At 56.9% G+C, this 68,872-nt stretch overlaps 3 protein-coding genes across 3 annotated transcripts in view; 2 read left to right on the plus strand and 1 right to left on the minus strand.

Annotated features, from left to right (window-relative positions):
• Positions 1-854: 854 nt before the first annotated feature.
• On the minus strand, positions 855-11,336 carry LOC100074363 (cytochrome P450 2B4-like). The gene is made up of 9 exons (XM_029065896.2): positions 11,125-11,336; positions 7,156-7,318; positions 6,409-6,558; positions 5,853-6,013; positions 5,370-5,546; positions 4,239-4,380; positions 2,790-2,977; positions 2,522-2,663; positions 855-1,656 (listed from the first exon to the last, which is right to left on the minus strand). The coding sequence occupies exons 1-9, from the start codon at positions 11,299-11,301 to the stop codon at positions 1,475-1,477; spliced, it is 1,482 nt and encodes a 493-aa protein (XP_028921729.1). The 5' UTR covers positions 11,302-11,336; the 3' UTR covers positions 855-1,474.
• A 6,434-nt stretch (positions 11,337-17,770) lies between these two features.
• LOC100086408 (cytochrome P450 2B4-like) lies at positions 17,771-27,139 on the plus strand. Its single transcript, XM_029064631.2, has 8 exons — positions 17,771-17,985; positions 18,485-18,647; positions 18,748-18,897; positions 19,520-19,857; positions 22,179-22,320; positions 22,894-23,081; positions 25,131-25,272; positions 26,816-27,139. The coding sequence occupies exons 1-8, from the start codon at positions 17,782-17,784 to the stop codon at positions 26,995-26,997; spliced, it is 1,509 nt and encodes a 502-aa protein (XP_028920464.1). The 5' UTR covers positions 17,771-17,781; the 3' UTR covers positions 26,998-27,139.
• A 20,081-nt stretch (positions 27,140-47,220) lies between these two features.
• AXL (AXL receptor tyrosine kinase) overlaps positions 47,221-68,872 on the plus strand; it is a 32,101-nt gene continuing 10,449 nt past the window's right edge. Inside the window, exons 1-8 of the mRNA XM_029066354.2 lie at positions 47,221-47,676; positions 52,333-52,540; positions 53,965-54,065; positions 54,298-54,480; positions 64,087-64,167; positions 64,373-64,488; positions 67,275-67,479; positions 68,220-68,359. Coding sequence (XP_028922187.1) covers positions 47,583-47,676; positions 52,333-52,540; positions 53,965-54,065; positions 54,298-54,480; positions 64,087-64,167; positions 64,373-64,488; positions 67,275-67,479; positions 68,220-68,359 — 1,128 coding nt within the window. The 5' untranslated portion in view covers positions 47,221-47,582. The remainder of the gene's footprint in view (positions 47,677-52,332; positions 52,541-53,964; positions 54,066-54,297; positions 54,481-64,086; positions 64,168-64,372; positions 64,489-67,274; positions 67,480-68,219; positions 68,360-68,872) is intronic.

Consider the following 68,872-nt stretch of genomic DNA (forward strand, 5'->3'; position numbering starts at 1 on the left):
GGAGAGGAAGGCGGGAATTTCTGTGACGCTCCAGAGGGCGGGTCCCAGGGCAACCCCCTGCAGTCCTATCTGGGGTCGCTCTGCACCCAGGAGGGGATTGGTGCTTGGAAGCGGACTGTCCAGCGGGCACATCCGGGCACCGTTCCGTAACTGAGAAGGCCTGTGTGCCCGGGGAGAGAACCGTTCACCGGGACCACGCCCACGTGGAAGGGATGGGGTGATGCTAATATCCAGGGAAGCCCCAGAGAGTTAGGGACTGTGTCTAATTCCTGCTTGTATACTCTTTCCCAGGGCTTAGTACAGCGCTCTGCATACAGTAAACGCTCAACAGATACTATCACTACCACTTTCTCTATCCCCACAGTAACCGCACCCCACGCACGGCCCCTCCCCCAAAGACAGGCTCCCAGTAATATCCCGAGAGGTCACCCAGTGCCTTCCTATCATTCCTCTGTCTGTTCTCACATCACCCGGGGCAGGTCGGGAGAAGCTTTGTACTAGCCTCATTGAGGTGGACGTGGAAGATGAGGTCCAGAGAGGGTAAGGGACTTGTCAGTGGAAACACGGCAGGGTGTGGGCAGGGACTGGAATCAGTCAGGGGTATTTACAGAGCTCTTTCCTTGTGCAGAGCACTGCAATAAGTGCCTGAGAGAGTACGATACAACGGAGTTGGCAGACACGTTCTCTGCCTTCAAGTTAGGTCTCTGGACTGCCAGCCCGCGACGCCTCTCACAGTGGTTGTATCCGCGTGATGCACAAACTCACCACAGTCACCCCCCTGCAACACACACACATCTCCGCACAGACCCGAGATTCCCTGCCGGCCACCGGGATCCCAGAGAAGGATGAGGAGATTGGAGGATGAAAGCTGGTCTTTCTTTCCAAGTACAGAGGCGGGTGAGACCGGGGTCGGCCCCCCAGCCCAGCCGGACCCCCACCGCGGCACCGGGATGTTGGGAGGGGCTGCGAGCGCTGGCTTCCATAGTCAGTCACCTGTATTGTTTGAGCGTTTACTGGGTGCAGAGCACTGTCCTAAGCGCTTGGGAGAGTACACTATAACAATGAACAGGCACAGATGCTGCTCCCGCTGGGGGCTGCTCTACCCCGACGCCGCCCATCTCCGCTCTCCAGATCTCTGAGACGAGGCAGCGAAGTAGTGGGATTCCCTGGGTGCTTGGCACAAGCAAAGGGCCGGAGATCTTAGCCCCATTCGCGATCTCGGTGCCCAAGACCCTCCCTCCTCTGCCGCCGTGACCCCAAGGGGCCCAGGGGGTGGCCGAGTCTCAGACGGAGGCCCCTGGGGCTGACCGAGAGCTAGTCCGCCTCCCTCCTGGGGGCACCGAGAGGGTCAAGGGAGGGATGCGGCCCACGACGGGAGGAAACAGTGTCGGGGAAGAGGATGCAGGGGGGAACGGGCTGGGGAGGGAGAGAGTGGAGACTCAGAGCCCTGAGGCCCCACCACCCCCACCAGCCACTATCGGGGGAGGAAGCGCAGCTGGTATGGAGGGGCCACTTTGCCGATGCCACTCTCCCGGGGGGTGAGGTCGATGTCCTCGGGGGCCACGGGCGAGGCCAGGGAGAAGTTCTGCAGCACCGTGGTGAAGAAGAGGAACAGCTCCATGCGGGCAATGCTCTCGCCCAGGCAGATCCGCTTCCCTGCACGGGGCACAGGGAGTGATGGGGCTAGCAGCTGGGAGCCGGCCCAGGCCGCATTTGCCCCGGGCTCCGGGGTGCAGAGGGGTATTTGTACGCTCGTTTGCATGAAGAGTGTATCATCCTCACTCTGGTACTTGTCAAGTGCTTAGCCTACGTCAAGTACCGTCGGAAACCCTGGGGTAGACGTGAGTTAATCAGATTGGACACAGTCCTGGTCCCCCTGGGGAGGAGGGAGAACAGGTATTGAATCCTCATTTTACAGCTGAGGAAGCTGAGGCCCAGAGAAGTGAAGTGACTTGCCCAGGGTCACCCAGCAAGCAATCGGCAGAGCTGGGATCAGAACCCGTTGTCCTCCGGCTCCCAGGCACGAGATCTCTCCGGTAGGCCTCGCTGCTTCTCATTTGCGTCCCGGGTGCCCTTACCCAGTCACGTGACCGAGGGGGAGTCTCGGATGAGACGTGTGGGGACTCGTCGACTAGTGGACCGGCCGGTGGGGTCAGTCTCACGGCCCCACCGGCCCCGGGATCTGTCCCTTGGAGGCGGCATCAGGCGCCGGGGGAGACCGCGAGCATTGGCTTCTCTCCCAAACGCCTCCTCCAAGCCGCCCCCCGTCCCGGGCGGCCCGGCTCCCCACCTCACCTCCGCGCAATGGCCCGGCACCGACGGCCCTCCCCGACCCCAGTCAGAGCCGCTCCCCGTCTCTAAACCCCCTCCCCGCACTCCATCCAGGCAGTGACCCGCTTAGGTCTGGTAGCTCCTGCCCCCGAGATTGACCTCCCAGGCTACCAGGCCCTCAGAGGTCCGTCCCAGTCCCAGCCCTGGCCCCCACTCCCAGTGCTGGGCAGAGCGGCGTTGGCAAAGGTACCTGTGGAGAAGGGCAGAAATGCCTCGCTCTTCTTGAAGTTGCCCCGGGCGTCCAGGAAGTGGCCGGGGTCGAAGCTGTCCGGTCTCTTAAAGTGTCGGGGGTCATGCAGCACGGAGCTCAGGAGGGGGTACACGTCTGTGCCCTGGGAGAAGGGCGGGGCTCATGCGGAGGCCACCCGGGTCGGGCCCAGGGGCCAGGGAGGTCAGAGGTCCCGTGCCGGGTGGACCAACGGGACGGTAGCCCCGAGGCCCAGCCGGTCCCGGCTCACCTTGGGGAGGAAGTAGCCACGGAAGTGGGTGTCCTGCGTGACGATGTGGGGCACGCCCAGCGGGAGGAGGTCGCTGAACCTCTGGATCTCGTGGATCACCGCGTCCGTGTACGGCATCCGGGTCCGGTCCTCCAGCCCCGGGGGGCGGTCCTGCCCGATCACCTGGTCAATTTCCTCCTGGACCTTCTCTGGGGGCCCAGTGGAGGAGGAGGAGAAGGAGGAGAAGGGGGAGGAGGATGTGTCTCCCACCTCTGTTGTGTTGTTCTCTCCCGAGCATCTGGTGCAGTGCTCGGCACATAGTAAGCCCTCAGTAAATTCGACTGACTGACCGACAGCCAATAAATACAGTCGACTGCTTGACTGATTGAGAAGAAGAGCCACTGTTCCTGCAGGCAGGAGAAGGGGGGGGTACCGTGCCACCTACCTCTCCCTTGGGGGGACCGGATCCCCCCACTTCCCCGCCCTGGCCAATCAAGAGAGTGCGTGGTTTTCCCCTGTCAGTAGCGGCCAGCGGGACACCCTCTCCAATCCCCCGGGAACTCATCTTTGCTAGGTCCACGGGAACTTGGAATCAAGATCTGCACCAACCATCCCTCGGAATAATAATAAATTGTGGTTCCCGTTAAGTGCTTACTACGTCCCAAGCACTGTACTAAGCGCTGGAGCGGATAGAAGATCATCGGGTCCCACGTGACTCTAACAGAGTAGGAGGGAGAAGAGGTATCGAATCGCCATTTTGCCGATGAGGCGACTGAGGCGCCGAGAAGAGCAGTGACTTGCACGAGAACACACAGCAGACATGAGGCAGAGTCAGGATTAGAACCCAGGACCTTCTGACTCCCAGGCCCGGGCTCTTTCCACTAGTCTACGCTGCTGCTCTCTCTTCTCAGAAGGAGTCTCGGTCTTCGATCCGTCAGCAGAATGAGAAAGAGATCTCCTGGCTTCCGCCAATCAGGAGAAAGTTCCCTGGATTTCCCCGATCCAAAAGCTTTTTTAAAAAAACGGTTTTTCTAAAGAGCTGATCGTGTGTCAGTCGTGTGAGCAATGGGGTGGATAAAGTTAATCAAGTTGAACACAGTCCCTGTCGCACATGGGGCTTACAGTCTAAGTAGGAGGGAGAACGAGTATTAAATCCCCTGTTGAGGAAACTGAGACCCAGAGAAGTTAACTGACTTGACCGAGGTCACACAGCAGTCAAGTGGCCGAGCTGGGATTAGAACCCAGGTCCTCTGACTCCCAGGCCCGGACTCTTTCCACTAAACCGCGCTGCTTGTCAAGGTGGGTGAGTAGGAAGGGCAGGAACCCAAAAAGTTTGCTCCCGATCGGAGGGCCCTCCTAACCGCCCCGGTCTCAGGGAAAGAAGCCGCCCTCGGTTTCCCCCCCTCTCCCTTCCCAGCGTGCCTCCCATCACGGCTCCCCGGCCTCCTTCCCGGCCCCGTGCCCACGCACCTGCCACCTGAGGGTACTTGAGCATCAGCAGGAAGCTGTAGCGTAAGGTGGTGCTGGATGTCTCGGTGCCCGCGAAGAAGAGGGACTGGGTGGTCAGCACCAGGTTGCGCATGTGGAACTCGCTGCCCAGGGTTTCCTTCTCCTGCAGGGACCAGAGGGCGGCGGGTCAGCCGGGCACCCTGTCCTGGGCCGCGTGCCGTGGCAGCTTCCGATGTGATTTCACCACCACCCACCTCCCTTCCCCCATCCCTGGACGTGGCCCCATTTCTCTTTGTTTATTCCCTTTGGTGCTTGTTAAGTGCTTACCGTGTGCCAGACACTACTCTGAGCGCTTACACGCGGGGCTCACCGTCTTTGTCCCCATTTTCCAGATGAGGTAACGGAGGCCCAGAGAAGTTAAGTCACTTGTCTGAGATCACAGAGCGGATAAGTGGCAGATCCAGGATAAGGATCCAAGTCCCTCTAACTCCCAGGCCCATGCTTTATGCACTAGGAAACATTACTCTTTGAGCAGCGTGGCCCGAGAGAAGCAGCGGCATCTAGGGGATAGAGAACGGGCCTTGGATTCAGAAGAATCTGGGGTCTGATCCCGGCTCTGCCACGTGTCTGCCGTGTGACCTTGGGCGAGTCACTTGGCTTCTCTGCGTCTCGGTTACTTCGGCGTGGCTTAGTGGAAAGAGCCCGGGCTTGGGGGTCAGAGGTCAGGGGCTCGAATCCCTACTCTGCCACTTGTCTGCTGTGTGACCTTAGACGAGTCACTTAACTTCTCTGGGCCTCAGTTACCTCATCTGTAAAAATGGGGATTAAAAAACGTGAGCCCCACGTGGGACAATCCGATTACCCTGTACCTACCCCAGCGCACAGAACAGTGCTCCGCACATAGTAAGCGCTTAACAAATACCACAGTTATTATAAGATGGGGATTAAGACCGGGAGCCCCATGTGGCACAGGGAATGTGTCCAACCCAATTTGCTTGTTTCTATCCCTGCGCTTAGAAAAGTACCCGGTACAGAGTGAGCACTTAACAAATACCATTATTATTATTATCATTATTCTCTCCAGGCCTCCGGGAGTCGGGGTCCCCGGTGTTCCCCCGGAAGCACAGGACGGTTCACAGCATAGAGCGGTACCTTGTCCATGCGGATGAGAAAGCAGTCGATGAAGTCCCGAGGGGAGTTGGGGTCCAAGGACTTCTTGTTGCTCTCGACTCGCTGGGTGATGAAATTGTTCACGTACTCCAGGTTGCTGTGGACACGACGGTGGACTCCGGGGAGGTACTTCATGATGCCGGAGAACAGCTCAAACAGCTGGCGGGAGAGAGCCGGGCCCAGCCCGCCTCAGCCCCGCCCACCCCGGAGCCCACCCGAGACCCACCCCGTGCCCGCAGGGCGACGGGGCCCCGCCGCGCCGCGGAAGGGATCGAGGGTGGGCAGGCGGGAGATGCTGCTCTGGAGAGCACCAGAGAGGGGCGGGCGATCGGGCCTCCGGCAGCCCCCTCCCCGACTCTCCAGACGGTGAGGCGGCACCCCCGGAGAAGGGTAGAGGGCCGAGGGCCCCGCTCCCCACCTCCCCTCCCCTCCCGTGCCCTCAGGACACGCCCAGCCGAATGCCACCTGCCCCCAGGGTGAGCTCATGAGGGTGAAGGTCTCATTGAATATGCTCAGTAGGGTGAGGAACATCTTGTCCCGGTAGTCGAAGCGGTTCCCAAAGACGATGGAGCAGATGATGTTGGACGTGACGGAGTTGAAGAAGAAGGTGGGATCGACGAGCTCCCCTGAAGAAGGAACGGGGGAGGTCATCAGGAAAGGGAAGGGGGTCCCAGGAGGCGGCGCATCAGTCTGGGCACAGGTGGTGGTACGCGAATGCCGCCGTTTTCCCCACGGCTCTCTCAGTCCCCTCCCGGGCCTTGCGCAGAGGCTTGCAGGGAGGAACTCCTTGGTCAGGTGACTGAGGGCACCCTCCCCTTGCCCCCCGCCCACCACCCCGTGCAAGGAGATGGCTGAGCCGCCGGCCGGGGGGCTGTTGGGTGGGCACGGATGGGGGCTCAGGCTTCGGAACGGCTCCAGGTCGGGCTCCGGGTGTCGGTCCCGGCGGCTCCGCGGGTCATCGTGGGGCCGGGCCCCCAGCCGGGCTCCATCGGTCCCTGTCCCGGGCCCCGGGGCCTCTCACCCTCGGTTTTGTGGATTTCTTCCACCAGGCACTGGGCCTCCTCCTGGATGCGCTCCTCGATGCTGCGCTTGCCCATGCCGAAGTCGCGCAGAGTCGCCAGCGAGAAGCGGCGCAGGGTCTTCCAGCGCTGCCCGTTGGAGAACGCGACCCCTGCGGGGCGAAGCCCGAGGGGGGGCCCCAGGGTGAGCTCTGGGTGGCCGGGCAACAGGCCTACCTCCTCCGTTTCACCGTACTCACCCAAGAGCTTAGTACAGTGCTCTGCGCACAGTGATCGATAAATACTATTGATGATGAGGATGACGATAATGATGTGCCCTGGCCCCACCCACGGATCCCTCCCTCCTCTTCTGAGGTTCCCCCGACTGAGTTTCTATCTCCCCAGTGTATCTCCTTGTCCCCTTCACACTGTAACCCCTCCCTTTCTCCCCTAATGTCTTTCCCTCCCTTCTTCTGTCTCTCCTAATGCCTCTCTCCCTCTTCTGATGTCTCTCTCCCTTCCCTTCCTCCATCTCCTCTAGCACGCTTCCCCTAATGTCTCTCTCCTCTCCGTCTCTGCTAGTGTCTCTCTCCCCTTCCCTGCCTCTGCTAACGTCTCTCTCCTCTTCCCTGACTCTCTCACTGTCTCTCTCTCTGTCTCCCTTCTGCCATTTCCCCCAATATCCGTCTCTCCCCCGGTCACCAAACCCAAGTGTTATTGTCCCCTCATCCTCTTGTTCACTCCCTCTTCACCCTCCGGCTTCCCCTCACCGTATCCCTGGAAGATTTTGTCGATGATGGAGATCTTGCCACGCCCGCTGAACTCCTCAGCCTTGTCCACCAACGCCTCCTTGACCGCGTCGAGGCCACAGAGCACCACCACCGGCCGGGGCCCCAGGTACACGGTGTAGACGGGCCCGTACTTGTCCCGCAGCTTTGAAACAAAGCTCTGCTGTCGCCTCTTCCCTCGCCCCCGAGGAAGGCCTCCCCAGGGCTCTGGGGCCCGGAGGGAGGGTCCCGGGCTTCGTGGGACAGCATTCGGGTCACTCGGGGTGGGATTGGGAGCATGTGCGTCGGGGGCGTGGGAAACTGTCGGGGAAAATACTCTAGCCCCAAGATCCTGAGTCTTTGGACGCCCTCTTCTCCATTCCCCTCCCAACAGCTCCCACAAGCTGGCATGGCGGGGAGATGCCCAGCTGGCAACTCTCCCCCCACCCCGTGTCCTGCACCCTCTTCTGGCCCCCGCCTCCGCCAGCTTCCCCCAGCCTAGAACGGGGCCAGAATTCCCGCTGGGAGGTGCTGAAGCCCGTTAGAACTGGGAGTGAGGAAGCGGGGAATGCGGGCATCGAGCTGCCCACCTGCTTCTGGCTGCCATGGGTTGGACGGGATAATAATAATAATGATGGCATTTGTTAAGCGCTTACTATGTGCGAAGCACTTTTCTAAGCCCTGGAGAGGATACAAGGCGATCGGGTCGTCCCGCGTGGGGCTCACGGTCCTCATCTCCATTTTACGGATGAGGTCGCTGAGGCCCAGAGAAGCGAAGTGACTTGCCCAAAGTCACACAGCTGACAAGCGGCTGAGCCGGGATTTGAACCCATGACCTCTGACTCCCGAGCCCGGGCTCTTTCCGCTGAGCCACGCCGCTTCTCGATCATTGGATGGGGCTGGGCTAGAGGCTTCCAGGCCTTTATTCGTCCCTCCTCCAGGTCCCACAGCACTTATGACGATATCTAAAATTTATATTAATGTCTGTCTCCCCCTCCAGACTGTAAGCTCGTTGTGGGCAGGGAATGTGACCGTTTATTGTTGTAGTGTTCTCTCCCAAGCGCTTAGCACAGTGCTCGGCACCAACTAAGCGCTCAATGAATACCAACTGGCTGGAAATGCCCTCTGCTGACCACTGGCCTTTCTCAGACAGAGAGATTGGATGGCAGGGGGCTGGAGGAGGGAGGGCTTTCCTCTGCCAAGCCGTCGACCCCCGGGCCACGTCCTCCCGCGGTCCCGGAACGCCCTCCCTCCTCACCTCCGCCAAACTGATTCTCTTCCCCTCTTCGAAACCCTACTTAAAACTCACCTCCTCCGAGAGGCCTTCCCAGACTGAGCTCCTCTTCTCCCTCTACTACCGCCCCTTCACCTCTCCGCAGCTTAACCCTCTTTTCCCCCCATCTCCCTCCGCTCCTCCCCCTCTCCCTTCCCATCCCCTCGGCACCGTACTCGTCCGCTCGACCGTATATATTTCCATCACCCTATTTATTTTCTTAATGGAATGTACATCGCCTCGATTCTATTTAGTCGCCATCGGTTTTTACGAGACGTTCTTCCCCTCGACTCTATTTATCGCCATCGTTCTCGTCCGTCCGTCTCCCCCGATTAGACCGTGAGCCCGTCGAACGGCGGGGACCGTCTCTACCTGTTGCCGACTTGTTCATTCCAAGCGCTTAGTACAGTGCTCTGCACATAGTAAGCGCTCAATAAATACTATTGAATGAATGAATGAAAGAGGCCACCAGGAAGCTATTCTCTGCCCTCCTGCCTGCTGCGTGACCTCGGGCAAGTCACTCAACCTCCCTATGCCTCACTTTTCTAATCCCTAAAATGCAGATTAAATAACTGTTCTCCTCTTCTCTAGCCCAAGAGCCTCATATGGGACAGAGACTTAGTTCAACCTGATTATCTTGTACCTACTTCAGCGCTTAGGAGAATGCTCGGCGTATTAGTGAGTGCTTAACAGATGCCAAAATTACGAATGTCTCGACTCAATCCCATGTGCTGAGACGGATGACCTGCCTGGACTGTGCCTCTGGGAATCTGATGGTCTCGTGGCTCAGTGGAGAGAGCCCGGGCTCTGGAGTCAGAGGTCATGGGTTCGAATCCCTGTTCTTCCACTTGTCAGCTGTGGGACTGTGGGCGAGTCCCTTCACTTCTCTGTGCCTCAGTTACCTCATCTGTAAAATGGGGATTAAGACCGTGAGCCCCCCGTGGGACAACCTGATTCCCCTGTGTCTACCCCAGCGCTTAGAACGGTGCTCTGCACATAGTAAGCGCTTAACAAATACCAACCTTATTACTCCATCTTAACCCTCCTCAACCTCTCAGTTGCCTCCCACTCTGTCGACCACCCCCTTCTCCTGGGAGCGTGACCCGACCTGGGCTCTCCGACACCATCCTCTCCCCGTTCTCCTCCTATCTCGCGGGTTGCTCGTTCTCAATCTCTTTCACAGGCTCCTCCTCTGCCTCCCACCCTCTAACTGTGGGGGTCCCTCGGGGCTCAGTTTTGGGTCCCCTTCTATTCTCCAGCTTCACCCACTCCCTTGGAGAACTCGTCTGCTCCCCGGCTTCAACCACCATCTCTGTGCGGTCGATTCCCGGCTCTCCGTCTCCAGCCCCGATCTCTCTCCTTCCCCTGCAGTGTCACATTTCCTCCTGCCTTCGGGTCATCCCTACTTGGTTGTTTCACTGGCATCTCAGACTTAACTCGTCCAAAACAGAACTCCTTATCTTCCCACCCAAACCCTTTCCTCCCCGTGACTTTCCCATCGCTGTGGACGGCACCACCGTCCTCCCTGTCTCGCAAGCCATTATCCTAAGACTCATCTCTCTCGTTCAACCCACATATTCAGTGTCACTAAATCCTTTCTGTTTAACCTTTGCATCCCGGGGAAAATCCACCCTTCCCTCTCCATCCGAACTGCAACCACGTTTATCCAATCCCTCATCCTATCCCACCTCGATTACCATCTCAGCTTCCTTGTTGACCTCCCCGCCTCCTGTCTCTCCCCACTTCAGGCCATACTTCACTCTCCTGCCCAGATCATTTTTCTACAGAAATGTTCATCCCACCTTTCCCCACTCCCCAAGAACCTCCAGGGGTTGCCCATCCACCTCCGCAGTGAACAGGAACTCCTATTCATCGGCTTTAAGGTATTCAATCACCTTACCCCTTCCTACCTCATCTCGCTGCTTTCCTACTACTCCGGCACACTTTGCTCCTCTGATGCCAACCTACTCACTGTTCCCTGAACTCCTCTATCTCCATGCCCACCTCCCGCCTCTGACTTGGAACTCCCTCTCTCTTCATATCCAACAGAAGCTCACTCTCCCCACCTTCAAAGCCTTATTAAAAAGCACATCTCCGTCTTTTTGTAAATGACATCTGTTAAGTACTCTCTATGTGCCAGGAACTGTACTAAGCGCTGCGGGAGATACAAACAAATCAGGCTGCACACAGTCCACCTCCCCCTGGGGGCTCAATATCTTAATTCCCATTTCATAGATGAGGTAACAGACCCAGAGTAGTGAAATGAGTTGCCCAAGGTCAACCGGCAGACAGGTGGCCGACTGGGATTAGAACCCAAGCCCGGGTTCTAGCCACCAGACCGCACCGCTTCCCGGGGGCCGCAGGCCGGGGATGCCCCGGCCCGGAGAGGTCGATTCGCTTCCCCCGTCCTTCTCCGTCCACCTTCCCTCCGACCTCTGGACTCTAAGGCCTCAGTCCTTGGGCTGCAATCCGAGTAAACAGGTGTCCCTGTAACTAACTGGCACTGGCTCAAACACTGGGCAGACCCGTTTCCCGGACACTGTTTGCCGGCAATAGGGAGCGACCAAAGTCGGCCGGTTCAGACGCATAAACCAGTTTCCAAGGTTAAGGTTGCCTAGTCGGGAGTAGAGCCGGGGCGTCTGCTCCCCTGTCCCCAGACCCCGACCCCTGGTCCCCAACCCCTGGTCCCCCTCGCTCACCGCCAGGAAGGACTTCAGCAGACCCTGCCGGTCCATCTGCAGCAGGTTGCCCAGGAGAGGCAGGGGCCGGGGCCCCGGGGGCAGGCGGCCACGGGCGGCTGACCGACTCCGGGCGAAGAGGAGCAGGAGGCCCAAGAGGACCACGAGCAGGAGCAGCCCCAAGCCACCGAGCTCCATCCTGGCTCCCGGTACCCTGGGGAAGGTGCAGAGTGGCTTGGAACCTCCCGGTTTTTTATACTTTGGGGGTCAGCGTCTGCTCCTCCCCCTGCTCCCCTCCACTCCTCCCCTCCCCGTTCCCGTTGCATAACCTTGCTAAGTCCCCACCCCGGGCTCTCAGGTCCAGCCCAGGCCTGACCCATCCAGATTCTTCTCTTGTCCCCGCCCCTTCAGCTCCTTTGGAGCTGGACTGGAGGGAGGGAGAAGGCGGAGGTAATCATCATCATAATAATAACGTTGGTATTTGTTAAGCGCTTACTATGTGCAAAGCACTGTTTTAAGCGCTGGGGGGATAGAAGGTGATCAGGCTGTCCCTCGTGGGGCTCACAGTCTTCATCCCCAATTTACAGATGAGGTAACTGAGGCCCAGAGAAGTGAAGTGACTTGCCCAAAGTCACACAGCTGACAAGTGGCAAAGCCGGGATTAGAACACTTGACCTCTGACTCCCAAGCCCGGGCTCTTTCCACTGAGCCACGCTGCTTCTCTAAAAATAATGTTGGTATTTGTTAAGCGCTTACTATGTGCAGAGCACTGTTCTAAGCGCTAGGGTAGATGCAGGGTAATCAGGTTGTCCCATGTAAGACTCACAGTTAGTCCCCATTTTACAGATGAGGTAACTGAGGCCCAGAGAAGTGAAGCGACCTGACCCCCGTCACACAGCTGCCAAGTGGCAGATCTGGGATTCGAACCCATGACCTCTGACTCCCAAGCCCGTGCTCTTTCCACTGAGCCACGCTAGCCAGGTGTCAGGCTCTGAGGGGGTCTGACGTGAGTATCGGGGGGTCCCTTTAAAGCAATAGGCAGCCCAGCCACCCCCTCCATGCAGTCCCCCAGGCCTGGCTGCTCCTGACTGGCTCCCCAAATTTCCCCAGCGTCCGCTCTCCCGGGACATCCACCAGACGGAGTTCTCATCTGTAAAATGAGTCTAAGGCACCTGCTCTCCTCCCCCTTTACACTGTGGGCTCCATGGGGGTCAGGGGCTGTGTCCAACCTGATGATCTTGAATCTATCTGAACGTTTCTCACAGGGCCTCCACACAGTAAGCACTTAACAAAGTCCACAGATATTCATATTCTCTCACTCCTGCATGCCCCTGGTCCTGGGTGAAGCCACTGAGAAATCCAGGGGTTCGGTGCATTCTCCTCAAGAAGGGTCCCGGGCGCCGAGGGGAAGGGTAACGGGGACACCAGAAAGAGCGGGGGGATTTGCCGACTCATTCCCGAGCCCAGGACGAGGAGAAACAGACCGACCCCGTGGCGGGAGGGATTGAGGCTAGACAGAGAGTACAGCCCCCTGATGTCTTAGCTGGGGGTATCGGGGGGCGAAGAAGAGAGCAGAGAGACAAGGTCAATAGAAAGGTCTGATCACCGGGCGTGGGGTAGGGGCAGGGGGATGGATGAGATGGCTTCTTAATGACTCCTGACTGGGAGGGGTGGGGAGAGCAGGGAGAGGGGCAGTCTCGGGTCACCCCGACCAGGCCACCCTGATCGGGCTGAGAGCCGCCGGGCCACGGGACCGGGTTCAAGGAGCTGCCACTCACTGGTGCAAGGGGAGTCCCTGAGGAGCCAGCTCCGTCCCCTCTCCTCTCCACCTCCTCCTATTTCTCCTCCTCTTTCTCTTCCTCCCCAAGCCCCTCGAAAGCATTCTCCCCCTCCTCCCCCAAAATCACTCAATCAATCAATCCATGGCATTTATTGAGTTCTTGGGAAAGTATAATACAACAGAGTTGGTAGAACGCGCAGTCCATGGGGGAGACCGACGTTAAAGCAGGTAGGAGAAATAGGAGAGAATATGGATACGGCCAAAAGTGCCGTGGGCTGGGGTGAGCATCGAAGTGTCTAAGGGGCAGACAGCCAAGGTCACCGAGGGTGCAGGGGGAGGGCGGAAAGGAGAAACGGGGCCTCGGTCAGGGAAGGCACCCTGCCCCTTCCCTGCCCATCTCCCCGGGAGAGGTTGTCGAGGTTCATGTGGGCGGGGCCCCGGAGCCAGAGAGCCCCCGGGTGATCTAAACGAACAACTCCCAGGTCAGGCAAGTCCACCACCACGTCCTGAGGTCACCCATCGCCACCGAACGCAGGCCGAGCCTGGGCCGGCCTTGGCCCCACCGCCTGGAAGAGGTGGCAAGCCAGGGTATCCGAGGAGGCTGGCCAGAATCCCCACCCCCTATCTGCCCGACATCCAGTTGCCACCTCCCTAAGGCTGCTACAGTGCCCTGCCCCACCCCAACCCCTGCTTCAGCCCTCCGGCAGGAGACCCAGGAGGGGGACCGAGATGGGCAGAGATACACAGCTCCAGGGAGACAGAGGTGGGCAGAGATGCTCAGATCTAGGGAGATAGAGGGGGGTGGGGACACAGAGGCCCAGGGATGAGAGGCGGTCAGATACCCACAGACTCAGGGAGACAGAGGTGGGAGGGGACACAGAGAACCAGGGAGACAGAGATGAGCAGAGACACAGAGATACAGGGAGATGGAGTTGGGTGGGGACACTCAGAGAGTCCCAGAGAGACAGAAATGGACAGAGTCGTGGAGACACTAGCGAGGGTCACCAGAGACAGAGAAGACAGGGAGGAGAGAGACAGAGACTCAGAGGCAGGCTGAGGTGAACAGACACAGACAGACTAGAAGATTCATTCATTCATTCAATCGTATTTACTGAGCGCTTACTGTGTGCAGAGCACTGTATTAAGCACTTGGAAAGTACCCTTCAGCAATAAATGGACAGAGGGGTAGAAAGGCAGATGGGCAGACCCCCAACCCGCGAATCTGCTCCAGCTTCCTGGGACGGGAGACGTGTGAGGGCAGTTAGGGTGGACTGAGTGGGAGTGGGAGAAGAGGAAAAGAAGCCTTAGTCAGGGAAGGCCTCCTAGAGGAGGTGAGCCTTCAAAAGGCTTTGAAGAGGGGGAGAGTGATCGTCTGTCGGATATAAAGAAGGGAGGCGTTTCAGGCCAGAGGCAGAACGTGGGTCAGAAGTTGGAGGTGAAATAGACGAGATTGAGGTAGTGAGTGAGCTGGCATTAGAAGAGTGGAGCGTGGAGCTGAGTTCTGGTAGGAAAGCAGCGAAATGAAGTAGGAGGGATCAAGGCGATTGACCCGCTTTTAAGCTGATGCTCAGGAGTTTCTGTTTGTGGACAGAGATGGATGGACAACCACTGGAGGTTCTCGAGGAGTGGGAAGATGTGGACTGAATGTTTTTTAAGAAAAATGACCCCGGGCAGCAGCATGAAGTATGGATCGGAGCGGAGAGAGACAGGAGGCAAGGAGGTCGGCAAGGAAGTCGATACGGTAATCAAGGAGGGAGAGGAGAAGTGCTTGGATTAGTGTGGTAGCGATTTGGATGGAGAGGACAGGGCGGATTTTAATGACGTTGTGAAGGTTGAACCGACAGGATTTAGGGACAAGTTGAATATATGGGTTGAATGCGAGAGAGAAATGAAGGATAGCACCAAGGGTACAGGCTTGTGAGGCAAGAAGGACAGTGGTGCTGTCTACTGTGATGAAAAAGTCAGGGGGAGGAAAAACGTTGGATGGGAAGATGAGGAAAGGAAACCTCACCTGGAGATTTCAGAAAGGCTTTGAAGATGATCGGAGGATTTGAAGCGGTAGCTCCATGATTCTGATAACAATAACTGCGGTATTTGTTAAGCATTTAGTACGTGTTAAGGACCGTCCTAAGCGCTGGGCAGACCGCTACCCCGTGAAGCCAATCGCTTATCCTATCCCACCCTGACCTTCCAGCCTCCAGTCTCTCCCTAGGCAGTCCGGACTTCACTCTGCTGCCGGAATCATTTTTCTCCAGAAATACTCAGATCACCTTTCACTACTCAAGAACCTCCAGGGGTCTCCCGTCAAACAGAAACTCCTCACCATTGGTTTTAAAGCCCTCAGTCTCCTTGCCCATTCCTGCCTCACCTTACTACTCTATTACTACAATCCAGCCCACACGCTTGGTTGCTCTAATGCCAACCTCCTCACTGTACTTTGATCTCGTCTGTCTCACCACCAACCCTCGCCCACATCCTGCCTCTGGCCTGGACCGCCCTCCCCCCTCATATCTGACAGACAATGCCTCTCCCCCTCTTCAAAGCCTTACTGAAGGTACACCTCCTCCAAGAGGGCTTCCCTGACTAAGCCCGCTTTTCCTTTTCTTCAACTCCTTTCTGCATCACCCTGACTTGCTCCCTTCCTTTATCCCCCCTCCCAACCCCATGGCATTTACGTACATGGTGGTAATTTACTTATTTAAATTAATGTCTGTCTCCCCCTCTAGACTGACATCTCACTGTGTGAAGGGAATGTGTCTGTTATATTGCTGTATTGTACTCTCCCCAGAACTTAGTACCAAGCTCGGCACCCAATAAGTGCTCAATAAATACTACTGACTGACTAACTGACAGATAATACAGAGGGCTCACAGGAAGAGCAGGTATTAAATCCCCATTTTGGAGATGAGGGAACTGAGGCACGGAAAAGTTAAGTGACTTGCCCGAAGTCTCACAGCAGATGAAGCTGGAATTAGAACCGAGGTCCTCTGACTCTCAGGACCATGAGGCCGGGTCAAACAAGAGGGAGACGATGAGCAAGAGGTCATCAGTGGGAGAGACAAGAGTCTGGGGCGTAGTGAACAGGTTGGCTCAAGAAAAGCAAAACGTGTGAGCTGGGGGGGAGTGGGAGAGGAGCGATGCTCGGTAGAGGGGAGAAAGATTAAAGCCAATGGTGAGGAGTTTCTGCAGACTCTAAGTTCCCTGGGGGCATAAAACGTGCTCATCAACTCTGTCATACTCTCACAAGTGCCTAGTACAGTCCTCTGTACCCAGTAAGTGTTCAATAAATACCACTGTTTGATTGATCGGTCGATTCCGCTTGATGGGATGAGGAATGGGCAACCACAGGAGGTGTTTGAGGAAAGGGGGGGGGGGGGCGGGCACAGAATGATGTTTTAGAAAAAGCATCCTGGAAGCAGAGTAGAGTGTGGACTGGAATCAGGAAGAGACGGGAGACAGGGAGGTCAGTGAAGAGGCCGATGCAGTAGTCAGGGCGGAAGAGGTTAAGGGCCCGGACCAACATTGGATGGAGAAGAAAGGGAAGATGTTGTGAGTAGAGATATGCCCTGGAGGCAGGAGTGAATGCAAAATTACAGAGGAGAGGTAGCCAGTCAGTGAGTTAATCGTATTTATTGAGCTTACTGTGTGCAGAGCACCTGTACTAATCACTTGAGAAAGTACAATACAGCAATAAACAGTTGCATTCCCTGCCCACGATGAACTTACAGTCTAGAGGGGGAGAGAGACATTAATAGAAATAAAGATATTACAGACATGGACAAAAGTACTGTGGGACTGGGAGGGGGGGATGAATAAAGGGAACAAGTCAGGGTGAGGCAGAAGGGAGTAGGAGAAGAGGAAGGCTTAATCAGGGAAGGCCGCTTGGAGGAGATAGGCCTTCAATAATATTATGAAGCAGGAGAGAGTGTTGGTGTGCTGGATATTAGGAGGGAGGGCGTTCCAGACCAGAGGTAGGATGTGGGCAAGAGATCAGCGGCGAGGCACGGAGAGATAGATTTGGGAGTCACCATGGAGACCAGGGAATCGAGGCCTTGAGGTGGATTGAGCTCTCACGGGGAGTGAGTATAGAGTGAGAATAAATTATTTAAATTATCATAGCCCACATAATACCTACATACATATCTTAAAACCTCTATTAACCCCCACATTTGTAATTCAAATGTCTATCTCCCACAGTAGACTTGAAGTCCCTTGAGGGCAGGAAACATGCTTTCCCTTATGCACTCTCCCAAGCGGTTAGTACAGTGTTCTGCACTCAGAAGGTGATCCAGAAATGCCTTCGACTGATGTAAGCTCATTATGGAAAGGGAAGGTGTTCTGCTGATTCTGTTGAATTATACTCTCCTAGGCACTTAATACAGTGCTCTGCACATAGTAAATGCTCAATAAATACCATTGATTGCCCACGCCCCACTTCAGAGCTCAGCAACCCTCATTTTTTTAAAAATTGCTATTTGTTAATCACTTACTATGTGCCAGGCACTGTACTAAACGTTGGGTTGATGCCAGTTAATCAGGTTGGGCACAGTTCCTGTCCCACATGGGACTCAGAGTCTCAATCCCCATTTTACAAATAAGGTAACTGAGGCCCAGAGAAGTGAAGTGACTCTCCTGAGGTTAAAACCTACAAGTGGCAGAGTTGGGATTAGAACCCGGGTCCTTCTGATTCCCTGAGCCGGGCTCTATCCAGTAGGCCCCACCCCCCACCACATCGGGCTCTCCGTGGCTCCCGTCGAATCCCGATCGGGCTCTCCCTGGCCACGGATCCCCTGCTCCAATGTGGGGACTTTGAGCCCGTGTGACTTATTGAACTCCTCCCACTCTCTTCCAGCTTCCTGTTTCTGCTCCTGCGGTCACGGTGCAGCTGAGCCTCGGAGATGGCCTGGGCTGTCGGCCCACCCTGGCTGCCTTCCTCCGCCGGGCCCTTCCTCTTAATCCTCGTCCTCTTCCTCTTGCTGTTGCTCTTGTTGTTTCGGAGGGGTCACCCCCCGGCCCGCCTTCCCCCGGGGCCACGGGCCCTGCCCATCTTGGGTTGCCTTCCGCAGATGTGGGGTGTGCCGCTGCTTGACTTCCTGCTCAAGGTGAATGGCGCCCTAACAGGGCCACCGGGCTGTGGAGGAATGGGCTCCGCTGTCACCTCCCCCTCCTCCTCTTCCTCCCACTGGCGCCTCGGGCTCAGGGTGGGAGGCTCCAGGGCCCCGACCCGAGGGAGAGGACTGAGGGAGCCAGACAAGACCAGCCGTTCAGTGCTCCCGGCAAGAGGGCAGTGCCCGGAAGCGTCCTGCCCCCGGGGGACTCCTGGTCACTCAACCCAGTTGCTGCATCCCCAGAGCTGAGGCCCCACAAGGATGTTGAGAGGAAAACTGAGGATGGGATAGCCAGGACCCTGTCTGGGTCCGCCCTGATGTACTGTGTGGCCACGGGACGGTCACTGCCCCCCTCTCGGAGCTGCGATGTCCCACTGCCCCAGGAGGGAGGGAAGGAGAGAAGGAGGGAACGGTGGCGGCCGGCTGGGCGTCGGCGCGGAGGTGCCGCCGCCCCAGGTCACTCCGCCTCCCCCCGTTCCCTCGCCCCCGGCAGCTGCGTTCGCAGTTCGGACCGGTGTTCACCGTGTACCTGGGTCCCGAGCCGGTGGTGGTGCTCTGTGGCTACGAGACTGTGCGGGAGGCCCTGCAGGACCGGGCCGAAGAGTTCGCGGGCAGACCCTACATGGCCATTTCGGAGAAGACCACGCGGGGCCTCGGTGAGGGCTGGGCTCCGGGAGGGCGGGGGGGGTGGGCCTGGCGGGTGCCGGGGGTCCCCGTTCCCTTCCAACCTCCCCCCCGGCCCCCGCCTCGGCCCAGGCATCTCCTTCAGCCAGGGCGAGCGCTGGAGGACTCTACGTCGCTTCTCCGTCGCGACCCTGCGTGACTTGGGCATGGGCCGGCGTGGCATTGAGGAGCGAGTCCAGGAGGAGGTACGGTGCCTGCTGGAAGAGTTCCGCAAAACGCGAGGTGCGTCCCCCCTACGAGGCCATGAAGGCTTGTGTGGGAGTTGTCTCCTGGGCCCCAGATGGGTGGCCAGAGGAGCAGAGTTGCCTAGTGGGTAGAGCCCAGGCCTGGGAGTTGGATCAGTCCCTTGTCAGCTGCGTGAACCTGGGCAAGTCACTTCACTTCTCTGGGCCTCAGTGACCTCATCTGTAAAATGGGGATTACGACGATGAGCCCCCTGTGGGACGCGGACTGTATCCAGCCTGATTAGCTTGCGATTATCCAGCGCTCACCACACTGCCTGGAACATAGTAAGCACTTAACAAATACCATACAAAAGAAAAAAACCCTGGCCCGAAGCTGCCAGTCAGCCCAATCACTCCGGTTCTGGGGGTTCTGGGGTGAATCACCCCCATTGGCATGATTTGCTGGAGTGGGAGATATTGAGGTGGAGGGAAGACCGAAGAGAGGCGTGAGAAACAGCCTGGCCCAGGGGAAAGAGGGGCCTGGAAGTCAGGGATCTGGGTCCCGATCTCAGCTCCGGCGCTTGTTTACTGCGTGACCTCGGGCAAGGGACTTCATTTCTCTACGCCTCAGCCTCCTCATCTGTAAGGTAGGAATTGGATGCCTGTTCTCCGTCCCCCAGGGCACCCCTTCGACCCCACCTTCCCCCTGCGCCGCTCCATCTCCAACGTCATCTGCTCGGTGGTCTTCGGCCGCCGTTTCGACTACGCCGACCCTGAGTTCGGGACCCTGCTCCGGCTCCTGAACGACAACCTGCGGCGCGTGGACTCGGTCTCGGTGCGGCTCTATAGTCTGTTCCCCGGGCTCCTCCGCCACCTCCCGGGGCCCCACAACCTCCTCTTCGAGGTGTTCGAGGAGCAGAAGAGGTTCGTGGCCCGGATAGTCAAGGAGCACGAGGCCTCCCTTGACCCGGCCGAGCCCCGAGATTTCATGGACGCCTTTCTCATCCGCATGCAGCAGGCGAGTGCTGGGCCTGGGAGGAGGGGGCAGGGCTGAGGGCAGAGAGTTGGACCAGAGGGACAAAGTCCGGGGGAGTGAACCAGGAGGGGATTAAGAGGGCAGGGAATTTGTCTGTTTATTGTTATCTCGTAATCTCCCAAGCGCTTAGTACGGTACTCTGCACACAGTAAGCGTTCAGTAAATACGGTTGAAATTAGATTGAATGAGGGGTGAGGGACCTACCTTGGGGCAGATGGCAGGACTGGGGAAGGTGGAGATGGAGGCTGGGCAGAGGAGGCCACATGAGGACCCCCAGCATCTAGAGCCCGGGCTTGGGAGCCAGCAGCCATGGGTTCGAATCCCGGCTCTGCCACTTGGCAGCTGTGTGACTGTGGGCAAGTCACTTAACTTCTCTGGGCCTCAGTTCCCTCATCTGTAAAATGGGGATGAAGACTGTGAGCCTCACGTGGGACAACCTGATTACCCTGTATCTACCCCAGCACTTAGAACAGTGCTCTGCACATAGTAAGTGCTAAACAAATACCAACATTATTATTATTAGCTGACCTGTGGCTTGGAGGGCAGCACATTCAGCATCCAGCCTGCGCGGTCAGTCAATGAGTCAGTCAATCGTATTCATTGAGCACTTACTCACCGAAAGCAGCATGGCCTACTGGCAAGAGCACGGACTTGGGCGCTGGAGGTCGTGGCTTCTAATTCCGACTCCGCCCCTTGTCTGCTGGGTGACCTTGGGCAAGTCACTTAACTCCTCTGTGCCTCAGTTACCTCTTCTGTAAAATGGGGATTAAGAGTGTGAACCTCATGTGGGACAGGGACTGTGTCCAACCTGATTACCTCCTATCTAACCCAGCACTTAGAACAGTGCTTGGCACCCAGTAAGCGCTTAACAAATACCATAATTATTATTATTACTGTTTGCAGAGAACTGTACCAAGCGCTTGGGAGAGTACAATGCAACAACAAACAGATACATTCCCTGCCCACAATGAGCATACAATCTAGAGAGGGCCATTCATTCATTTATTCATTCATTCAATTGTATTTATTGAGCGCTTACTGGGTGCAGAGCGCCTTACTAAGCAACTGGGAGAGGACAATACAACAGTAAACAGACACATTCCCTGCCCATGAAAAGTTTACAGATTAGAAGCAGGAAGCCAGACATCAATATAAATAAATAAATTACAGAGTGTGCCCAGGGGAGCTGGGGAGTACAAACGGGCACCGTGTCCCCGGGTTTTGCCAGTCCAGACCGGTGGCCATTAGATTCACCCCAAAGAGGGCTGGGAGGCCCGGGGAATCGGGTCAGTCGGCAGCGGGGGGCTGGAGTCCCACCAGCCCAAAGAGGGAATCTGGCAGGCCACTCCTCCACTTCTTCCCACTAGAAACTGGGAAGCAGCATGGCCTAGTGGATAGAGCACGGGCCTGGGAGTCGGAAGGGCCTGGGTTCTAATCCCAGTTTCGCCACTTGTCCTCTGTGTGACAATGGGCAAGTCATTTCACATCCCTGGGCCTCAGACACCTCATCTGGAAAATGGGGATTAAGACTGTGAGCCCACTGTGGGCCTTGCCTCTTCCTACCTCTCCTCCCTTCTCTCTTTCTACCGCCCACCCCGCACGCTCCGCTCTTCCGCCGCCCACCTCCTCACCAACCCTCGGTCTCGCCCATCCCGCCGTCGACCCCCGGGCCACGTCCTCCCACGGTCTCGGAACGCCCTCCCTCCTCACCTCCGCCAAACTGATTCTCTTCCCCTCTTCGAAACCCTACTTAAAACTCACCTCCTCCAAGAGGCCTTCCCAGACTGAGCTCCTCTTCTCCTTCTACTCCCTCTACCACCCCCCCTTCACCTCTCCGCAGCTTAACCCTCTTTTCCCCCCATCTCCCTCCGCTCCTCCCCCTCTCCCTTCCCATCCCCTCAGCACTGTACTTGTCTGTTCAACTGTATATATTTTCATCACCCTATTTATTTTGTTAATGAAATGTACATCGCCTCGATTCTATTTAGTCGCCATTGTTTATACGAGACGTTCTTCCCCTCGACTCTATTTATCGCCGTCGTTCTCGTCCGTCCGTCTCCCCCGATTAGACCGTGAGCCCCTCAAACGGCAGGGACCGTCTCTATCTGTTGCCGACTTGTTCATTCCAAGCGCTTAGTACAGTGCTCTGCACATAGTAAGCGCTCAATAAATACTATTGAATGAAAGAATGAATCCAGCCCAATTACCTTGTATCTACCCCAGTGCTTAGTGCAGGGCCTGGCCAGATAGTAAGTGCTTAACACATACTATTATAATAGTATTATTATTATTATTCCCTATAGGATAGAAAGAATCCCCTCAGCGAGTTTCACCTAGAGAATCTGCTCGTCACGGCTCTGGACCTCTTCTTTGCGGGCACCGAGACCACCAGCACCACTCTGAAATATGGGCTCTTGCTTCTATTAAAACACCCCCAAATTACCGGTAAGGGCCCCCCCTCAGCTTTCTCCCTGGAGGGAATTTTTCCCGTGGTTCAGGGGCCCCGAGAGGTAAGTGATTTTGCTCAGGGAAATGCACGACCCAGCAATTCTCCCATCACAGAACCAGATTCTCCCCGGTGGTCACCCGGGATTGGAACTTACGCCCTCTGACTCCGAAGCCCGGGCTCTTTCCACTGAGCCACGCTGCTTCTCGGATGAGATGGGACCCTTCTGAGGGTGGAGACTCTGGAGAGGGAGGCCCAAGCCCCCTCCCCAAAGCTCCTCTGGAGTCTAAAGGCTCCCTTCCTGCGGTCTAGACCCCATCCATCTCACTGTAGCTACGGCTCATTCCGCCGGGCTCCGTCGGCACTTGGGGAGGTGAAGAAAGAGCAGGTTCCTACTCCTCTGGGTTCTGACCCCTCAGGGGCCCCAAAGAGGCCCACAAAACTTCTTCCCCCTCCCCCTCCGGTTAGGGGGTGCGTCCCGGTCAGCCTGGGGTCCGGGAAAAAGAAGGAACGGCCCCCTGGCCTCAGCTCCTTTCTCCACGGTCCCCGCCCCCGCCCCTTGTCTGGAGCAGAGCGGGTACAGGAGGAGGTGGACAGTGTGATCGGGCAGAACCGGAGACCGGCGCTGGAAGACCGGGCCCGGATGCCCTACACCGACGCGGTCATTCACGAGATCCAGAGGTTCATTGATATCATGCCCCTGGGGGTTCCTCATGCGGTCACCCGAGACACCTGTTTCCAAGGCTACACCATCCCCAAGGTACGGCTGAGGGCCGGACGGTCAGCCAGTCTGTCGGTCGATCCTATTTATTGAGCGCTTACTGAGTATAGAGCGCTGGACTAAGCACTTGGGACAACAGAAAAATAAACGGACACATTCCCTACCCCCAACGAGCTTACAGTCTAGAGGGGGAGGCAGACATGAATTCATTCAATCGAGTTTATTGAGTGCTTACTGTGTGCAGAGCACTCTACTAAGCACTAAGCTCTTAATATAAGTTAATATAAGTAAATAAATGACAGATATGGACAAAAGCGCTGTGGGGCTGGGAGGGGGCGATGAATGAAGGGAGCAAGTCAAGGTGATGCAGAAGAGAGTGGGAGAAGAGGAAAGGAGGGCTTAGTTTGGGAAGGCCTCTTGGAAGAAATAATTATAATGTTGGTATTTGTTAAGCGCTTACTATGTGCAGAGCACTGTCCTAAGCGCTGGGGGAGATACAGGGTCATCAGGTCGTCCCACGTGAGGCTCACAGTCTTAATCCCCGTTGTACAGATGAGGGAACTGAGGGCCAGAGAAGTTAAGTGACCTGCCCACAGTCACACAGCTAACAAGTGGCAGAGCCGGCATTCGGACCCATGACCTCTGACTCCCAAACCCGGGCTTTTTCCACTGAGCCACGCTGCTTATTGAAGAGATGTGTCTTCAATAAGGTTTTGAGGTGAGGAGATAATTGTCTGTTGGATATGAGGAAGGAAGGTGTTCTAAGCCAGAGGCAGGACATGGGCGAGGGGTGGGCGGCAAGATAGATGAAATGGAGGTACAGTGAGAAGACTGTAAGCCCGTCAAACGGCAGGGACTGTCTCTATCTGTTGCCGACTTGTTCATCCCAAGCGCTTAGTACAGTGCTCTGCACATAGTAAGTGCTCAATAAATACTATTGAATGAAAGGTTAGCATTAGGGGTGTGAAGTGTCTGGGCTGGGTTGGAGTAGGAGAGAAGCAAGGTGAGATAGGTGGGGTTGAGGTGATTGAGGTCTTTAAAGTCAACGGTGAGGAGCTCCTGTTGGATGCGGAGGCGGATGGGCAACCACTGGAGGTTCTTGAGGAGGGGAGAGACATGCCCTGAACATTTCTGTAGAAAAATGATCCAGGCAGCAGAGTGAAGAATGGATTGGAGTAGGGAGAGACAGGAGGTGCCTTTGGGTGCAACCGTCGAGGGAGGGAGCTGGGGGGTGGAGGGGGCAGACCATTTCCTAGACGTAACCGGTGGTTGGGGGGCGGACAGTCACACTGTTCCCCAGACACAACCAGGGGAGGACCGTACCGTTCCCGACCCAACCGGGGTGGAGGGGTCACACTGTTCCCCAGCCACACTGCAGGCCACACCTAGAGCTGCACCGCTCTTCGGGTACCGTGGGGAGGAGCGTGGCTTAGTGGACGGGGCACGGGCTTGGGAGTCAGAGGTCGTGGGTTCTGATCCCGGCTCTGCCACTTGTCTGCTGTGTGGCCTTAGGCAAGCCACTTCTCTGCGCCTCCGTTACCTCATCTGTAAAATGGGGGTGAAGATTGTGAGCCCCATGTGGGACAACCTGATTACCTTGCATCTACCCCAGCGCTTAAAGCAGTGCTTGGCACATAGTAAGGGCTTAACAAATACCATAATCATTATTATTATTGCCCCCAGAACCAATCCCAAACCCCACCATTCACTGACGGGTAGGATTGGTTTCCCTGACAGTGTTTCAGACCCACAGGCCTCCCCTCCTGGGCCCTTCCGCCCGGGTCGGGAAGACCTGCAATTGGGTAATTTGGTCAAGTCAGTGAGAGGTCGGGATGGGCAGTTGGCCGATGCAGGTGCCTCCAGATACCGGGCAGTGGCACTCTGCCTTTCTGGGGCCAGGGTTGAAGCGATGCCCTCTCTGATACCAGGCTCGATCAGTTTTGGGGAGAGCTGCATCTCCTGACCCAATTGGAGGAGGAGTAACGTGGGCCGGTTGGACCTGGCAGAGGGATCGGGTGGCCCTCCAGTGCCCGCGCCCTCCTCCTCCTCTTCCTCCTATCCCTTCACCCCCTCGCCCCCCTCCCCTAGGGCACGATGGTGTTTCCCCTGCTCCACTCGGTGTTGCACGATCCCGACCACTTCCCGGACCCAGCCGTGTTCGAACCCAAGCGGTTCCTGACGGAGGATGGCAGATTCCAGAGGAATGCCGCCTTCTTGCCCTTCTCTGCAGGTGAGCATGGCGTGGGCGCCGGAGCTGGAGGAGGTGTGGTACACAGGAGGTATGGAACAGGGAACAGGGAACAGGGTCAATACAGGGAATCAGAAGGCTTGCATTTCCAGTTTGGCTGCTGTGTGACCTAGTGGGTAGAGCCCGGGCCTGGGAGTCAATAGGACCTAGGTTCTAATCCTGACCCTGCCATTTATCCTCTGTGTGACTCTGGGCGGGTGACTTAGCTTCTCTGTGCCTCATTTCCTTCACCTGGAAAATGAGGATTTAAACTGTGAGCCCCATGTAGAACAGGGACTGTATCCAACCTGATTATCTTGTATCTACCCCAACAATTAGTAGAGTGCCTGGCACAAAGTAAGTGCTTAACAAATACCACTATTATTATTATTATTGTTATTAATATCCTTTCTGGGCCACAGCTTCACTGACTGAATCATCCCTGTCCTAACCTGCATCCCAGGGTGGCATAATAATAATAATAATATTTGTCAAGCACTTACACTGTAATATGTGCTGGAGTAGATAAGGATCACCAGATTAGACACAGCAGGGCTCACAATCTAAGTAAGAGGAAGAACAGGTTTTGAAACCCCGTTTTACAGATAAGGAAGCCGAGGCACAGAGAAGGGAAGTGACTTACCCAAGGTCTCATAGAAGGCAAGTGGGGGAGCCAGCATTCAAACCCAGGTCTTCCAACTCCCAGGGTGAGGCTCTGAAAGAGCATCAGTGGCTGTATATGTGCTTTGGGCAGTGAGGAAGATTCAGCCCAGGCAGCCTCTGTGGGAGCAGGCAAGCTCCCCGAGTACCTCCCTAGGGCTTTTCCTGATTGCCCCAAGAGGGAGTGAGGTTAGACCCAAGGAAGGGCTTCTTGCCAGTTACAGGGTGGGTTCAAGACCCAGAATGCAGTGGCGTTTCTGTGGGGAAGACATATTTTCCTTGCTCCTTCTATTGCTCTGGGGGCAGGAAGCCCTCCCCGATTTCTAACCTCAATCCTTCCCGTTGACGTAACAACGCACAAACACAAGCCCGGAGGCAGAAGAGAAAGAGAGCGAATGAGGGGGTCTCTGGATCCCCTAGGTCTGCCCAGGACTTTGAGGTCTGCCCTAAGACCCCCAGAAGGGTAGCAGGATGGATGGGCAGGGGATTGGGGCTGGGGCTGTTGCAGACGGAAGTGCCCAGCCATCCTCAGGGCCCCATGGTGGGGACCCAGGAGTCCTGCAGTCCCACAAACTCTCCAGCTTCTCCTCTCTGGGTTTGGTTTGAATTTTCCACCTCATCAACCATCCGGGAAAGCTGACCTGGCCATCCATCTACGGGCATCGCCAGGGACCAGCTCCGGCCTAGGTAGGCCTCGGAGGCTGGGACGGGCCTTTGTCCAGCAGTCCAGTGCTCCGGTGCCCGGCTCAGAGAGTGGCACTTAAGGTCTCTTCCCTCATCCCTCCCGCCCAGCCCCCGTGGGTCGGTCGGACCCGGGGACCCGACGGCCACTGCCCGTTTTCTGGCCAAAGGGTGGTGACTCCCCCATTCTCCCCTCTCCCCACAGGGAAGCGGGCGTGTCTGGGGGAGGGCCTGGCCCGCACGGAGCTGTTCCTCTACTTCACCTCCATCTTGCAGACCTTTGCCCTCTCCTCGCCGGTCCACTCCGACGCCCTCGATGTGGAGCCCGAGTTCAGCGGCTTTGCCAAGGTTCCACCGGCCTTTCAGCTGTCCCTGACCCCCCGCTGAGTGTGTGCCCCCCCCCCCCGACCCCCAGCCCCTCCCGGTCCGGCCCAGGGATCCCTCCCCCTGCCCTGCCCTGCCTCCAGGCAGGGGCGATGCGGTGGTGTTGAAAACACGAACGAGCAAAGAGATTTGTCCACCACTGGCACTCGTTCCCTGGCATCAGTTCCATATTGAGCTGTTGGATCGGACACGGGAGAGTCCAACCGGGGGCCGTGGCGGGTGGGGGAGGGCCAGGCCTCCATTCTAGCTTCCGGGCCCATCTCCCAAAGAAAGAGGAGGATGGGGGGCCAGGCTGAAGGAGGAGCAGGCTGGAGCCTGGTGTCAGAGGAGTAAGGAGAGGGAGACGGAACTGGGAAAACTGAACCTGAAGCCGGGAGGTAGGTGTCAGAGGGGGTATCAAGGGTCACCACTGGGGGAGGCTGGCCTGCTGCTCTTGGCCTCCACTGAGGAGAGGGCAAGGGTGAAAGGCTGGGCCCTCTGGACCCAAGGACCCCTGTCCCTCGGGTATTCCCAGGTACACTCAGAGCCGGGCCTCACTTTAAGCAAAGCGGCAATGGGCACGGCGGGGGCGGAGCGGTTCCTAGCAGCTGGGGAGGCGGGTCCGAAGCCGGGGAATTTCGAGAATGTCCCCGATGCTCAGTTATGTAACTGAATTATCCTGGGGTCAAGAGGATACCTCTCACACCCCCCGGCCAAAGAAGTTTCCATCCAGAGGGGCCGTGGATGGAAGTCAGTGCTTTGGGGAGCAACCTTTCCTCTTCTCCTCCCCTTCCCTCTCTCCTTCCCTTCCCCTCCTCTCTGTCACCTCTCCTTCCCTCTTCTTCCCCTCCCTCCTCCAGAATGCCCCTCTCTCCCTGGGGGCGGGAGGATGGAGGGGCAGGAATCAGTCTGTCAGTTGGTCAGTCAGTCAATCATATTTACGGAGCACTTACTGTGGTCAGAACACTCTATTAAGCGCTTGGGAGAGGACATTATAACAATATAACAGACTTGTCCCGTGTCCACAGTGAGCTTATAGTCGAGAGGGCAAGACAGACATTAATATAAATAAATGATAGGTATGGACATAAGTGCTGTGGGGCTGGGAGGGAGGGTGAATATAGGGAGCAAGTCAGGGTGACGCAGAAGGGAGTGGGAGAAGAGGAAAGGAGGGCTCAGCCAGGGAAGGCCTCTTGGAGAAGATGTGCCTTCAATAGGGCTTTGAAGAGGAGGAAAGTAATTGTCTGTCGGTTATGAGGGAGGGTGTTCCAGGCCAGAGGCAGGACTTGGGTGAGAGGTCAGTGGCGAGATGGACAAGATGGAGGTAGAGAGAGAAGGTTGGCATTAGAGGAGTGAAGTGTGTGGGCTGGGTCACAGTAGGAGAACAGGGAGGTGAGGTAGAAGGGGGCAAGATGATTGAGTGCTTTACAGCCAGTGGTGAGGAACTTCTTTTTGATGCAGAGATGGATGGGCAACCATTGGAAGTTCTTGAGGAGAGAGGAAATGTGGACTGAACGCTTTTGTAGAAAAATGACCCAGGCAGTAGAATAAAGCATGGACTGGTGTGGGGAGAGACAGGAGGCTGGTAGGTCAGCAAGGAGGCTGATACAGTAATCATAGTGGAATAGGATGAGTGATTGTATTAACGTTTGAAAGGGGAAGAAAGAGTGGACTTTAGTGTTGTCGTGAAGGTGGAAGCAACAGGATGTAGCGACGAATTGAATGTGTGGGTTGAATGAGAGAGAGGAGTCAAGGATAACACCAAAGCCATGGGGTTGTGAGGCAGGAAGGATGGTGGTGCCGTCTACAGTGATGGGAAAGTCAGGGGAGGACAAGGTTTGAATGGGAAGATAAGGAGCTCTGTTTTAGACAAGTCTGCAGAGTCTGCAGATTCCCCGGCTGTTGAACTTTCATTCACTCAATAGTATTTATTGAGCGCTTACTTTGTGCAGAGCACCGTACTAAGCACCTGGAATGTACAATTTGGCAACAGATAGAGACAATCCCTGTCCGATGATGGGCTCACCGTCTAAAGGGGTGAGACAGATAGCAGAGCAAAACAGAACGAAACAAAAACAACATCATCAAGATAAATAGAATCAAGGAGATAGACCCCTCATTAACAAAATAAATAGAGTAATAAATAATATCTACAAATGAGCACAGTGCTGGGGGGAGGGGAGGGGGAGCAGAGGGAAAGGGGGGCTCAGTCTGGGAAGGCCTCCTGGAGGAGGTGAACCCTCTGGGGATGGTGGGCAGACACCACCCATCCATGGACGACGGTGAGGTGACCATGCAGCAATGCCCTCGTCCCCCTTTAGACCGTTGGTTCGTTGTGGGCAGGGAATGTGTCTGTTTATTGTTCTGATTGTACTCCCCGACCGTTTAGTACAGAGTTTTGCACACAGTTGGCACTCAATAAATACGATTGAATGAATGACCCAGGGCTACTGCCTCTCTGTGCACTGGAGGCCTGCAGGAGTGGGGGTGAGCACTGCTTGGGAACCCCAGGTGGGCTACAGCAATAACTTATGATGGGATAGAGAGGAGGTGCCCCAATCCCCCAGGGAAGGTGGCTGTTGAGCTGTGGCCACCCCTCCCCTGCCCCTCTGCTCCCACCCTCCAGCAGGGAAAAGGTTAGGCTTGAGGTGGGGGTGGGATTGGGCATGTTCGTGGGCACCAGGGCCGGTCGGGCTCTGGAAGTCAGCCACTTAGTTGTATTTACTGAGCGTTTACTGTATGCAGAGGACTGTACTAAGCGTTTGGGAGAGGACAGTAGAACAAAAATCAGACACATTCCCTGCCCACAATAAGCTTATAGTCTAGAGGGGGAGACTGACATGAATATAAATAAAGAAATTACAGATATGGACACGGAAGCTCAGGGGGAGGGAGGGAGAACTGGAGAGGAGAGGGCTCTCTGAGGGCCCCAAGAAGATGATGATGGTATTTGTTAAGCGCTTACGATGTGTCAAGCCCAGTTCGAAATGCTGGGATAGATACAAGCTCATCAGGTTGGACACAGTCCCTGTCCCCCATGGAACTCCCAGACTCAATCCCCATTTTACAGATGAGAGAACTGAGGCACAGAGAAGTAGAATGATTTGCCCAAAGTTACCCAGCAGACAAGTGGCGGAGCTGGGATTAGAAGCCACGACCCCCTGTCTCCCAGGCCCGGGCTCTGTCCACTAGCCCATGTTGCTTCTCTAGTCCGGATTAGTGGGGTAGGGCTCGGCAAACACTTCTCAAAAACACTTCTCAAACCCTTCAGCCCCACAGATTAGGTAACCATCCCTACCGGCTCCACTCGTTTCCTGCCCCTGTAGGTTAGGCCGGAGGGAGGGGTCGGGCCGGGGGGAGTGGGCCACAGCGGGGCGGGCCGGGCCGAGATCAGGAATGGACTCCGGGCCTGCCCCTGACTCTCCGAGGTCCCGGCCTAGCTTCCGCAGGCTCCGGAGGAGTGATGCCAATAGAAACCGGGCTGCTGTCCAGGGCCCGCCCCGTGCGAGGTGCCAGTGGGCATCGGGGGAGCATCTACGTCCCATGGGGCCTGGGGCACCCCCCACGGCTGCTCTCCGGAGTCTGTGGGACCCCTGGAGTCCCAGCAGGATGGGGCCCCTGTGAGCCCCACGTGAGAAGTGGACTGTGTCCAACCTGATTAGCTTGTATTCACCCCAGCACTTAGAACAGTGCTTAACACATAATAAATAATTAACAAACACCATCATTATCTACCCCAGCACGTAGAACAGTGCTTGATACATAGTAAGCATTTAACAAATACCGTCATCATCATCATCAACGGTCCCCTCTCCCCACTTATATTTATAGACTGTGAGCCCCTCCGGGGCTCGGGGGAGCGGGACGGGGTCCGGGTCCAACTCCAAACTATGTACTGTCGGAAGCAGCATGGCGTAGTGGATAGAGCCCGGGTCTGCGAGTCAGAAAGTCATGGATTCTAATCCTTGCTCTGCCACTTGTCTGCTGTGTGACCTTGGGCAAGTCACTTCACTCATCTATGCCTCAGTTCCCTCATCTGGAAAATGGGGATTGAGACGGTGAGCCCCAGGTGGGACACGGACCGCGTCCAACCCGATTTGCTCGAATCCACCCCAGAGCTTAGTAAGGTGCCAGGCACATTGTCGCTGTTATTTTGAACCCGTCTTAGAGGGAAGGGAAACCCTAGAAATCAGCCCCCCACAAAGCCACCCCTGTGGCCACCACACCCCCAAAGGGCTCCAAGATGAGGTCCAACCCCCCATCCTCACTTAAAATGAAGCATTGGAGATTTTGCTCTCCTGAGTCGACCACCCGCTGAAGTTCGTGCATCTGAGTTGGGGTGTTCCTGGGCCAAACAGAGCCCATTCTGCCTTCGCTGGTCGTTGGGTTCTTCCGAGCACAGTGCTCTGAACACAGTAGGTGCTCAATAAATATGATAGGGTTCACGGTGTCGTGCGCTCAGAACTCAGTCTAGGCCAGAGCCCGGTAAACGGCCCCAAGGAGGGCAAACCTGCAAACCTGCCTATCAACCTCTGCACGAAACAAAAACTTCTCACTCTAGGCTTCAAGGGTCTCCATCCCCTTGCCCCCTCCTACTTCTCCTCCCTTCTCTCTTTCCGCTGCCCACCCTGTAGGCTCCGCTCCTCTGCCGCCCACCTCCTCACCGTCCCCCGTTCTCGCCTATCCCGCCGTCGACCCCCGGGCCACGTCCTCCTGCGGTCCTGGAACGCCCTCCCTCCTCACCTCCGCCAAACTAACTCTCTTCCCCTCTTCAAAGCCCTACCGAGACCTCACCTCCTCCGAGAGGCCTTCCCAGACTGAGCTTCCCCTTTTCCCTCTCCTCCCTCTGCTGCCTCTCTGCCCCCCCTTCACCTCCCCTCAGCTAAGCCCCCTTTTCCCCCCCTTTCCCTCTGCTCCTCTCCCTCTCCCTTCCACTCTCCTCAGCACTGAGCTCGTCTGCTCATTTGAATATATTTTTATTACCCTATTTATTTTATTAATGAGATGTACATCCCCTCGATTCTATTTATTGCTATTGTTTTTGTCTGTCTGTCTCCCCCGATTAGACTGTACGCCCGTCAATGGGCAGGGACTGTCTCTCTCTGTTGCCGAATTGTACATTCCAGGCGCTTAGTACAGTGCTCTGCACATAGTAAGCGCTCAATTAATACTAGTGAATGAATGAATGAATGAACGGGAGAATTTTGCTGCCATCTCATGGCTGATTTAAGAGCCCATTCCTGACTACGCTTAATCCTGGCTTTCAAGTCAATCAATTAATCAGCTGTATTCACTGAGCGTTTACTAAGTGCAGAGCACTGTACTAAGCGCTTGGGAAAGTACAGTAAAACAATAAACAGGGACATTCCCTGCCCACAACGAGCTTACAGTCTAGGTGGGGGGAGACAGACATCAATACCAACAAATAAAATTACAGATATGGACATAAGTACGTAGGGCTGGAAGAGCATAGGGAGAAAGGGTGATGCAGAAGGGAGTGGGACATTATTATTATTATAAATACGGTGGTATTTGTTAAGCTTTTATTATATGTCAAGCATTATACTAGGTGCTTAGCACATCTCCTCCAAGAGGCCTTCCCTGACTAAGCCTTCCTTTCCTCTTCTTCTCCCTACTGCGTCTCCCTGACCTGCTCCCTTTATTCATCCCCCAGTCCCAGCCCCACAGCGGTTAGGTCCCTTCTGTAATTAATTTATTTATAATAATGTCTGTCTCCCTCTCTAGACTGTATGCTCATTTTGAGCAGGGGATGTGTCTGTTTATTTTTATATTGTCCTCTCCCAAGGGTTGACTACAGTCCTCTGCACACAGTAAGCACTCAATAAATACAATTGACTGACTGACTGACAGAGAATGACATAAGATAATGAGGCTAAAGGAGGAGACAAGCTTCTAATCTTCATTTTGCAAAAAAGGAAACTGAGGTACAGAGAAGTGATGATGGTATTTGTTAAGCGCTTACTATGTGCCAAGCACTGTTCTAAGCGCTGGGGGGGATACAAAGTGATCAGGTTGTCCCAAGTGGGGCTCCCGGTCTTCATCCCCATTTTACAGATGAGGGAACTGTGGCCCAGAGAAGTGAAGAAACTTGCCCAAAGTCACTCAGCTGACAGGCGGCGGAGCCGGGATTGGAACCCATGACCTGTGACTCCCAAGCCGGGGCTCTGTCCACTGAGCCACGCTGCATCCACCCCGGCACTTAGTACAGTGCCTGTCAAATAACTTGCCCAAGATCACCCAGCAGGCAAGAGGAAGAGCTGGAATTAGAACCCAGGTCTTTTGATTCCCCCAGGCCTATCTTCTCCCTAGGCCTTGCTGCTTCTCTAAAAACGATCTTGAGATCTGGGGGCCGAAAACTTGTATGGAGGAACAGGTGGTGGCTGGCACAGAGCCACTCGCCCTCTTTTATCCCTGCCATTCGCATTCCCGCCAGGGCACCTAATGCCACGGGAGAGGAGGCAGGCAGGGATGGCACCCAATGGCCAAGGGCACGTGAGGGCTTCGTCCCTGCTCACCAACTCCTGGCAGAGCTGCGACTGGAACCCAGGAATTCTACCGCTCTTTTGGGATTTCTCACGGTCCTCGTCTTTTATGGGGATTTTAGAGCATTTTTATGGGGGTCTTTTACGGTCTCTGAGGGCACCCCAGAGTGCCCTCGGAGGCCAGCCAGGGATCTCTGCGGTGGTGAGACATGCTAACCTTCGAAAGCTAACCTCTAATGCTAACTTTCTCACTGCACCTCCATCTCATCTATCTTGCCGCTGACCCCTCGCCCACATTCATTCATTCCATCGTATTTATTGAGCGCTTACTGTGTGCACAGCACTGTACTGAGTGCTTGGAAATATAATTCGGCAACAAATAGAGACAATCCCTGCCCACAACGGGCTCTAAGTCTAGAAGGAGGGAGACAGACATCAAAACAGGTAAGCAGGTGTCAATAACCTCGATATAAATAGAATTACAGATATATACACATCATTAGTAAAATAAATAGAATTATAAGTACCTACACATATGCACACAAGTGCTGTGGGGCGGGGAGGGAGATAGAACTTGTTTGCTCTGTTTGGTCTTTGTTCTTTTCCTGATCCTTAGGGCAAGAAACCTGTCAGAGTCAGGTGGCTTCTGGGTGTGAGACAAGAGTCCTGGGGCATTGAGGGATTGAGTTACTGCCCAAACACACAAACACACACAAATGTGCACACGTTATGTGCACACGTTTGACAGCCAGGAGTACAGAGGCCCAGCCTGGACTAAAGGGCTCAAAAGGTCCTTCAAGAGACCTTCCCTGACTAAGCCCCCCTTTCCTCTTCTCCCACTCCCTTCTGCGTCGCCCCGACTCGCTCCCTTTATTCATCCCCCCTCCCAACCCCAGAGCCCTTATGACCATGTCTGTCATTTATTTATTTTTAGTAATGTCTGTCTCCCCCTCTAATAATAATAATTATGGTATTTGTTAAGCGCTTACTACCAAACACTGTTCTAAGCACTGGGGTAGATACAAGGTAGTCAGGTTGTCCCACGTGGGGCTCACAGTCTTAATCCCCATTTTGCAGGTGAGGGAACTGAGGCGTAGAGAAGTGAAGTGACTCACCCAAGGTCACACAACAGACAAGTGGTGGAGCCGGGATGAGAACCCATGACTCTCTGACTCCGGGTCCGTGCTCTATCCGCTACGCCATCTGCTTCTCTAGAGTGTGAGCTCGTTTTGGGCAGAGACTGTGTCTGTTTATTCTCCCAAGTGCTTAGTACGGTGCTTTGTACAGAGTAGGGGCTCAATAAATACGATTGAATGAATGGTTGAATGGTTGAATGAATGAATGAAAAGATCAGTCAGTCAACTGTATATACTGAGCGCTTGTTAGGTGCAGAGCACTGTGCTAAGCACTTGGGATAGTACATTCTAACAACATAACAGACACATTCCCTGCCCACGGCGAGCTTACGGTCTAGAGGAAAGCTTTCTGGGGCCACTGCTGGGCACTAACGATGCCAGTGAGGGGAAGGGCTGATTTTCACAGAGCTCCGCTGGCGGACATCGAGCTATGAGGCCTTCAACCACTTCAAGTTTATCCTTGTTGGCTTTAACTCTGCCATCTCCTCTGCTGGTAAAATGACTTCTCCATCCTCATTGACGCCCCTGCCCATTGCCTTCACCAGTTCTTCCAGACGTTTAACTCATTCTTCCATTCAGTCGTATTTATTAAGCGGTTAGTGTGTGCAGAGCACTGTACTAAGCCCGTGGGAGAGTATAATATCACAGACGTGGTAGATATCTTCCCTGCCCACAATCAATCATATTTGTTGAGCGCTTACTGGGTGCAGAGCGCTGTACAACGCACTTGGGAGAGTACAGTATAGGAATATAATCGAGTTGGTGGACCCATTCCCTGCTCTCAGTGACATTCCAGTCTAGAGGGGGAGACGGGCATTGGAATAAATAAATGACGGCTGTGGACATAAGTTCTGTGGGGTTGAGGGGGGGTTGGTGAATAAAAGGAGCAAATCAGGGCGACACAGAAGGGACTGGGAAAAGAGAAGTTACAGTTTAGAGGGAGAGACAGAGGTTAAAATTAATTATGGAGATGAACGTAAGCACTGAGGTGCTGACGGTGGGGTGAATAAAGGGTACAGATCCAAGAGTTAGGGGGACGCGGAAGGAAGAGGGAGTAGGAAAAATGAGGGTTTGTCCCGGGAAGGCCTCTTAAAGAAGATGGGATTTTAATAATTGTCCATTCCAAGCGCTTAGAACAGTGCTCTGCACATAGTAAGCGCTCAATAAATACTATTGAATGAATGAGTGAGACCCATTCCAAGGCTCGAAGGTGCTGGGCAGAGACCCTCCCTCTCCCCAGCCCTCAGCCCGCTCTCCTCTACACTGTAAACTCCTTGTGGGCAGGGAATGTGTCTGTTTACTGTTATTTTGTAATAATAATAATTATGGTATTTGTTAAGCACTTCTATGTGCCAAGGCACAGGACTAAGCGCTGGGGTGGAGACAAGCAAATCGGGTTGGATACAGTCCCTGTCTCACTCGAAGCTCACAGCCTCAATCCCCATTTTACAGATGAGAGGTGAAGCCATTTGCCCAAGGTCACACAGCGCTTGTACTCTCCCAAGCGCTTAGAACAGCAGTCTGCACACAGTAAGCGCTCAATAAATACGATTGAATGAATCCTCCAGTCCAGGAGCCCTAATCCCTGAAGATCTCCGTCCCTCCCACTGCCGTTTTGTCGGACTCGTCCTCCTGAGCCGTGGATGGTCATACCGCAACAAATGAGTCGGAGGAAATCTCCCCATCGCCGGCCCTCTGCCCTGCCTACTTTCCCACACTGGTTTGGACCGTCCATCCCTCCCTCGGCGTCCAGCCCGGCCCCCCACCCCGCCACCCCCAAACCCGAGCGTAGACAGGGCCTGTCTCCGTCCGGCATTCTCACACCGAATGCCCCCGGCCTGATTATCCCTGGCCTGATTATCCCTGTTTTTCTCCCATTTCCTCCAGCGCTTAGTACGGTGTCTGGCATATAGTAAGTGCTTAACAAATACCTCAATTATCATTAAGAGGGTAGGGGCACGGGGATGGAGAAGGGACTCCAGCCCCTCCCCTCGGTTCGCAGTTCTCAGCTCTGCTATGCCTTCGACTTCCTTCCCAGCTCCCCCGTGAGCTCGGAAATGGAGGGTGGTGGAATTTAGGGGTCTCTGATCACCCCGGGCTTCCCCGGTGCTTGTGGAGATCCGGGACCCGCCGATGGGCGGATTTAACCACCTCCTCCAGGGGGGTGAAGGCTGAGAGTGCTCTGGGGGAGCAGCGGGTGGCCGATTCCTCCGTTCTGTGTGTGTGCGTGTGTCGTGTTAACTCTGTGGCCAACACTGTTCTAAGCGTTGGGGTAGATACGAGCTAATTAGGTCAGACGCGGTCCCTGTCCCACACGGGGCTCACAGTCTAAATAGGAGGAAGAACGGGTGTCCCCATTTTACCACTGAGGAAACTGAGGCACAGAGAAGTTAAGCCACTCACCGCAAGTCACACGGCAAGCGGGCCCGTGTTCCCTCAATCAATCACTCAGTGGTATTTATTGAGCGCCGACTACGTGCAGCGCGCCGTACCGAGCGCTCGGGAGAGTACAGTACGACAGAATTAGCTCTCCACTAGGCCTGGCTGTTTCTTGGCTCTGCTGTCTTCAGGGGCTGCGGGCTGAGGTCTGCCTGGAGGAGGGAGTGGAGGAGGAGCAGAGAGAGCTCAGAAGGTTTGCTCGGGTGCCGGGCCGCACACCTCCCTCTCCTCCCGGACGGCGGCCCTCCCGCTCCCCTACGCGTTGCCTTACAAGGAGGTTTCGGGGCCCTTCGGGGCTGGCTGGCAGAGGGCAGGGAGGGGAGGCCGAGGGCCCCTCGAGCCCGGGGTTCAGGATACGCCGTGCAGCGGTGCCTCGTTTGTTGAAGCTGCTCTGACAGCCCCCCCGCCCCCCGCATGCAGGCAACCTTGGCACAGACGGGCGGGGGAAGGGACCCTTTGCCGCCCCGATTGAAGAACTGGGAAACAATCCAGGCTCCGGGCAGAGGCCACGGAGCCTGTGGGCACACAGTGTCCCCGGGAGTGGGGGAGGTGGGCACGGGGCCAGGTGAACCAGGAAGACCAACCGGGCAGGGAGCCGGGGAACCCAGACAATCAAGGGGGCAGGGCTGAGGCCAGCCTCGGGGGGAGGTGGGGGAATCAGGTGGGCAGGGGGCAGGAGAACCAGGACGAGGGCGGGACGAGGAATCAGGTGGGCCTCAGGTGGGTGGGCGGCCGTGGAAGTGGGAGGACCAGCCGGGGTCCGGAGAACCTGGAGAAGAGCCACAGGTTGGAATCGGGTTGGACACGTTCCCCGTCCCACGTGGGGCTAACAGCCAAGTAGGCGGGAGTAGGGTCTAATCCCCATTTTGCGGGCGAGGTAAATGAGATACAGAGAAGTGAAGTGACTTGCCTAAGGTCACACGGCAAGCAACTGGGGATTAGAACTCAGGTCTTCTGACACCCAGGCCCGGTCTCTTTCCACTAGCCACGCTGCTTCTCAGCATGACTCTCACCCGTCTCAACAGTGCCATTCATTCAATAGTATTTATTGAGCGCTTACTACGGGCAGAGCACTGGACTAAGCGCTTGGAATGGACAATTCGGCAACAGATAGGGACGATCCCTGCCCAGTGACGGGCTCACGGTCTAATGTCCTCTGGCCCCTGCTCCCAGTGTCCCTTTCCCCGATCTGGACTGTGCCACATTCCACACCCCACTAATGGTCTCCTGCTGGACTGTCTCTATCTGTTACCCATTTGTCCATTCCAAGCGCTTAGTACAGTGCTCTGCTCATAGTAAGCGCTCAATAAATACTATTGAATGAATGAATGAATGTTGAAGAGTGATCAGCCCAGCTCTGTGGTGATCTAGCTTTTGTTTATTATACTTTAACGAGCCCGAGGCCTGATTTCTTTTAGACCCTCCCCTTCCCAGCCTGGTTTTTGGCCAGCGATGGGGGGCCCCAGGCTACATTGGCCCTGGGCCGCTTTGGGTTATTTGTGCCCCAAAAAGGAGTGTGTTTGCTCAGAGCCCAGGGCCCGAACCCCTCCCTACCCCCACCTCTCTCCCAATAGTAATATTAATAATAATAATGATAAAAGTAGTTGTTAAGTGCTAGGTGCCAGGCCTGGTTCTAAGCGCTGGGGTAGATACAAGTTAATCAGGTTGGACACCGTCCCTGCCCCACCTGGGGCTCGCACTGGGAATCCCCATTTTCCAGATGAGGTCACTGAGGCCCAGAGGGGTGAAGCGACTTGCCCAAGGTCACGCAGCAGCGTGGCTCAGTGGAAAGAGCCCGGGCTTGGGAGTCAGAGGTCATGGGTTCAAATCCCATCTCCGCCGCTTGATAGCTGGGTGACTTTGGGCAAGTCACTTCTCCAGGCCTCAGTTCCCTCATCTGGAAAAGGGGGATGAAGACTGGGAGCCTCACGTGGGACAACCTGATGACTCTGTAGGTACCCCAGCGCTTAGAAAAGTGCTCTGCACGGAGTAAGCCCTTAACAAATACCAACATCATTATTATTATTATTATTATTATTGAGAAGCAGCGTGGCTCAGTGGAAAGAGCCCAGGCTGGGGAGTCAGAGGTCATGGGTTCTAATCCCATCTCTGCCGCTTGTCAGCTGTGTGACTTTGGGCAAGTCACTTCACTTCTCTGGGCCTCAGCTCCCTCATCTGGAAAATGGGGATGAAGACTGGGAGCCCCACGTGGGACAAACTGATCACCTTCTATCCCCCCAGCGCTTAGAGCAGTGCTTGGCACAGAGTAAGCGCTTAACGAGTGCCATCATTATTGTTATCATCATGTGGTGGAGGCGGGATTGGAACCCAGGGCTCTACCCACTGAGCGAGGCTGCTTCGCAGCTGCCCACCTCACGGGATGTTCTTCCCCTTGATTCTATTTATTGCCATCGTTCTCGTCTGTCCGTCTCGCCCGATTAGACCGTAAGCCCGTCAAAGGGCAGGGACTGTCTCTATCTGTTGCCGATTTGTCCATTCCAAGCGCTTAGTCCAGTGCTCTGCACATAGTAAGCGCTCAATAAATACTATTGAATGAATGAATGAGTACGTCCGCAAGGGGGCAGTGTGGAGTGTCCTTGGCCTGCCTGGCGTCTCCCGCCCGGTCCCTGCACGAGGACCCGGGGCAGTTGGGGGCTGCAGCCACTAGGTGGCGCCATTGCCGAAACGGAGACCTCATTCATTCATTCATTCGTTCATTCATTCATTCATTCATTCATTCATAATAATAATGTTGGTATTTGTTAAGCGCTTACTATGTGCCAAGCACTGTTCTAAGCGCTGGGGGAGATACAGGGTAATCAGGTTGTCCCACGTGAGGCTCACGGTTAATCCCCATTTTACAGATGAGGCACAGAGAAGTTAAGTGACTCGCCCACAGTCACCCAGCTGCCAAGTGGCAGAGCCGGGAGTCGAACTCATGACCTCTGACTCCGAAGCCCAGGCTCTTTTCCACTGAGCCACGCTGCTTCCCGTTCATTCATTCATATTTATTGACCCCCCTAACTGTGAGCAGAGCACTGTCCTAAGCGCTTGGAAAGTCCAACTCAGCAACAAATAGAGACAACCCCTGCCCACCACGGGCTCGCATCCCGTGGGCCGGGGGCTCCCGTTAGCCTTGTCCGGTGGGCGGGTGGAGGGAGGTCCTGGCTAATGTAAATTCATCCAGTCGTATTTATTGAGCGCTTACTGTGTGCAGAGCACTGTGCTAAGCGCTTGGGATGTAAGATAGAGACAATCCCTGCCCAACAATGGGAAATGGTGGGGGGAGGGGACGTGGAGGAGAGGAGAACTTGGGCAGGAGGAGGAGGAGGCCGGATCTCCTGGAGGAGGGGGGTCACCAAGGGAGCCTGAGAGAGCCAGCGAGGCCCCGGTAATAATAACAATAATAATAATAATAATAATAATAATGTTGGTATTTGTTAAGCGCTTACTATGTGCCGAGCACTGTTCTAAGCGCTGGGGTTGACATAGGGGAATCAGGTTGTCCCACGTGGGGCTCACAGTCTTAATCCCCATTTTCCAGATGAGGGAACTGAGGCACAGAGAAGTTAAGTGACTTGCCCACAGTCACACAGCCGACAAGTGGCAGAGCTGGGATTCGAACTCATGAGCCCTGACTCCAAAGCCCGTGCTCTTTCCACTGAGCCACGCTGCTCCTCCGAGATGGTATTCGTTAAGTGCTTACTACGTGTCAGGCACTGTTCAAAGAACTGGGGTAGCTACAAGTTAATCAGGTTGGACACAGTCCCTGTCCCCCATGGGGCTCCCAGCCTCGAGCCCCATTTTACAGAGGAGGGAGCTGAGGCACAAAGAAGTGAAGTGATTTGCCTGAGGTCACCCAGCGGACTAGTGGCGGAGCTGGGATTAGAACCCAGATCCTTCTGACTCCTAGGCCCATGGTCTTTCCACTTTACTGTGTGACTTTGGGCAAATCATTTGCCAACAAGAAGTGCAAGAAACCTTGACCTGAGGCAACCTGAGGCACCTTCGCCCTCTGCCCTCTCAGCCAGGTGAAGTGTTAATAGTTAGGGTGGATACAAGGTAATCGGGTTGTCCCATGTGGTCTTCATACCCATTTTGCAGATGAGGGAACTGAGACCCAGAGAAGTTAAGTGGCTTGCCCAAGGTTACCCAGCAGACACGTCTTCTGGGTTCTCTCGCTAAGCCACGCTGCTTCTCAGTAGCCACTCCGAGGTGGCCAGACCGAGTCAGGTCACTCGCGGAATTTCAGCTCCCCCAGAGAGCTCAAGTCTTGGGGTTCCTGGGGCTCCCTGGCAGCCTGGGCTAGGAGCCCTCGGGCAGCGGTGGCCAGTTTAGTCCCGGGACCAGCGGCAGGGCAGGACAGGGGCCTCCGGCTGGGCCGGGGCTCCCCGGAGGCTGCTGGACAATTAGAGGCAACGGCAGTGGAGGGAACGTGTCAGTAAGTCAGTCAATCATGTTTAATGAGTGCTGACTGTGTGCAGAGCACTGTAGCAAGAGCTTGGGACAGTACAACCCAAGAATAAATAATAACAATGGTATTTGTTAAGTGCTCACTATGTCCCAAGCACTGTTTTAAATGCTGGGGTAGATATTACATAAGCAGGTTGTCCCTCGTGGGGCTCACAGTCTTAATCCCCATTTTAAAGACGAGCTAACTGAGGCACACAGAAGTTAAGTGGCTTGCCCAAGATCACACTGAGGAAAAGTGGCGGAGGCGCGATTAGAACCCACATCCTCTGACTCCTAATCCTGGGCTCTTTCCACTAAGCCACGCTGCTTATTGCCTGCCCACAAAGAGTTTACAGTCTAGCAGGTCAGTCAGGCAGTCAGGCATTTTTATTGAGTGCTTACTGTGTGCAGAGCACTGTACTAAGTGCTGGGGAGAGGACACTATAACAATATAACAGGCACGTTCCCTGCCCCCATCGAGCTTCCAGTCTAACAGGTAAGGAAGGCTGCCCTCCTCACTCCCTTGACCCCTCACCTCTCTTGTGCTCATCCCCAGCCCCCCGCCCTCACCCTCCTGCTCCTTGCCCCCATCCCCTCATCTTCCTTCATAATAATAATTAAACTACAGCATTTATTAAGCGCGTACTATCGTCCAAGCTCCGTACAAAGTGCTCGGGTAGATGCAAAGATAATCAGATTGGACACAGTTCCTGCCCCCCAAGGGGTTCACAGTCTAAATAGGAAGTACTAGGATTTAATACTCATTTTATTAATGAGGAAACTGAGACACAGGGAAATTGTGATTCCTTTCCCCTCAGTTATCTGCCCCTCACCTTCCACCCCTTCCCCTCACCTCTTTGCCCCTCTCCCCACCCCCTCACCTCCCTGCCCCTCATCCACTGCCCCCCCCCCCAGGCCCCTCCAAGCCCTTTATCATCATCACCAGTGGCATTCATTGGGTACTTACTATGTGCAAAGCACCGTACTAAGCGATTGGGAGAGTATAACAGAATTCCCTCCCCACACAAACTTACAGTCTAGAGGGGGATAGACATTAATGTAAATAAATAATTTGTAATACGTGTCTAGATCTCTCAGAGCCAGTGTAGAGTGAGTGAGATGGTTGGATCCAGGGGAGGGAGGCTGGTGGGGCGAGGGGAGAAACACAGAGAGGGAGCGTGGAGATGGAGTGAGATGGTGGGGGGTGAAGGGGACAGGGAGAGGCCGAGACAGGTGCAGATGGACGGACAGACAGAGAGGGTGGGCGGTCAGAGGCCAAGGCAGGAGCTGATGGACAGAAGGACAGAGGCAGGGAACGGTAGAGGCTGAGGCAGGAGTAGACAGACAGATGCACGGACAGAGGTGAGGACATGTGGAGGCCGAAACGGGAGCAGATGGGCAGATGGAAAGACTGACAAGAGAGGAGGGCCCAGTTAGAGGCCAAGGCAGGTGCAGACAGATGGAAAGACAGAGGCGGGGACAGGGAGAGGTCGAGGCAGGCACAGACAGAGAAACAGGGGAAGGATCAGCGGAGGCCAAGATAGGTGCAGACGGAAAGACAGAAGCGAGGACAGGTTAGAGGCTAAGGCGGGTGCAGAAAGACTGGGTGGGGTGGGGGAGACAATAGTAATAACTGTGATACTTGTTAAGCACTTACTATGTGGCAAGCACTGTTCTAAGCCCTGGGGTACCTACAGGTTAATCAGGTTGGACCCAGTCCCTGTCCCACATGGGGCTCCCACTCTTTATCCCCATTTTACAGAGGAGGGAACTGAGGGTCAGAGAAGGGACATGATTTGCCCAAGGTCACATAGCAGACCTGTGGTGGGGCCAGGATTAGAACTCAGGTCCTTCTGAGTCAGAGGCCCGGGCTCTATCCTTTAAGCCCAGGACGACAGTCGGACGCCAGGCCGAGTTCAGACGGACAGAGAGGCAGAGGGGGGACAGTTAGAGGCTGAGGCAGATGCAGACGGGCAGAAAGACAGAGAGGGGACAGGGAGAGACCGAGGAAGATGCAGGTGGACGGACGCCGAGGACAGGTAGAGACCAAGGCAGATACTGACGGACGGATGGGCAGACGGAGGAGGGACAGGCAGATACTGACGGACAGACGGATAGACAGGGGAGACAGGGAAAGGACAAGGCAGATGCAGACAGATGGACCGATAGATAGAGGAGGGGACAGGCAGAGGATGAGGCAGATGCAGAGGGACAGACAGAAAGACGGGAGGGTGACGGGCAGGACCAGACGGACAGAAGGAGGGGACAGGCAGAAGCTGAGGCAGAGACAGAGGACCGGGCAAGCGTAGATGAACAGACAGTCCGGAGGAGGGCAGGGGGCGGGCAGAGGCGGAGGCGACGCCGACGGACCGACAGAGCCAGAGCGAGTACCAGAACTGAGTTCTCATGGTGGTGTCCCACCCCACCAGGCCTCATTTTTCCCGGCCACAAGGCGGGGAAGCTTGGCCCGGGGGGCAGAGGGGACCGGGGGACAAGATGGGGGCCATCCAGGCCCGGGCCACCGACTGAGGTCAGGGAGGGTCCCGGGGCGGGGTCCCGTCCCTGGCATCGTCCCCCCGTCCCCTCCCAGCCACTTGGGAAGGGGAGAAGAGCTCCAGGCCCTGCTGTGCACATCTGGAGCTGATGTCAACAGCTGGGGCCAGGGCGGTGTCGCTGTTTTCCTGACGCTGGGCTGTTCCCCACTAGGCCTCTCCCGGGAAAGCAAGAGGGCGGGGGCAGGGGCGGGGAGGAGAAGGCGGGGGGCTGGGGGGAGAGAAAGGGGGGAGGAAGAGGGTCTCCCCTCCAGTCCCGGGCCCACAGCCCCCCTCCCCCCAGCTCGAGGCCTGCAACTTCCTCCGAGAGTCCCCCTGCCTGGCTGGGTCCCCCCCTGAGGCTGGACTGGGCCTTCAGCCAGGGCTAGAGGGTAGCCAGCACTCAGACAAATGTACACACACTCACACAAACACACATATGTCTGAGACACACACAGACACACACCTATAATGAGGCAGAGACACAGCGAGAGAAACACAGCCAACACACCCACACCCACGGGACCCGGACACCCAGCCGGTCGTCCTCGCTCGCGGGTTTCGAGAACGGCACACGCGGGCGCCCTTCCCGAGCCAGACCCACACCCACCCTTTCACCCACACAATCGCAGGGAAGACACTTGTAGGTTGCGTGCCCACGCATCCGCACACACACACACACACACACACAAACCCCAGGCCAGACATCCTTCCTTCACAATTTAGGACACACACCCTTTCTCCCACACAATCGCAGAGGATCCCTGCAGCGTGGGCGCGGGCGGGCACACACACAAACACACGCAGACACTCTTTCACCCTTCATTCGGGAATCCAAGAGCTCAGGCTGCAGTTGGGATGGGGGGGCGGGGGGGCGGGTGAGGGACAGAGGAGGGGGAAGTTGGGCTGAAGTTTAGGTCCAATCCTTCTCTTAACCCTTGGGGTACTGAGCCAGAGAGCCCCACTTCCTCTCCTCACCGCCCCCCCTTTCTCTCTGCTGCCGCCTCCTCCTTCAGCCCCCGAGGCGCGGGGTCCCCCTCTCCCCTTCTCTCCCCCTTCTTCCGGGGACGCAGGATAATGACAGGACACTTGTTACTGTCTCCACCCTGCCCGGCGGGGAATTCTTGGCAGGCTGTTTCTTGACAAGAGTTGTTACGTTATTGTAGGGTCCCCTGGCCACCCCCCCCTTATCATTATTATTGTTATTATGGTATCTATTAAGCGCTTACTATATGCCAGGCACTGTACTAAGTGCTGATAATAATGGCATTTGCTAAGCACTTACTATGGGTCAAAGACAGTTCTAAGCAGGGGGGAAGATACAAGCTAATCAGGTTGGACACAGTCCCCGTCCCACATGGGGTTCAGAGTCTTCGTCCCCATTTTTAAAATGAGGGAACTGAGGCTCAGGGAAGTGAAGTGATTTGCCCAAGGTCACACAGCAGACTAGTGGTGGACCCGGGATTAGAACCCAGGGCCTTCTGACTCTCTCCCTACGCTCTGTTACTGTAGAGTCCTCTAACCCCCTCCTGTCTGTATTTTGGGTCCCCTGCCCCCTCTCCCTTCAGCTCTGTTGCTTTGGGGGTCTTTGTCTCTACACCCTGCCCTTCCCCTCCCCTGACCCAGCTCCCCCTCCTTCAATAGCTCCTTCTCTCCGGTTGGGACCCGGTGGGGGGGCGAAGGAGCACTTGAGCTGGGGGAGGGGACCTTGGCCTAGATTCTCTGAAGACCTGCCCACGGCCCTGAAATCCCTCCTCAAATCCCATCTCCCCCAGGAGGCCTTCCCAGATAACTTCTTGATTTAACCCTAGGTTCACTCTTCTTTATTTTTATCCTTCCACATCGGTCTAGCTTCGGCGTCGGTGGCTGGCTTCCCCCCGCCCCACCGCCCACCGTTAGAGCGTAAACCCCTAGGAGAAGCAGGGTGGCCTAGTGGATAGAGCCCCGATCGGAGAGTCAGGCGGACAAGGGTGCTAATCCCCGCTTTCTGCCACTTATCTGCTGTGTGACCTTGGGCAGTTCGCTTCACTTCTCTGAACCTCAGTGACCTCATCTGTAAAATGGGGGTGAAGACTGCGAGCCCCATGTGGGACAGGGACGGTGTCCAACCTGAGAAGCTTGAATCTATCCCAGTGCCCGGTACGTAGTGAGCCCTTAACGAATACCATAAGAAAAGCTCCTCGAGGACAGGGGCCCGGCCTCTTGCTCGATGGCATCGTACAGTGTCCTGCCCGGCTCCAGAAGGACCAGTAACTGACTGGCTTGGTCAGTCTGGGGTCAAAGTTCCCATAAGTGGACAGAGACGGAGGGATCGAAAGAGAAAGACAGGTGGAGGCGGAGGGAGGGGAACAGCCCTACCGAAGTCATTCGTTCGTTCATTCAATCGTATCCGTTGAGCACTTACTGTGCGCAGAGCACTGTGCTAAGCGCTTGGGAGAGTACACTACAGCAATAAAGAGAGACCATCCCTGCCCACAACGAGCTCGCAGTCTAGATGGGGTGAGACGGACATCAGGACAAATAAATAGACGTCAATATAAATAAATAAATGGGGGAGGGGGGGTGTCCTCAGTAGAGAAGCAGCCTCGGTGAAGTGGATGGAGTCCGGGCCTGGGAACCAGCAGGTCATGGGTTCTCATCCCGCCTCCACCACTTGCCTGCTCTGTGACCCTGGGCAAGTCACTTCTCTGGGCCTCATCCACAAAATGGGAATTAAGACTGTGAGCCCCCCGTGGGACAACCTGACTACCTTGTATCTACCCCGGCGCTCAGAACGGTGCTTGGCACATAGTAAGCGCTTAACGATTACCATCGGTGACTCTGGTGGGGGGGGGGGGGCAGGGTGCCTGGGAGGGGGTCTCCTCTCCTACCGGGGGGAAATGGGGGGTGGGAGCCGGAGACTGTACACCCACCCCGCTCCCGCCAGCTGGACCGTGTGACTTTAAGGAGGGGGCCGACCCCTCCTCCTCCTCCCCCCCCCCCGATTAACCCTATGTGGGCCGGAGTTGTGCTAGTCGGGCGGTGCCCCCTCCCCCTAATACTGCCGGGGTGGGGGGCGATCGCGGGTGGAAGGAGGCCAGGCCGGAGGGCGGGTGGCAGGCCGGGGGTGAGGGGGAGGGCAAGGGGTGGGAGGGGACGAGGAGGAGGAGGAGGAAGAAGGGGAGGAGGAGGGAGGGAGGGGAGGAGGGCGGGGGAGAAAGTTGGGCTGCTTGTTTGGGTCCGGGAAAGAGGAGGCAGGAGAAAGGAGAGGCTGCGGTGAAGAGGCGGGAAGGAAAGAGGCCGGGGTCCGGTGCCCACCGCGGGCACCGCCAGAGGGCAGAGGGAAGGGCCCCGTCCCCTTCCCCCCCACCTCCGCCCCGGTGCCCGCCCCCGCCTCGGCCACGTCTTCGCCCAACTTTCTCCGGAGAAACCATCGGCCGCTCCGCCGCGGTGCCCTCTCGCCCCGCGCCTCGACGGCCCGTCCCATGAAGGGTTAGGCCGGGAGCGGGACCCCGGCCCCGACCCCCCCCCCCCCCACCAGCCCCGCTCGGACTGGCGGGTCCCCGAGGATGGGCAGATCCCCCGGCTGCCCGGCCCCGTGCCCGCTGCTCCTGCTCCTGCTCCTGCTGCTGCTGAGCTGGGGCAGAGGCCGGGCCCGAGATGGTGAGTCGCCCCGACGGGCACCGACACCCGGGGAGGGTGGGTGAAGGGCAGAGGGGGGTCACCCAGCCGGACCCCCGTCGTGCCATCCCAGGACGGAGTTGCCCCTCTGATTTGGGTCCGGCCTGGCCGGCAGGCATTGAAACACTTCTTCGTGCCACTCTCTGCCCACGATCCCTGCCCAGACGGTGGGCACAGGTGTGTGGGCAACCTAGCTGGACCACCCTCCCCCGGGCCGGTGACTCGACCTCGCCATCGGGACCACCGCGGAGCAGACCCGGCTGGGAAAAGAGGGGACCCACACCACCCGGCCTGTGCCCTGGGTCAGAGGGGGAGCTGAGGGAAGGAGGGCGGCAAGGCCCGGAGAGGGAAGAGACCCTCCGTGCCACCCAACCCAGACAGCCGGCAGCCCCGGCCCCGGGAGGGATCCTCTCCCTCATCAGATGCCCAGCCTGGGGTGAGCTGTGCCCCCCAGAGCCTGGATTTTTGACCCCGGACAGGGTAGTGAGATGGCTGGCGTCGGGGTAGGAGGCCTGGCGTGGGGGCAAGAGAGATGATCACGGAATGAGCAGGATCCTGACCACTGTTGAAGGGCTCCGTGCCCACTGAGAGAACTGGGGGTGGCAGGGACGAGAGAAATGGGGGGACCCGGGGAGGAGAAGCGGAGTGGCCTAGTGGATAGAACCCGGCCTTTGGAGTCAGAAGGACCTGGCTCCTGATCCAGGCTCCGCCACCTGTCCGCCGAGTGACCTTGGGCAGGTCACTTCACTGCTCTGCGCCTCAGTTCCTTCATCTGTAAAACGGGGATTAAGACTGGGAGACCCACCTGGGATGGGGACTGGGTCCCATCCGGCTTGTTTATCTACCCCAGCGCTTAGAGCAGTGCCGGGCACAGTGAGCGTTTAACAAATACCATTAAAAAAAAGAGGAAACTGGGGGTACCAGGGAGGAGACAACTAAGGGGACTGGGGAGGAGAGATCTGGGGGTACTGAGGAGAAGAGGACTAAGGGTGCCAGGGAGGAAAGTCCTAACAGGATCGAGAGAGCCGGGGATTCTGCGGAGGAGAGAACTGGGGGTGTTGGGGAGGAGACAACAAGGGACCGGGGAGGAGAAAGTTGGGGAGACTGGAGAGGAGATAACAAGGTACCGGAGCGGAGGGAGCTGGGGAGATCGGAGAGGAAAGGACTGGAGATACCGGGAAGGCGAGGATTGTTGGGATCAAGGATGACAGAGCTGGGGGTTCCAGGGAGGGGAGAGCCGAGGATGCTGGGGAGGAGAGCACGGAGGGGGAGAGAACAGGGCATATCAGGAAGAAGAGAGCTGGAGATAACAGGAAGGACAGAACTGGAAGTGCTAACGGGATGGAGAGAGCCGGGGGATCTGGGGAGGAGAGAACTGGGGGTTCCAGGGAGGAGAGACCCGAGGTTACAAAGGAAGAGAGAGCCGGAAGTCCTGGGGAAGTGAAAACTGGGGGTATCAAGGAGGAGAGAACGGGGGTACCAGGGAGGAGGGAACTCAGGGTGTCAGGATGCAGGGGATGTGGCAGGGACATACACTGTGCTGTGGGGAATGCTGGTCTGGGCCACTGAACCGTAACCCAGGGAGGGGAGCGGCAGGGAGGGAGGGAAGTTTGGGGGCAGGGGGTTGGGAGAAAGAGCCCCATTTGGGGGTGAGCAGGGTCGAGGCGGGGGCAGGGACAGAGGGAGGGCAGAACCAAGTGGAGGGGGAAGAAGAGGAGCAGGGTGGGGACACCAGCCCAGAGAAAGTTGGCATGTTGCCAAGCCTCCTCCTCCCACCAAGAATCAGTGTGGCTTAGTGGATAGAGCCTGGGTCTGGGAGTCAGAGGACCTGGGTTCTAATCCTGATCCACCACCCGTTTGCTGCGTGACCTTGGGCAAATAACTTCACTTCTCTGTGTCTCTCTTCCCTCAACCGTAAAATGGGGGTGTGAGCCCCATGTGGGATAGGGACTGCGTCCAACCTGATTAGCTTCTATCTACGTCAGTGCTTAGTACGATGCCTGGCACATAGTAAATCCTTAACAAATACCATTAAAAAAAAAAATCCCCCCCACCCAGGGAGCTGAGGATGTTACTGTTCTCGGGGGGAGGGGTCGCTGGGGGTCTTCACGCTCACTGGTCCTCCCCCCCCCCCCGACTCCGGGCCTGGAAGCCATCCGGTAGAGCAATCCATCGTGGCGGGAGGGTGGCCGAGAGGGCCTGGATGGAAGTGGCAGCAGGAGGGGGCGGAGGGTCCCTGAACAGCAGAATCTTAGGCTGCCTCGAACCCTAGGTTCCAGGCTCCATCTCACCAATCAATCAGTCGATGGTATTTACTGAGCGCTTACTGTGGGCAGAGCACTGTACTAAGGGCTTAGGAGAGTACAATAGAGTTGGTAGACACCTTCCCTGCCCACAATAAGCATACCGTTCCTTGTCTCTCTATCTCTTCTCCATCTTTGCCTCTTTCTCCTTGCAAGCTTGACTCTCTGCCTGTGTCTGTGCCTCTATGTATTTGTCTCTAACTCTGGGCTTCTCCCTGCCCATCTCTCTCTCAGTCTCTGATGGTCTCTGTTTCCATATGCTTCTTTCAGGGGCTTTGTGTCTGTCTCTGCCGCTTCCTGTTTGGCCCTCTCATCCTGTCTCTCCATCTCTCTATCTCTGCCGCTCCCCGCCGTCCTCTGACTCTGTCTCTCTCTCTCTCTCTCTCTCTGTCTCGCTCTATCTCTGAGCTTCTCTCAGTCTCTGCCTTTTTGCCCCTCTCTCTCTATCGCTACTGCTCCCTGCCTGACTCTGAATCTGCCTCTCTCTCTGTCTCTCTATCTCTGAGCATCTCTCAGTCTCTTCCTCTGTCTCTCCCCGTCTGCGCGTCTATCCCTGCCGCTCCCTGCCTTCCTCGGACTCTGCTTCTCTCTCTTTCTATCTCTGAACTTCTCTCAGTCTCTGCCTCTCTGCCTGTGTCTCTGTCTGTGTGTCCATCTCTGCTTCTCCCTGCCTGCCTCCGCCTCGGCCTGCCCCTGCCTGTCTGTGTGCGACTCTAGCGCTGTGCTTCTCTCTGCCACCGTCTCTCCGTCTCTGAGTGTCTCTCTAGTTCTCAGCTTCTCTCTCTCCGCCTCTGTCCCAGAGTCTCCGTCCGTCTGATCTCTGGGTTATGTTTATCGGGGCGAGCGGGCGTGGGAGGCTGGCGGCGGCCGGAACTGACCCCGTGCCAGAGGCCTGGCTGCTGGGTCCCCCGGGGGACCGAAGGGCCGAGGGTCCAAGGGCCTGGCTCCGCAGCTCCCAGACTCTGGGGGCCTGGGATGGTGACCCTGTCTGCTGCCCCCTCCTCCTCCCGCCCCCAAAGCCCCCATCCCCCCAGGCCGGGACCCAAGAGGAGAAGCCCCTTGGCCCCCAGCCAGGGCTCCGCGTGGGGGGAGGGGGCGGGCAGGTGAGCCGCCCCCCCCCCCAGGCCCCCACCCAGAGGGTGACCAGAAGCCTCCGGCCCCTCAGGGACCCCACCATCCCCTCCCGGTTCCACGCCACTCCCTCATTCTGAGCTCACCGCCCAACTATGTGTGGGGAATGGAACAAAAGCCTGCGCAGGCCAGTCCCTCCTGGACTCTCCGGCCTCCATGGCCACAGCCCGCCTGACATTGCCGGGACGGATGGATGGAGACCCCCGGGCTTCCCGGACGACCCCCTCCCTGTGCTCTGAACTCGGGCCTTGTCCGGGCTTGCTTCCCCCCACCTCCGTGCCTCCCCAGCTGGAGCTAAGCCGGGGCTAGCAGGGGCTGGGGGTTAGGGCAGGGGGGTGCCTGGGGAGGGGGACGGGAGGAGCGGAGTCCCACACCACCTGCCCATTTCCCGAGAAATCAGGTTCTCCGGGGCATAGGGAGGAGCCAAGCCAGGGCTGGAGGAGGGATGGCAAAATAGAAATACACTGGAAACAACCCCCAGCCCGGCTTCATCACCCCTAGCTCCCAGACCCCGACTCCACCACTCCTGGCCCCCCGCCCCTGATTCCATCACCCCCGGCCCCCAGCCTGGTTACCCCCGGCTTCACCAACCCTAACCCCCAGCCCCAAAGCCCCCAGCTCTAATAATAGTAGTAATTGTGGTCTTCGTTAAGCGCTTCCTATAATAATGATGGCATTTGTAACGATGATGGCTTGCTATGTGCCAGGCACTGTACTAAGCGCTGGGGTGGACATCAGATTGGACACAATCCCTGTCCCACAGGGGGCTCCCGGTCTCAATCCCCATTTTACAGGTGAAGTCACTGAGCCACAGAGAAGCAGAGTGACTTGCCCCAGGTGGCACAGCGGACAAGTGGCGGAGCCAGGATTAGAACCCATGATCTTCTGACTCCCAGGCCCGTGCTCTATCCACTACGCCACGCTGCTTCTCCGCCCTCCAGGCCCCGCTCCACCCCTCCAGCTCCACCACCCCTAATCCCCAAACCCCGGCTCCTCAACCCCAGCCCCACAGCCCCCAACCCCAGGCTCCATAGGCCCAAATCTCCCAGCTCCACAGCCCCCCGACCCCACAGAGCCTCAACGTCCCCCTCCAAAATCATCAGTCCCCGAGTCCCAAGACCCCAACCCCTCCCTTCCCTCACTAACTGAGGCGGGGGGCCAGAGGGGTAAGCGATCTGACTTCGATCCCTCTCTGGTCCCCCAGCTCTGGAAGCCGTGTTCCTTGAAAACCCCCAGAACCTGACGACGTCCCTGGGGAAGAGCGCCCGGCTTCGGTGTTCCATCCGGCTGGGCGGGGAACCGCCCGAGGTCAGCTGGCTGCGGGACGGACACCCGTTGGACCTGGCCGACAGCAACCAGGTGCAGGTGCCCATGAGCGACGACGACGACTGGATGGTCACCAGCGAGCTCAGGTACCCGACCGGGGGCTTCCCCCGGGGCCTACCCCCACCCCACCCCCAGTCCGCTCCGAGTCCCCCCACAGGCCACCCTGCACCCTGGCTACCTTGGGCTCCCCCCACTCCTAGACCACCCCCAGCCCGCCCCGCCCCCGGCTTCCCCCAGGACCCTGAGCATTCATTCAAACGTATTTATCGAGCGCTTACTGGGTGCAGAGCACTGTACTAAACGCTTAGGAGACTACAACAATGAACAGACACAGTCCCTGCCCACAACGAGTTACAGTCTAGAGGAGGACGAGCTAACTGGCTCCCCCCACCCCTGGCCCATCCCCAGCCCAAGACTCCCCCGGCCTCCCCCCCGGTGGATTCCCCCGACCCCCAGTTCACCCTCAACCCACCCCCAGCCCAGCTCACCCCCTTCCCTCCAGCGTGCTGGCTGCCGAAGGCTCCCCTAACCCCCAGACCACCCTCGGCCCACCCCGCCCCCATCTTCTCCCCAGAATCCTGACCATTCATTCAAACGTGTTTATTGAGCGCTTACTGAGTGCAGACCACTATACTAAATGCTCGGAAGAGTGAAATGATAGACATATTCCCTGCCCACAACAAGCTTACAGTCTAAAGGATGAGTTTACAGGCTCCACCCACCCCCGGTCCATCCCCGGCCCAACCCACACCCGGCATCCCTCCAAGCACCCTGGCTACCAGCTCCCTTCACCCCCAGCCCACCCCACCCCTGATCCACTCTGCCCTCAGTTTCCCCCCAGCCCCCGGCTGCCCCCCGGCTGACCTCCCCCTGCCCCAACTCCCAGCTGTAGCTGAGCAGGAAGGAGCCTATGCTCTGGGACCCTCTTTCCCAAAAGCAACCGTGACCTCCCCGCGACCCGCCACCGCATGCCAGCTGCCAAGCACGCCTGGCCTTGGTCCCGCCCCCACCCTGCCTTTCCTCGTTGTAACTTTATTTATTCATATTAATGTCTGTCTCCCTCTCTAGACTTTAAGCTCACTGTGGGCAGGGAATGTATCTGTTATATTGTTACACTGCGCTCTCCCAAGAGCTTACTAAATGCCCCACTCATAGTAAGTGCTCCATAAATGCCACTGACTGACTGACTGGACCCCAAGCCCAATTAATAAGTGGAATTTATTGAATGCATATTAGGTGCAGAGCACCATCCTAAGTGCTTGGGAGAGTCCACTACAACAGAATTAGCAGACGCGTTCCCTGCCTTTATTGAACTGACAGTCTAGAGACTCTCCACTCCCATCCCTGCCCCCGTACCCCTTAGCCCTTCCCCGGGCACCCTGCCCAACCCCCTCCCAGGCCTCCTGTCCCTGGCCAGGCCCCGGACCAGGCCCCGACCCCTGCCACATTCTGCGCCCCCAGCCCGCGGCGCCAGCCCCTCACCCGCGTTCTCTCTTTCTCTCCCCCGCAGCATCTCCTCCCTGCAACTGTCGGATGCAGGGATCTACCAGTGCTCCGTCTTGGTTGCGGGGAACCAGCTCCTCTCCAGATCAGCCCATCTGGGGCTGGAAGGTGAGTCCTGAGGGGCGTCGGGGGTCGGGGCAGGGAGGAGATGAGCAAACTCTGCCGGAAACCGGGACGGGGCCGGAAACGTAGGAGGAGAGGACCCAGATGCCTGGCTTCCCAGCCTGAGGGTTTGGCAGGGCCCAGGCACCCAGGTTCTTCCCCCATCCCCACTGGCTCGCCAGGCGGGACACTCAGGGTGCCCCACTGATCCCCCCTCCTCCCTCTCCCCCTTCCCTAGGCCTGCCCTTCTTCTCCGAGGAGCCCGAGGACCTGGTGGTGGGGGCCGCCACCCCCTTCAACCTGAGCTGCAGCGCGCAGGGTCCCCCAGAACCGGTACAGCTGCTCTGGCTGTGGGACGGGGTCCCCCTGCACTCTCTGCTGGACGTCCTGGCCCGGCCCCCCTCCACGCTGTCTCTGAGCGGTGAGCCTGCCCCCGCGGGAGCGGACGAGGATGGGGAGACCCGGGAGGCATCCCCCACTGCCCCCCGACCTCGCCTCCCTCAGCCCGACGCTCGCCGAATCTACCAGCCTCCCCGACCCTACTCGGGGGGGCGGGGGGGTCTTCCCACCTCTGAACTCTTCCTGCTGCTTCAACTCCCGCCCAACCATTCAGTGGGTATTTATTGAGCGCTTACTGTGGGCGGAGCACTGGCCTAAGTGCTCGAGGAGCAGCGTGGTCTCGTGATTTGAGCCAGGGCCTGGGAGTCGGGAGGACCTGGGTTCTAATCCTGACTCTACCATTTTGTCAGCTGTGACTTAGGGCCAGTCACGTCACTTCTCTGGGCCTCAGTGACCTCATCTGTAAAATGGGGATTAAGACTGTGAGGCCCATGTAGGACAGGGACTGTGTCCAACCCAATACGGTTGTACCCACTCCAGCACTTAGTACAGTGCTTGGCACATAGTAAGCCCTTAGCAAATACCATGATTACTATTATTATTATTATGAGAAGCAGCGAGGCTTAGTGGATAGAGCCCGGGCTTGGGAGGCTGAAGTTCATGGGTTCTAATCCCGGCTCTGCCACTTGTCTGCTGTGTGACCTCGGGTAAGTCACTTAACTTCTCTGTGCCTCAGTTCCCTCATCTGCAAAATGGGGATTAAGACTGCGAGCCCCATGTGGGACAACCTGATTACCATGGATCTACCCCAGCGCTTAGAACAGTGCTTGGCACGTAGTAAGCGCTTAACAAATACCATCACTATCATTATTATTATTATTATTGGCACATAGTAAGGGCTTAACAAATGCCACTATAATCATTATTACTATTTTTATAGTTGAGAGAGTACGGTAGAGTTACATTACATCCCCGTCCTCAAGAACCTTAAGTAAAGCGGGCATTAAAGCCCGCTGTGAACACTGGTGTCTGAACCTCCGTCTCTCTCTGCTTCACTTCCTGCCTCCGTCTAGGTCATCTCTCTTCTCTGTTTCTGAATGTCTCTCACTCGGGAGTTGACAATCCAGCAATCAGTCAATATTTATTAAGCGCTTACTGGATGCAGAGCGTTGTGTTAAGCCAGTCAATCCTATTTATTGAGCGCTTACTGTGTGCAGAGCACCATACTAAGCCAATCATATTTATTGAGCGCTCAGTGTGTGCAGAGCACTGTATTAAGCCAGTCAATCATATTTGACCGCTTACTGTGTGCAGAGCACTGTACTAAGCCAGTCAATCATATTTATTGAGCACTCACTGTGTGCAGAGCACTGTACTAAGCCAGTCGATCATCTTTATTGAGCACTTATTGTGTGCAGAGCACTGTACTAGGCCCGTCAGTCAATCATATTTATTGAACGTTTACTGTGTGCAGAGCACTGTACTAAGCCCCTCAGTCAATCATATTTATTGAGCGTTTACAGTGTGCAGAGCACTGTTCTAAACATTTGGGAGAGTATAACACAGCAGGACTGATAGACACGTTCCCAACCGAACTCGATCCTTTTTCTCTGCCTCTCTCTGCTCCATTTTGTCTCTTTCTGCCTCTGTCTCTACCTCTTCTTTTCCTCTTCAGCTCTTGGGTGTCTCTCAGCTGGTCTACCTCCGTTAAAAGTCCTTCCGTCTCGGTTTCTGTCTTTCCCCACCCCCCTCGCCCGGTCTCTATTTCTACCCAAGGTGTGCGCTGTCTCTCTGTCTCTCTCTTCCTCTCCACTGGTTTCTTCTCTCTTCTCCTTTTCTATCTCTGCCTTCCCTGCCCCGCCTCCCCACTCCGCCCCCAACCCCTCCCACTCCCCCGAAGCCCCCCACTCCCCCAACGCCGGCCCCCCGCGGCCCCGGCCTCTCAATGGTTCCCTTGTCTCCCTCTCGTCTCCAGGCCTTGGCCCTTTTGTGCCCAGCCTCTGAAAGGTGCTTTGTGGCTGGAGGCGGCAGCTCTGGGTGGGGGGGCTTGGGGGAGGGGGAGCAGTGATCTCGAGGGGAGGCGGGCACCGTGTCAGCCCACCCCTCCCCGTCTAGGCCCTCCCCACCGGGCCCACCGCCGACGGGGCCAAGGGCCGCCTCCCGACCCCGGCAATGCCCCGGGGGCGGGCACCCGGAAACTCTCTGCCCCGCTGTGCCCCTCCTCTCCGTTACTGATTGTAGGGTTGCCCCGTCCCCTTCCCCGCCGCCCTCCGTTGGCAGAGTCGCCCGAGCCCCGCTGAGCGGGAACAAAGCCAGAAAAGGCCCCAACCCAAAGCCAGGCCCCCGAACGCCAATCTCTTCTCACCCGCTTGGGCCGGCCAGGGGAGAGGCATCCTGGGCCCGGGGTCGGTTCCCACCCGGGCATTTCCATGGAGACGGCTTCCCTCGGCTGATGCCCGCGGGCTCCCGGGCGAGGAGGGCACATTAACTGCTTAGATGTCCCTGGCACCCCTTATTCCTAGCAATCAATCAGTGGCATCTGTTGAGCGCTTACTGTGTGCGGAGCACCGTAATAATAATCATAATTGCGGTATTTGTTGAGCGCTTACTATGTGCCAGGCACTGTACTAAGCGCTGGGGTAGATGCAAGGTAATCAGTTTGGATACGGTCCCTGTCCCACACGGGGCTCACAATCTCAATCCCCATTTTCCAGATGAGGTAACCGAGGCACAGAGAAGTGAGGTGACTTGCCCAAGGTCACCCAACAGACAAGTGGCGGAGCCGGGATTAGAAGCCAGGTCCTTCTGCCTCCCAGGCCCTGTTCTATCCACTAGGCCACACTGCTTCTGTATTAAGCGCTTGGGAGAGAACAACATAACAGACCCATTCCCTGACCACAGTGAGCTTACAGTCTAGAGTAGGAGATAGGCATTAATATAAATAAATTACGGATATGGACATAAGTGTTGTGGGACTGAGGGTTGGGGTGAATAAAAGGACCAAAGTGGGGCCAGGGTTTGAGAGAAGGGGAGTGTGGGGGCTATGACCCCTGCCCCAATATCCCCCGATTAGACTGTGAGCCCATCGATGGGCAGGTATGGTCTCTATCTGTTGCCAAATTGTCCATTCCAAGTGCTTAGTACAGTGCTCTGCACATAATAAGTGCTCAGTAAATACTATTGAATGAATGAATGAATGAATGAATCTAAACCCCACCAGCCTCCAGGGGAGCCCCTTCCGGACCCCCAGTGAGACGGGGTGACCGGGTGTGGCTGCCAGAAAGGGAAGGGAGAGATAGGGTCAGAGGTCAGAAGTGGCCAGGGAACATGCCTACCGACTCTGTTCTACTGTACTTTCCCAAGTGCTTAGTACAGTGCTTTGCACAGAGTAAGCACTCAATAAATACGATTGATTGACAGAAGTGGGGTTAAGCAGTGGGGTGCTATTAGCAGTGTGAGTTGGGGTGAACTTGCAGGGAGGGATAGAAGTAGGGCTAAGGTTGGGAAGAGGCTTGGGTGGAGGGGTTGGGGTGTGGAATGGAAAGGTGAGGATTGGGTTGGTTGGGGTGGGGAGGTGAGGGCCAGGAGGGAGTTTAATAATATTTGTGGTATTTGTTAAGCACTTATGTGCCAGGCACTGTTCTAAGCGCTGGGGTGGGTGCAAGCAAATCGGTTGGATACGGTCCCTGTCCCACAAGGGGCTCACAGTCTCCAGGGAACTGAGACCCAGAGGAGTGAAGTGACTTGCCCGAGGTCACACATCAGACAAGGGGCGGAACTGGGATTAGAACTCAAGTCCTTCTGACTCCCAGGCCCGTGCTCTACCCACTAGGCCACGCTGCTTGGAGTTTGGGTGGGGGGGTGAGGATTGGATTGGTTGGGATGAGGAAGGTGAGGGTGGGTCTGGAGTTTGGGGCTCAGGGTTCGGATCGGAGGTGGTGTCAAGGGGGGAATCACGGTCAGCTTCAGTGGCAGCAGAGGCTTGAGGGAGGGTCGAGGCCAAGGGCTGGGTTAGGGTTGGGGTGAGGTCAGGTTTGGATGGATCGGAGTTGGGGTCTGGGTCAGGTCAGGGTCTGGGTTAGAGTCAGAGTAAATCGAGTCTAGGGTCAGGGTTAGAGCTGAGATAAGGTCAGGGTTAGGGCCATGTTTAGGGCTGGGTTGGTGTCAGGCTAGGGCTGGGTAAGGTCAGGAGCTGGGATGGGGTCAAGGCTAGGGTAGGATCAGAGTTAGGGCCATGTTTTGGGCTTGGCTGGGGTCAGGTTAGGGCTGGGGTCAGGGTTAGGGCCATGTTTGGGATTGGTGTGGAGTTAGGGCTGGGTGGGGGTCAGGGGCTAGGACTGGGGTAGGGTCAGGGTTAGCGCTGGGGTCAGGAGTTAGGTTTAGGACCATGTTTAGGGTTGGGGTGGGGTCAGGGTTAGGGCTGGGGTAGGGTCAGAGTTAGGGCCATGTTTAGGGCTGGGGTGGGGTCAGGGTTAGGGCTGGGGTCAGGGGTTAGTTTTAGGGCCATGTTTACGGTTGGGTTGGGGTCAGGGTTAGGACGGGGGTAGGGTCAAGGTTAGGACCCTGTTTATGGCTAGGGTGGGGTTAGGGCCAGGGTAGGGCCAGGGTTAGGGCTGGTGTGGCGTCAAGGTTAAGGCCTGGGCTAGGGTGAGGGTTAGCCCCAGGTTTAGGGCCGGGGTCAGGGTTGAGGGGTAAGGTTCAGGGGACCGATGAGCATGGTGCCGCAGCTCAGGCTGCCGTCCGTCCGGGACTCCCCGCTGTCACCGGTGGTTCTGGACGGGGACAGCGGTGACTCGTCATGGGGACGACAGCCAGCAGGACCGGGGGCGGAGGTGACGGGGGGCTGAGTCAGGCCCGCGGAGCCAAGCCCGGGGCACCGAGAAACTTGGCTGCCCGGCTGAGGCCCCGGCTCGTGGTCAGGACAGGGTGGGGGCAGGGACAGGGACGAGGGGGAGGGGGAAGGGGACCCCACCCTGAGAGACCGGGGGGGTCTGGGCCTATAGCGGGGCACTGGGCAGGATCGGAGAATGGAATGGTGGGAGAGTATGTGTGTGTGTGTGTTGCATATTTTGCCATCTGTGTTTCCTGTGGTATGGTATTTGTTAAGCGCTTACTATGTGCCAGGCACCGTACTAAGCATTGGGGTAGATACAAGCAAATCGGGTTGGACACAGTCCCCGTCCCACATGGGGCTCACAGTCTCACCCCCCATTTTACAGATGAGGCAACTGAGGCGCAGATAAGTGAAGTGATTTGTCCAAGGTCACATAGCCGACAAGTGGCCGAGCCGGGATTAGAACCCATGACCTTCTGACTCCTAGGCCTGCGCTCTAACCACTACTCCACAAGAGTCATATTGCATATACAATCTGCATATACAATCTGGGCGTGAAGGATGTGTGTGAATGTGAGGTTGCGTGCCTCTGTGGGAAGACAGCAGTGACCGGGGAGGAGTCTGCCTATAGGGATTTGGGTAGGTCCTTTGAGAAGGGGGTACATCTCTAGGTGTAACCATTTGGGTGTCTATCCGGGTGCGTGTTTCTGGGAGTGTACACGCCTGCCTTTGTGTGGGTTTGAGTGTGTCCGTCTCTGAGAAGTCCGTGTGTGTCTCCGTGGGGCTGTCTATGCGCGGGTATCTCTGGCTCTGGGTTCGGGAGCGTGTCTGTCTAGGGGAGCGTCTCCCTGTCCTAGAGAGAGGGAGCGGCCGTGCATCTGAGGCTGTGTAAGCGCGTCCCCCCGTGTGTGTCGGAGGGCATGGGGTTAACCCCGGTCTTCCCCATTTGGAAATTGGGCCGGCGCCCCGGGGTTCCATTCCTCTGTCGGAAACGCGGGGGCGTGGGGGGGGGGGGGCACATCTGGGAAGCACATCTGGAGGGGGAGAGGGGGCCGGCCACGGCTTTGCGGTGAAAGCCTGGCCCTCTAGCTCCGCAGTTTTTTCCAACCGTCCCTCCCTGCCTCCGCCTCCCTACCTCTCCGCCTTCCTTCTTCTCTGTCTCCCAGACAGCCTTCCTCTGCCTCCCCTTTTCCCTGCCTCTACCTCCCTGCCTCCCCTTTTCCCTGCTTCTCTGCCTTTACCTCCCTGCCTCATTGCCTCCCTGCCTCTACCTCCCTGCTTCCTCTTTTCCCTGCCTCTCTGCCTCAACCTCCCTCTCTCTGCCTCAACCTCCCTGACTCTCTTCCTCCCCACCGTCCTGCCTCTACCTCCCAGCCTTTTTGCCTCCCAGCCTCCCCTTTTCCCTGCCTCTCTGCCTCAACCTCCCTGTCTCATTGCCTCCCTGATTCATCGCCTCCCTGCCTCTCTTCCTCCACCTCCCTGCATCTCCCTGCCTCACCTTGAACTTTCCCTTCCCGGGGATCAGAATCAGGGCAAGGGTCCCTGTAGCGGGGATCCCTGGAGAGCCCTGGATCTGGGGGAGCTCAGAGGGATCCTGCCCGTTCTAGGGGGCCCCAGGGCTCCTGCCCCCCAGGGGAAAGCCAAGGGGAGTGGAGGCTGAGGGTGCGAGGAGTCTGTAAGGCGCCCCTACCCCCACCAGTGCCCTGCCGGAAGTGGCTGCGCTCCAGCCCCCTCCCCCGAGGCTGAGTCAGGCTGTGGGGAGCAAGAATGCTGCCAATCTTCAATGGAACCGTTGCGAGCAGCACCCACCCATCCCCCTGTCCCCTTCCTTCTCCTCCCCCCTGCTCATCCTCCCTGCCCCGGGCTCCCTCGGGGGTCCGGGTGTGGACCATCTTTGGGACCCCTCAGTGGCTGAAGGGAGCGGGAAGGGGCGGAGAATCTCTCTCTCTCTGTCTCTCTCTCACACACACACTCACACACAATCCCTCTGCTCCTGCAGGCCCTCCCTCCCCCTCCGGGCCGGGCAGAGACCCCCCCCCCCAAAAAAAACACACCTCCCAGAGACCCCATGGCAGGTGTGGGGGCTCCATCTCCCAATCTCAGGGAGCGATGGTTCCGGGCCCCGGGGCCAGCCAGGGCACCTTGCCCACAGCTGGCGCTCCGGCCCCAGGCTTGGGGGTCTGGGCTCCAAGCCCATCCCAATCTGGCTGAGTCAGAGGGGCAGGGGCAGGGGCCGGGGCAGAGCAGGTGCCCCTCCCGCCGCCCCCGTCGCCCAAATGGAACGAAGATCCGGCCTGGATGCCCCCCGCCCCCATCCCGTGACTCAGTCAGAAAGCAGCCAGAGCCAAGGGCCAGGCCTCTTTCCCCAACCCCCACCCACACCACCTGGACAGCATCCAGACACTGCCCCATCTCCTCACCCCCTTCCTACCCTCTTCTTCCCCCCAATCCTGACCCCCTCCCTACTCTCTCCCCTCACCAAACCCCTTCCCTATCACGGGCTCAGACTGGATGCACTCAACTCCATGTGAGGGGCAGAGCTGCCAGGGAAGTGGGGGGCTGGACTTCCTAAGCGTGGCATCATGCCCGCTGACACAGTTTCCCAAGGCTCGTGACCTTGGGTGAGAGTAGTGATGGATGGTATGTATTTCCCTTTACCCCACGACACCCTCCCCCCTCCACCCCTCCACCGCCATCGCCCGCCGCCTTCCGGAAGGTTCCTCCTCCCCCGCCTGCAGCTGCTGACCCAGAGAAATCTCGTCTCTTCCCAGGATAAGAGGAGCGAGTGCCCGGAGGAGGGGGGTGCTCAAGGGAGCTATGGCACCCAGATGGGGAGGGGGAGGAGGAGGAGGAGGAAGAAGAATGGAGGAACTGGACAGGAGAGACAGCGAGGAAACAGGCGCGGGGATACGGTCGGTTAGTCGATCACCTTTATTGAGTGCTTACTGCGTGCAGAGCACTGTACTGAGAATCTGGGAGAGGACAATATAACAATATAAAAGACCCATTTCCCTGCCCACAGTGAGCTTGCAGTCTAGAGGGGGAGACAGATATTAATACAGATCAATAAAATGACGCCTACGGACATAAGTGCCGTGGGGCTGGGAGGGGGGATGAATAAATGGAGCAAGTCAGGGCGATGAAGAATGGAGTGGGAGAAGAGGAGAGGAGGCTTTAGTCAGGGAAGGCCTCTTGGAGGAGATGGGCCTTCAATAAGGTTTGGAAGGTGGGGAGAGTGGGGGTCTGTCAGATACGAAGAGGTGGGCGGCGAGATAGACGAGGCACAGCGAGTAGGTTGGCATTAGTGGAGTGAAGTGTGCGGGCTGGGTTGGAGCAGGAGGGTAGCGAGGTGAAGTAAGAGGGGGTAAGGGGATTGACAGCTTTCAAAAGTCAGTGGTGAGGAGTTTCTGTTTGATGTGGAAGTGGATGAGCGCCCACTGAAGGTACTTGAGGAGTGGGCTTGTTTTGTGGTCTGTCTCCCCCTTCTAGACCGTGAGCCCATTGTTGGGAAGGGATCGTCTCTATCCGTTGCGGAATTATGGTTCCCCAGCAGTTAGTGCGGTGCTTTGCCCACAGTAAGCGCTCAGTGAATACGTATGAATGTTCGAATGAATGGACGGACTGAATTGAGGAGTGGGGAAACCCGGATTGAACGCTCGTATCGAAAAATGATAATAACGTTGGTGTTTGTTAAGCGCTTACTGTGTGCAGAGCACTGTTCTAAGCGCTGGGGTAGATACAGGGTAATCAGGTTGTCCCACGTGAGGCTCCCAGTTAATCCCCATTTTCCAGATGAGGTAACTGAGGCCCAGAGAAGTGAAGCGACTCGCCCACGGTCTCACAGCTGACAGGTGGCAGAGCCGGGAGTCGAACCCATGACCTCGGACTCCGAAGCCCAGGCTCTTTCCACTGAGCCACGCTGCTTCCCCTAAATGATCCAGGTAGCAGAGTGGAGTGCGGACTGGAGCGGGAAGAGAAGAGGGTCAGGGAGGTCTGATGTAATCGAGGAGGGATAAGTGCTTAGATGAATGTGGTAGCGGTCAGGATGGGGAAGCGAGATTTTGAAACCGGGATTACGCTAGGGGAAGGACAACAGAAGGACGAGAGAGCAAACTGTGGAGAAGGGCCTACAGAGACCTGGCCCTCAGGGAACAGAAATGGTCCTAGCTGGGGAGATTAGAGGCTGGAGGCTTGTCTGGGGAGGCTGGGAACTGGGGTGTGGAGGCCGGTGGTGGAAGGCTGGGCCGGGGACTCGGCTTTGGCGGCTGGGGGTTGGAGGCCGGACCGCGCAGTGGACTGTGAAGGCTAGGGAATGGGCTGCGGAGGCTGGAGGCCGGACTGTGGAGGCCGGGGGCTGGAGGCAGAGGGCTAGGCTTTGGAGGCTGGGGCCGACAGGGGCGGGGGCAGGCAGGCGGCTTTGCGTGGTGGAACGGCATGGGCTTGGGAGGCGGAGGAGGTGGGTTCTAATCCCGCCACGTGTCTGCGGTGTGACTTAAGTCTTGAGGCAAGTCGCTGCACTTCTCTGGGCCTCCGTTACCTCATCTGTAAAATGGGGATGAAGACTGTGAGCCCCACGTGGGATAACCTGATTACCTTGTAGTTACCCCAGTGCTTAGAACAGTGCTTAGCCAATAGTAAGCTCTGAACAAATACCATTATTATTATTTGCAGGTGGGACTAGCAGAGTCAGAGTAACACCACCCACCTTTCCCCCCCCAACCCAAATCCCCCTAAGACCCCCTGATGACCCCCCAGAAGCCCCCACAGCCCCTGGGGGCAGATGCAGGAGGGATCCTGGAGGCCCCTTCCGCCCTGCCAAGCCTACTGACCCCGGCCGGGGTCCTTTACCTCCAGGGTTAAACAAGACCTCGTCCTTCTCCTGCGAGGCCCACAATGCGAAGGGAGTCACCACCTCCCGGACGGCCACCGTGAAAGGTGAGCTCGGTTGGGTGAGGAGAGAGGAGGGAATCTTTTCCCGAGAAAGCCAGCGGGAACTGCGGTAGCCTGGGCCGGGGAGGCCGATCTGACCGGGGGAGGCGGGCGGAGGGGTGGGCAGGGGAGAGGGGCAGAGGCACGGGGGAGAGGAGTGGGGCCACGGGCGGGGTCTGGGACTCCCCTGACCCGATCCGGTGCTCCCCAGTGCTCCCTCAGCGTCCCACCCACCTCCGCTTGGTGTCCAGCAGCCCCACGGAACTGCAGGTGTCCTGGGAGCCGGGGCCCAGTGGGATATACCCGCTGACCCACTGCACCGTCCAGGTGAGTAGGGGGAGGCGGGAGGGCCCGTTTGGCGGTGCCCCGGGGGTCAGGAGCCCCAGTCTGGCCGGTTCCCAAAAGGGAGAACTGTCTGAGTCCCCAACCCACTGACCCTCCCCTCCGGCTTTTCCACTTTCATTTCCCCCGAAGCCGGGGGCAGAGATGCGGGGGGAGGGGGGCTTGGGGTCAGATGTTCTCAGGGAAAACAGAAGTGGAAGTCAGGTCTGGGTCCTGGATCCCCCTACGAGGCTCCCTGGCCTCAGCAATCCTGCTTCCCCTTCCTCTTACCTCCTTCCCTCTCCTGTCTTGCCCCACTCCGGGGCCAAAAGTCAAGCGGGAGCCCAGCTCTCCCCCTCCCTCCGGGGCCGGGGGAACGCGAATATTTTCTTTTATGGTATTCGTTAAGCACTTACTGTGTGTCAAGTGTTGTTCTAAGCGCTGGGATAGATGCAGGTTAATTTGGGGGGACACCGTCGCCGGCTCACACGGGGCTCACGGTCTAAGTAGGAGGGAGAACAGAAGAACCGAGGCACGGAGACGTGAAGTGACTCGCCCGTGGTCACACAGCAAGGAGGTGGCGGAGCCGGGATAAGAACCCAGGTTCTCTGACTCCCAGAGAATCTTTCCACTGGGCCATGCCGCTTCTCACACCTCTCCCGCTCCCTCCAGGGCCGGGGGGAAAGGCCCCCAGAGCCCGGGGCTAGAGGAGACCCAGATTTTCCTCCTCCCACCCTCTCCCCCTCCTTCTCCCTCTCCACCCACTCCCCTGGAGCCCAAGAGGCGAGGGGGGAGTCAGAGGCTGAAGATCCAGAGAGCAAACTTTTTTGTGTGTGTGTGGTATTTGTTAAGCGCTGACTATGAGCCAGGCACTGTTCTGAGCGCTGGGGCAGATATAAGGTAATCGGGTTGGACACCGTCCCGGTCCCTCATGGGGCTCACGGTCTTAATCCCCATTTACAGATGAGGGAACTGAGAGCCGGAGAAGTGAAGTGATTAGGTCACACAGCAGACAAGAGGCAGAGCGGGGATTGGAACCCAGGTCCCGCTGACTCCCAGGCCCGGGCTCTATCCATTAGGCCACGCGGCTTCCACCGTTCTCCGCTCTGCTCCTGGCCCGCTGTGTGACTGTGGACAGGCCACTTTCCCTCTCTGGGCCTGGGGGAGTAATATAATCCTTGCCTCTCCCTGGCTCACAGGGGCGGGGTGAGGATACAGTGAGATCACCCAGGCCAAAGTGGTTTGGATAAAAACGTTAAAGGGTGTTGAACAAATTCAAGATAGCATTACGCGGTTGCGTTATTTAATTGTGGAGTCTCGGCGGCAGAAACCGATCGTGTGCAGAGTGCTGGATTAGGTTTTTAGGGGAGAAAGATAAGAAGTAAAAAGGCTACAGTCCCTGCCTTCTGGGGAGTTTACGATCTAATGTGGAAGGCAGAAGACCTAAAAAGTAAATTATACATATCTATAAGTAATTTATATTAATGTCTGTCTCTCCCTCTAGACTGTAAACTCGTTGTGAGCAGGGAACGTATCCATCGACTCTGTTGTATTGTTCTCTGCCAAGGGCTTAGTACAAGGCTCCACCCAAAGTGAGCGCTCAATAAATACCACTGATTGACACCATAGTCATTATTATCATCACGGAATTTGTTAAACGCTTCCTCTGTGCCAGGCACTGTACTGAACACTGGGCTGGAGAGGTAGGCGGTGCGGATACGAACAAATTGTGTTGGACACAGTGCCTGTCCCACATGGGTCTCACAGGCTCAATTCCCATTTTAGAGATGAGGGAACTGAGGCACAGAGGAAGTGAAGTGACTTGCCCAAGGCCGCACAGCAGACGAGTGGCGGAGCCGGGATCAGAACCCAAGTCCTCTGACTCCCAGGACAGGCGATGCTGCTTCTCTGGATGGTGGCCTAATGGATGAGCCCGGGCCTGGGAGTCAGAAAGACCTGGGTTTTAATCCCACCCCCTCTGCCTCACTGCTGTGGGACCTTGGACAAGTCATTTCACTTCTCCTTGCCTCAGACTCCTCATCTGTAAAATGGGAATTAAGACCGCGAGCCCCTGGTGGGAGATGGAATGTGCCCAAACTGATTAGCTTTTTCATTGGTTCATTCAATCGCATTTATTGAGCGCTTACTGAGTGAAGAGCGCTGTACTAAGCGCTTGGAAAGTACAATTCGGCAACAGATAGAGACAATCCCTACCCAACAACGGGCTCACGGTCTAAAAGGGGGGAGACAGACAACAGAACCAAACAAGCAGGCATCAATACCATCAGAATACATAAATAGAATTATAGAGACGCATCATTAATAAAATAGAGTAATAAATAGGTACGAATATACACACCGGCACTTAGTACAGTCCCTGGCATGTAATAAACGCTTAACAAATAACAAAAATCACAGTTATCTACCCTAGCGTTTACTGCACCACCTGACACATGGCAAGCACTTAACGAAGACCATTTTTTTGAAAAAAACGGTAAAATGGGGATGAAATACGAGGTCTCCCTGCCCCCTTAGATTGTGAGATCCACTTTAGGATAGAAGTTGGGTCTGACCTGATTGTACCGTATCCTCCCACCCAGCGCTTACCACGGTTTGGGGCACCTGATAAGCGCTTCCCGGACACGGCGGTTTCGGGTGGGCAGCTGCCGTGTACCCTTGTGTGGTTGGGAGGTGTTGCGTAGCTGGATTGTGTGGCCCGGCGGTCCTGACTTCTTCCTCCTCCTCCTCCTCCTCCTCCTCATCCTCCCCGCCTCCCACCCCCGGCCGAGCAGGCGGTGCCGTCGGATGGGTCGGGGGCCGGGGGCTCGGACACCCCCCGGGGGGAGCCGCACACGCTCGGCACCGAGGTGCCCCCCTACGCCCTGCGGCTGGACGGACTGCAGCCCCTCACGGCCTATCACCTCCGCGTGGCCTGTGCCAGCGCCCAAGGGGTCTCCCCCTGGACGCACTGGGTGCCCGTGGAGACCCCGGAGGGAGGTAAGGGGGTGGCACGGTTGGGGGAGGGGACGCCCTGACACCTGGGAGGGGCCACCGGGGCGGGGGGTGGGGGGAGATGGGGCAGGAGGGACCCCGGGAACCCCTTCGCTCCCCCGCTCCCCCTCTCTCAAGGGAGAGGCCGCTCAGACCCTGACCCCTTGGCCAGCCTGACCCGGACTCACACTCACCCTCACTCAGGGAAACAGCGTGGCCTAATGGCCTGGGAGTCAAGAGGACCTGGGTTCTAATCCCGGCTCCGCACAGGTCCATTATGTGGCCTTGGGAGAGTCACGTCGCTGCCCTGGGCCTCAGCTCCCTCACCTGTAAAATGGGGATAAAGTCCGTCGGCCCCGTGGGGGACAGGGACTGTGTCCAACCTGATTCACTTGTATCTACCCCAGCGCTTAGAACAGGGCCTGACACCTGACCGATGCCATCGTTATTATTGATTATCATCACATCCCGACCCCTTGGCCGGCCTGACCCGCGCTCGCACTCACCCTCACTCGGGGGCGAGACCCCCCTCACCCCTATCCTTTGACCCGCCTGGGTAGCGGCTCTCGAGGGCCCACTCTTATTCTCTCCCTCACATCTGCTCCCTCGCCCCCACACGTGCCCACCGCCCTGCCCGCTCCTTCCCCGGGGGCCAGTGTGGATAAGAGGTGGGCGGGGGAGGGGGCTCCCCTCGCCCTCCCGCCGTGCCCGCAGCGACCCCGTGCCCCACCTCCTGCCCCTCGCAGTGCCCCTGGGCCCCCCGGAGCACGTGATCGCCCTGAGGAACGGCAGCTTGGCCGTGGTGCGTTGGCAGGAGCCGCGACGCCCCATACCGGGGCTGCTGCGTGGGTATAAGCTGGCCTACCGCGGGCAGGACGACCCCGAAGTGAGTCTGGGGGCACGGGGTGGGACGGGGAGGGGGGCACTGGGTCAGGGAGGGATCGGAGCGAACGGTCCCGGAGCACCCCCGCACAGCACTTCCATCATTCCATTATTTATTAATATCTATCTCGCCCTCTAGACCCTAAGCTCGCCGTGGGCCGGGGACATGTCTATCACCTCTTATATCGTACTCTCCCAAACGCTCAGTACGGTGCTCTGCACGCGGTAAACACCTAATGAATACAAATGAGGCGTTGAAAATATAAAGGATCTATTTATTTTAATATCTGTCTCCCCTCTAGACTTGTAAGCTCACTGTGGGCAGGGAACATCTCCCGCCTCTCTTCCGTTGTACTCTCCCGAGCGTTCAGTACAGTTCTCTGCACCTAGTAAGCGCGCAGCGACTGATTCGCTGATGATATAAAGCGTGTATTTATATTAATGTCTGTCTCCCCTCTAGACCGTCAGCTCGTCGTGGGCAGGGAACACACCTACCAACTTGGATATATTGTACTCT

This window comes from Ornithorhynchus anatinus, chromosome 5 (assembly GCF_004115215.2).
Source record: "Ornithorhynchus anatinus isolate Pmale09 chromosome 5, mOrnAna1.pri.v4, whole genome shotgun sequence".
Lineage (NCBI taxonomy): Eukaryota > Metazoa > Chordata > Mammalia > Monotremata > Ornithorhynchidae > Ornithorhynchus > Ornithorhynchus anatinus.

Coding starts and splice junctions, on each gene's coding strand:
- LOC100074363 (XM_029065896.2), bottom strand. CDS start 11,301: ATGGAGCTCGGTGGCTTGGGGCTGCTCCTGCTCGTGGTCCTCTTGGGC. Junction 2,664..2,789: donor GTGGCTACTTCCTCCCCAAG/GTGAGCCGGGAC, acceptor CCCTTCTCCCAG/GGCACAGACGTGTACCCCCT. Junction 1,657..2,521: donor ATTTCTGCCCTTCTCCACAG/GTACCTTTGCCA, acceptor TGCCCCGTGCAG/GGAAGCGGATCTGCCTGGGC.
- LOC100086408 (XM_029064631.2), top strand. CDS start 17,782: ATGGCCTGGGCTGTCGGCCCACCCTGGCTGCCTTCCTCCGCCGGGCCC. Junction 17,986..18,484: donor TGCTTGACTTCCTGCTCAAG/GTGAATGGCGCC, acceptor CGCCCCCGGCAG/CTGCGTTCGCAGTTCGGACC. Junction 25,273..26,815: donor CTTCTTGCCCTTCTCTGCAG/GTGAGCATGGCG, acceptor CTCTCCCCACAG/GGAAGCGGGCGTGTCTGGGG.